The following is a 52,457-nucleotide window of genomic DNA, read 5'->3' as shown; positions in this document are numbered from 1 at the left end:
AGATTTCACATAAATATTTTTTTTTAGCCAGCTAAAATTTCAATTTTTTTTAATTCGAAACGGCGCAGATATATACAGTCGCTAGTGTTTTGTCTATTGCCCTTTTTTTTTCACTTCATATGTAATAAACACAATAATAGGTCAGCGTATGAAATTACAAATATTTCGGAATTATTGATTAACTCACCGTGACGCTATTGTTGAAAATGCTTCCATACTATTTTTAGTGGTGTTAATATAAGAATGGGGGGTGGGTGTTGGTGGTGTGTCGCTTAATGCGTTTAACATAAATTCATTTGTTTGTTTGTTTATTTTCCTATTTACCAATTGATTCGTCATGTAATTTCTCGATTGGCTATTTATATTATGAATCATTATATGGTCAACATTAACGATGCGATCGATATCTGCAATACATAAAAAAATGTTGTGTTAAGCGCAATATTCATATTCTGTGTATTAGATCGACGTTAAAAGATGTGATAAATAAGGCGAGAGTGCAGGACTTTAGGTCACAATCTCAACGTCATCGACAAGTCATCATCACTTTTTCGAACGTTGTAGAACGTAAATAAAGAAATGAATTATACTATGAAGCATGAAAGATATTGATGCAGGGGATATAGAGGTGACATGAACTGACCTGTGAATTGAATATTTCTCGTTAGATTTGCACATTGAATTTCGAAAGTCTTACATCTAAGAATTCGTTTACATCTATCGGTTCGTTTGTATTTGAAGATAGTTGGAAAAATACACTGCCGCTAATATTGTTCCCTTGACTGAAAGTCAAGGGTCTTACCCCAGAAAATACCATAAAATGTTTGTAACCTAACAATGTATGAAATGGGTGGTGAGTGCGGACAAAATGGTACTCTATTTGGCAGCTGTCGACTACGACCACTTTTGCTTGAAGTGCGTTGATGAAGGTTGAACATAAATATTTCGATAGTGCTGTTGCTCTATGAATAATATGTTTTATGTGAAGAAAGCCCAAGAATTTGAAACTTGAAAATCATCAAAATATCTTGAACCAAAGTTATTCGCTCGGAAGGCTTCGGTCTCGGAATGCGTTTCAAGTTGGTTATAGTAAGTTTAACAGTAACTGTAAATCCGTAACTATATTGATCGTACATTGTATTCGGATTGCTAAATGTCCAAAAAATTGCCTTGATGGAAGAGCAACCTCAAGCCATTTTCTACCTTTGCTAATACTTAAACCGCCAAAACATTTAATATCTAATCTGTTCAGAAAAGATTCGGTTTCATTATCACTAACAATGTTCGAATTATGTAGAACCCAGAAATCACAATGCAGTTATTTGTGTACGAGGTGCATGGGTCAGCTCGTAATTTGAAATGGGTTTTTCCGATCCCATCTAATTGCTAAACATTTTGTGATTGCAGTGTTTTTACATACGAAATCTTAGTTGAGGTTTGTAGTGAATGGCTCAATTCGAAAATGTAGTGAAAGAATCGTTACATAAATGATTCCAATCAATTGAGTCAATCGATTTCAAATTGATCTATACACAAGCTTATGTCGACAGATATGCTATTCAGTACTTTCGAAAGATATTTTCAGGCTTCCATGTATGTAGTTAGGGGAGGATTATGAGACTCAAATCAACGAATCAATCAGTCGTTCGATGTAACAATTAGAAGTACTTAGAACTGTGACGATGAAAAGGGAAAACAAAACAAATAACACAAAGTCGATTATAAGTGGTTGATAAGATGTCCATGTGAATGTGGGCGTTGCAACAAAATTCTACTTCAAATTCAAAAATTAAAGGAAAAACCGTAATTTGTTGTGACACACTGTCAAGTTTCAGTACCCTATTTAGAGTAGTTAGAGTAGCACTCATGCTTGAAGTGCGTTGAGTCAACATACATTTTATCTGCTTTGCCGTGGGGAATACCTATATTCCACTGTATCTAAAAATTCTTGATTCATTTTCGTTCCATATTTCATTTATTATCTTCAAGCGATACATATCGCAGATTTTCAAATTTTCGGTCTCTAAGAAACAAATTTTTCGATATGATCAACGCACTTCAAGCAAAAGTGCTATTTATGACAGCTACCAAATATAGTACTTTTTGTATGAAATTTTATTCCCACTCTTTTTACAATGTAAAATTTGGTATGGATCACTGTCAAGTTTCAGTATCCTATTAAGAGTACCACTTTTGGTTGAAGTGCGTTGATATGATGAATTGACTGATATATTCAAAATCAAGACTTGCTGTTCTAGATAAACACATTTATTTTTGAAATCTTTGTGCGAGAGTAATGTCATTGCCCTCCTCCTCTTGCTCTCTTCAAATTGAAATTTTCCAAAGTTTTCCAAACATGGTATTACTTTGTATTGTAAATATATGGGTTAGAGAGTTGACAACCTCTTCAGCTTATCGTCTACTTCCCGGTCCATTGTCTAAAGTTTTGAATATTGAGTCAATGCACAACAGAACTCGATCCAGTTCGTTTGAATCACAGATTTATTCACAAGTCTTTGGCTTTTCTGTCCCTTAAGGCTGCGAGGGAAATCTCAAAATTAAAATTTTTCGCTCAAATGTTGTTGACATTTATCATTTTTCTCACATTTATATGCTGAAAACATTGCTTGATAATGCCGATGGGACGAAGAAAGAAAATATTTCCTCAATTTACTTAAGTAGTACTTTCCCAATTTTTGAGTCGTGAGCATATAAAACCAAGGTTCTGAAAGGTTCTTTCAAAACTTTGTAAGAAACACGATCACTCATTCATTAATTGCGAACATCTACAAGAGAAAACTGAATAATCTTTGCTAATATATTTGAACAGTCCTAGTTAATGCTGACAACGACAAGGTGTTTGTACTGTGCAGTGTTTATGATTTCACTTGAATTTAGCTGACACTTGCGTTCCAAGAAAACGGGGAACTTGAAATAAAAAGGAGGAAAACCCATACTCTTATCGGCTGGTAAATATAATTGAAGTCATGGAATAACTCGAACAACTATAAAAGGCAAAAAACAATCACCTGGGACCAGTTTGTTCTCAGATTCTCGAATAGTCGGTCAAAAATTTTGTAATTTCGTATTCTTCGGCTATTTTGGATTAAAGTGTTGAAATACATAAGGAAAGTAAGTATAACTGAAAATGTGATCAATTTTCGTGAAACATGGTGAGATGCCATGATACGATTATATTGTTTTTTCGTCTCCCGTTCACTCTCTTTAAAACATTCCGAAAAGACTTCTAATACTCCAATTCAAATTTAAAGAAATGCCCTGTAAATCATGGTCTACAACGCAAGAGTTCAACCACGAGTTAACAAATAAACAGAAAGATAAAGTTCTTGCAGTCGCTGAGCACTTAGCTGGAACACAAAAAAGACTAATTGATGCATGTGAATGGATTGAGTCGGTACATACTGTTACGTCTTTACTACCACGGCCAATTATTTCTGTACTCCGTCGCTTCCGAAGTGATCCTGGTGCTGACGGTGTACTTATTCTACGTAATCTTCCAGTAGTTGGAATGACTCCTCTTCCACCTACTCCGTGTGTACCAAATTCAGTCGAGTCGGTGGCAAGTGTTTCTTCAGCTGTAACTACAGCAGTGATGCTTCAGCTTGCCGAAGTAATTGCATTCCAGAAAAGAATGGTGCACTAGTGCAAAACGTAGTTCCAGTGCCAGGAAAAGAGACACAACAAAGCAATGCCGGTTCCATACTTTTAGAATTCCATATAGAAAATGCGTTCCATGACAATCGTCCTGATTACATTGGCCTGTTATGTATCCGTGAGGACTTGACAGGTGAAGCAAAGGTGAGTCAGACTAACAAGTAAAGCGAAACAGGTTTCAATTCTGATAACGTTTAGTTATGTACCTCGTCCATTCGTCGTGCCCTTCCACTGCTTTCGGCTAAAACCATCGATGCACTTGCTACTCCACTATTTCTGACTAAGCCACCACCATCGTTTGAAAATATAACAAGCAAACAAACACCTCATCCTGTGCTCGTGGGTGATCCTGGAGATCCGAATTTACTTGTCGATTTTGCAGCAACCGAACCACTGAACGAATTAGCTAAGGCAGCAATGATGGAATTACGTGAGGCATTTATAAAGACTATGATCACTTTTCCACTGCGTGTCGGTGATATGGCTATTGTTGACAATAGGGTAGCTGTGCATGGTCGCACCTCATTCATTCCACGGTATGACGGAACAGATCGCTGGCTGCAAAGGGTTTACGGTCATTTGGACAATCGTCGCAGTCGTGTGGATCGTAAATATGGTGGATTCGTAATAAACTAACTGCCGTTTCAATTTCTATTTTAAATACATTTTTGTTAGAAGTATCTAAGTGTAGCACAAATGGCTTATTCAGATTTTAATTTTTGCTCTGGAGCATTGAAATTTAATCAATAAATTACATTGAATCTTTGAATATGTTGATTTGGGGCTGTGACTTATAAAAAATATTTTCTCAACCCTCCTAAAATACTAATAAATTCGGTTATTTACACAATTTATACAGGAGACTACTCTACTAGCTAGTGAGTACATGATGCTGTCAAACGATTAGGCTAATTTCGACTATAAATGTGATAGATGAAACAAATCAATTTGAATTCTATTTTTTTTACTCTAATAAAATTTTTAAGGGTAGATTACGTGCTTACTTAGTAGTTTGTTGTTTTGACTAGTATAAGGTTTGTAGTCAGAGCCAAAGGCGTTCTATTTTATTTGTGAACCAACTTCACAGCTATACCATGACATTTTGTGGATATTTTACCCAAAGTATATAAACACTGAAGGTAATGCAGACCCTCAGCGGATCCAAACTTTCAGGTGAATTCATTTTCGTATGTTATCTAGCTTAGACTTGTGCAACATTACGACCCTAAATCCTTCCAATTCACCACTAAATACAACTTGACGCAAACGAATTTTATATGTGTGCAACATAACGTCGCTAAATCGTTCCAAATTCACCACTAGATGCAACTTGACGCAAACGAATTCAATACGTGTGCAACATGACGGAGCTAAAATTCACCTGAAAGTTTGGATCCGTGTGTAACTGTGGATTTGCATTACCTTCAGTGTTTATATACTTTGATTTTACCAGGGTGACGATTCTCGTATTTTCGTAAGTCATAATATTCGTAACTTGATTGCTGCGCGTATAAAATCCCATAAGAACTGTCAAGTTACGAATTCTTAAAGTTACGAGCAGCATGAGAAACAACTCCCCAGACTGAAGTTATGTCACCAGAAAATAGAGCGGAAAGAATGAAGTACTGAGAAAATCTGTTGTGCCTCTACAGGCCAACCGAGGTTTTCTATTAGTGATGTTAAATTGATGACGTTAAAAAAACGTCGTAGTTTGTATACCACTTATGTCAAGGTATGTCAAAATAAAATAAAATTGAGATAAAAATACTTTCATTTCCCACCATATTTTCAATTCATCAAATGGCGTGAGCTGACGTTAATTTTTCTTTGCAATATCAATAATATCACCAACATCCGCCGTCAAGCGACGTTACCGGCCTTACCGGCTTGAATTGACATTATAGAACAAGCTATTATAACATACAGTGTATTCTATTACTTTGTCGTAAGTCAAGTGAGTCTTAAATGGTTATTTGGATCACAAGGGACGAAAGTAAAAAAATTCAACCGTGTGCGAAGTTTGCAGCCCGTGGCCGAAGGCCAGGGCGGCAATCGCACAGGTTGAATTTTTTTACGTCGTGCCATGTGATCCATACAACTTTTCATTACAATAACTACGAAAATTGTAATTTGAGCTTCCTAAACACGTTCCAACTGATGAAATTTACCGAAATATGCTGAAATATGCGGGGGTCCAGGGGGCGGCAGCCCCCTGGTATAAGAAAAAATATTAAATTATTGACAACGTTCTTTTCTATCACAACAATCACAGCGATCACAACGACACCAGACTGAACACATGTTGTTGCTGTCATTTACTTTCGCATCTTCGTTTGAGAGCCGAAAGTACTTTCGCTCCTCTGTTGTTGCTGTCATTTACTTTTGCATCCTCGTTTGGGGGGCGAAAGTACTTTCGCACCTCTTGTGATGTCGTGGCTTACTGAGAGTTGAATTTTTAAACTTTCGCATCTCATTTGGGAAGCGAAAATTACAATTTTCGTAGTTAGTGTAATGAAAAATAATACTGACAAGTTTACTGGTGAATATCGTAAAGACTTCCTTAAAAATTATTTGCAAAGACTGGTGGTGACATTAATTAACAATGGTGTTCAAGTGTCAAGAAGATAGCTACTTGAAAGAAGTGAGTAAAAAATGATATTACTAAATCGAAAATCCGGCTTTACGAGCCGGTGAATCAGTGCATACTTTATGGGTTTTCTACTACAGTAATTTCCACTGCAATTTTTGTTCCAATTGCATCATTGCATTTTCAATGAAAATAAAACCATTTAACTGAATGCATTCTTGAAAATGGAAATCGATATCCACTAGTGTTATTGCATATTGCTAACCCCTTAACTTTTCCAGTTCGCTACAACCGTGGTTCGCTGCGAGCCTACCGAATTCAATGCAAAAATAAATAACGACGATGCATCGGTTAAAGGATACGAAGTTGTTCTTGAAGATACAATTATCTTTCCTGAAGGAGGTGGCCAGGTAAAGACTCATTTCATTCACCGAAATTAAGCTGGTAATCGAACCCCATCAAACAACAGCCCTGTGACCACGGTCTTCTGAATGAAAAACCTGTGCTAAATGTCATCCGTAAGGGAGCAATCGCTATTCATTACGTTCAATCGGAGGATTCATTTAACGTCGGCGATGTTGTACAACAAAAGGTCGATTGGGATCGTCGATTCGATCATATGCAACAACATTCAGGTTGGTAAAATTTTTGGTGTAATTAAATTCCGCCGATTTTAAGACAACAAATTGCAGGTCAGCATTTGATAACCGCTATATTCGAACAAGACTTTGGCTTTGACACAACGACTTGGAACTTGGGTTCGGACACCTCTTTCGTCGAATTAGACACCAGCAATGTGACACCAGATCAGTTGCAGAAAGCGGAACAAAAAATTAACAAATTCATTGCAGAGCAGACAAATGTGTCGGTGGTGCGGGTCAGCGGCAATGAAAAGGAAATACCGCCAGAGGTAAATTGAATAACGACTCTGCTCTGGTGTGAATAGATTTGACAATGTGTTACAATTAGGTAACTAGAGCAACCCGTGGCCTACCCAAAGATCATGTCGGTGATATACGAGTGGTGACTTTCGACGGGATCGAGAGCAATATGTGTTGTGGCACCCACGTTAAAAATCTGGCTGAGCTTCAAATGGTGAAGCTTTTGAATGTGGAAAAGTGCAAGGGACGAGTGTTGGTTCATTTCGTTGTCGGCAATAGAGTACTGAAGAAATTGGCTGAGTGTTTCAACAGAGAACTGGAAACGAATGTACTACTCAAGTAAGGGAACACATGACATTTTAACTTTGATCCAAGAGAACTTACTCAACCGTCGATTTAATCTTGGTTATATTGAAAAGCGATGCTCTCACTCCCTTTCAATTAATTGCTTTCAATCATACTTGTAGATGCGGCCCACCTACTCACCTTGAAATGATCCAGAAAATCAAGGAAAATTTACGAACAACTCAACGCACCTTCGGAAAGGTCATGAAAGAACTAGCTGTCCACGAAGCCGATAAAGTCAAACAATTACCGGATCCACCCAAATATTACTGTTTACATCGATCCGATGGAATCGAATCCGATTTCTTCTCCGTTTTCACTCGGCACCTCAACAACAAGGACATGTTTCTGTTGTTAACATCTGGCGATGAATCGTCAACAAAGGGTCAAATGCTATGCCAAGGAAAAGTCGATGATGTTGATAAGCTCGGTCGAGCTTTGTGCGAATTGCTGGATGGCAAAGGGAACGGCAAAAATGGTAGATTCCAAGGGAAGGTAAACAATTTGAAAAAACTTGATGAATGTCGAAGGGTTATCCGAGAATATTTCGATAAATAAAATGTGATGAAAATTTGCATTTTTGGAATTAATTTTCGATTAATCTGATGCTCCAATGTCAATTCGATGCTCCGACAACCAATTATTTAAACGACCATTAGGTAGTTATATCCGGATCTAATAATACAGTTTACTCGACTGGTTAGTATACAACGACTCGTGAGATGGAGCCCATGATGTGAACCAGGGACAGGGCGGGAAGAAGTTTTTGCTTGTAGGTCCTCTAAATTTGAACAAATCTCGTCTGTTTTTGCTGTATTAGATAGGTATTGACCGTACCAATCAGGGAAAAAAAAGTTTATGAAATTTGGTTGACCGGAGCGTGAGCTAGGTTCCTTGGAGTGAGCTCACATCCGACCACTCGGCAGTACAGTGAACGTGTTGTATTTTGACAATATATCGAGTAAATTTTGACCGAATTTCATGATTTTCTTTTATTTGAAAGGTATTAACGAATGTAAATCGTCAGAACTACCTCCGTTCTTCTAACAAAATGGCTACCGGCGGCCATATTGGATTTTAGTAAAAGTGATGTATTTTGGGTAAAATGATAGATAGATAGATAGAATAAGTGGGTGGCTTTTACGCCTGCACCTAAGCCTCAGATGGGCCTGTTGTGCGTACCCACGGTCGTTTATATTCTTTTAGTCTTGTTTAGAAATTTGAGGATGTTTGATGGAGCGATACTCCATATCGAGGTGTACTTGGTTACGTATGAACCTAGATACTGTGATCGAGCCATAATGTATGCTGGGCATTCGCAAAGAAAGTGTTCTGTGCTTTCGATTTCACCACACTTTTCGCAGTGTGGATCGTCTGCCACCCCAATTGTGTGGAGATGTTTCTTTAGAGAATTGTGACCTGTAAGTATGCCGGCAAGTCTTCTGAGGTTATTCCGATCGAGTGACAGGCAGTATTTCGAATTTTTGTTGTTTATTCTGATCGATATTTTTGCCTGTCTGGCAAAGTCTAGGGTATTCCAATAATTATTGAATTCTTTGGTTTTACTGTTCAGAATGAGCCGATTAAGTGTTGAGAATGATAAGGCCATTGCTGGCTCAGGTCCTATGAAAGGTGTACTAGAAGCTAATCTTGCTAGTTCATCTGCTTTTTCGTTACCAGCGACATTCGTGTGCCCTGGAACCCAAATAAGTGACACTTGGTGTTTTCTAGATAGTTCTTCTAGAGTATCGCGACATTCAAGGACTATTGAAGATGAAAATTTAAAGCCGCTAATCGCTTTAATTGCACCTTGACTGTCTGAGCAAATATTTATGGGTGAGACATTAGCTTCGTGGTTATTAATTATTTCTCTGCAGCATTCCATGATTCCAGTAATTTCTGTAGTGAATACTGTTAAAAAATTTCCTAGTGACACGGATATTTCTTTAGCTATGCTAGGGCAAAATATTCCCGACCCGGTTAGATCGTCCTTTTTTGATCCATCAGTGAACCACGAGAAGTGATTGTGTGCAATTGCATTCGGGGTATCCCAGAAACTACGATCCGGTATATTTACTTTAAATGATTTTTCGAATCTGTAAGTTGGGATGATTAAGTCGCAGGGCATATTGACTTCAGGTATTTGTTGGGACATGGCTGACCACAACTTAGTGTGCCCGAAATTGGCATCATTGATCAAGAGTTCAGACTGTTTGAACCTTAAAAGGGACGACTTGGCAAGAGACTTGATGTGAATATGTAGCGGTTCTATGTTCAATAGTGCTTCGAGTGCTGCTGTTGGGGTAGTTTTCATGGCGGAAGTGATTCCAATTAATGCTAATCTTTGTAATTTACTCAGTTGGGTTTGAACAGATTTCACTTCGCATCTGGGCCACCAGACTACTGCTCCATAACATAGTCTTGGTCAGGCGTCCCACTAAATTTTGCCTTGTCCGAAATTCGGACATTTCGGACAATTCATAAAAATTTCGGACATTTTCTACAAAAATTTCGGACATTTTTTTTTAATTTTCACTAAAGTTACGCATTAGAAAAAGTCTGTAAGTCATTTAAGCCCATTCCACCAACAAATTCTAAGGCTTTATATGAGATGAGAGATGAGATTTTTTTTAAAGTATACTTTGACATGACCTGTAGCTGTACTGATCATAAACCTGAATAGAGGGCTTGAAACCTTCACGAAAAGATAGTGTTAAAGATGTAGGTTAACTAATGCATCTCACCGGAAAGGTGAAAGGCTGAATACAGTCGCGGAAGAATAATATCTGACATGTTTCTGAGGTAAGGGTTTGTAATAGATCCTATATAATTTTCGTCTAACAAACGAAAATCTAGATTTGGTATTTTAGTATAAAAATTCAGAAAACAGAAATCCAGATCTTCATTGTCAAACGAAATTCTTGTGAATTCAATTACAAACCACAACTCCCGAATCAGAAACATGTCGTATTTCAACCTTACGAGACTGTATGTTTAAATAAAACCAGGTTGAATACGGGTCAGGCTTCTTTCCGTTCCTCAAATTTTGGACAAATGCTGAGAAAATCATTTTCCTCGCATAGAATAATTTCCTCAAATATGTGGTTTTTAGTCAATACACTTCCTTCGTTGACCTACATCATTTGCATGTATTTCATCGAAGGATGGAAGAAATAATGATCACAAGCAAGGTTAAAATTTTGATTCTTTTTCCAGAATTTCCATGCGCCACAGGCGAATCTTGTAATTAGTTTCCATTAAACCTGTTGGAATTTTTTGTCTACTTTTCCTACTATTACTTCAAAAATTCGATCATATTCTTGCTTCTATTCGAAATTTTTTAATGTCGACTATACTGAAAAAATGCTTAAAAAAGATATTGGAGTCAGCCAAGATGTGACGCAGGAAACTCTTAACGTGGCTGTCTTTTAGAGCTACAGCTATTTTCTAACATATCGAAGGAAGAATTGTAACATTATGCCCGAGTACCATAATCAGAAAAACAAGAAATTTTTTTTTTGAGGAAATGCTTCTTTGAATGAAAACCAGGTCTAGAAAATTAGCTGAGTTAGTTATCGTGTTCCATAGGAAAAGATACAATGAGCATATCGGTTTTTCGAGAACTACTCCCAGACCATTGAGCTGATAACGCCCATTTAAAAACTTGACCTGAGGAATTCAGTTCTCCTTCGAACAAAACGTTTTTGAAAATCGATTTAGATTTACTCAAGTTAAAAAAATATTACACATTTAACGTTTCATATTTAACGTCATATTTCCACATAATTTTCAATTATAGTGATCGCGGTACCTATACACATTTTCCGGTATTTTCTGCCATAAAGACCCATATGACTTACAGTCAACTGAATAAAAATTTAGGGACAAAGTATTGATAGACTGAAAGTTTAATTAAAAATTCCGTGAAGTGCGCCGCAGGCAATTTTTTTGAAAATGAGACTTTTATAAGTTTATATATTTAATTTTGGTCAGGTCTTGAAGAATATTTCGGACATTTCGGACATTTCGGACAATTTCGGACAAATGTGTAAAATTTCGGACATTTCGGACATTTCGGACAAGTGGGACGCCTGGTCTTGGTCTTACTATGGCTGTGTAAATCCAATGGAGTACTTTGGGGCTAATCCCCCAGTCATTGCCAAATAATCTGCGACATTGCCATAGGGATGCTACCGCTTTTTTAATGACGTATTCTGAATGGATGATCCAGTATAATTTTGAGTCTAATATGACGCCCAAAAATTTTACAAATTCGGAAAAATCGATTTCCTTGCCAAAAAATTTGGGTTTTTTGAGTCCTGTAACCTTCCTTTTACGAGTGAATAATATCAGTCTCGTTTTATCTGGGTTCGCTGATTGCTCCCTACTATGACACCAGGATTCAACTAGTTTTAGTGCTGATTGCATCAAGTTTGACAGGGTCGAGATGCAGATTCCTACTAGGAGAATTGCGAGGTCATCGGCAAAGCTTTGAGAGTAAAAGCCAGCATTATTAAGTAAAGATAGTAAGCTGTCTTTAACCAAACAGTATAGTAAAGGCGGTAGAATACCCCCTTGAGGACAGCCTTTGCTTACGAAAACGCTTACTTTGGCAGTATTAAGGTAGGAGGATACAATTCGATCCCTAAGCATTTTAATAATCCATACAGTTACAGTAAGGTTGATTCCATGTGCGATACATGCTTTCCTTATTGCAGCAAATATCATGTTATTAAATGCTCCGTCTATGTCAATAAAGCAACCAAGTGCAAACTCATCTTGGTTAAATGCTTTTTCTATTCTATGCACTAGGTGATGCAGAGCGGTTTCGGATGATCTTCTTGGCTGATAAGCAAACTGACGACTGTGTATGCAAAACTCTTTAAGTATTCCATCTCTCAAGTAGCGATCTATCAATTTCTCCAATGTCTTTAACAAGAAAGAAGTAAGACTGATCGGCCGGAATGCTTTCGCTGCAGTGTAAGTTTGTTGCCCCAATTTGGGTATAAATACAACGCGCACTCCTCTCCAACATTTGGGAATATGTTGGTAACGAATACTGGCAATATAGATTTCTTTCAGGTGATCGTTCATCGAATCAGAACCATATTGCAATAGGGCGGGGAAGATGGGTAAAATGATACTTAGATAGTTTCTGATAACAGAGAAGTAATTGGTTATGTGTGTGTGGTGTTTCAGGCATTATATATATCAAGCACATGGTGATAGAAAAAGTTTCAAATTTGGGTTCCTAAAATTTCTTCGAAAATTGTTGTTTTATATGAGAGGTACTTCGTACACGGGCTTTCGTAATTGCGCTACGCGCATTAAAATTGCACGTGCCGCAGTTGGGCTAGGTGGGAAGCATTATGGTAACGGGCACATACGGATTACAGTTGTATTAGGGTTACGGCCGTATTGGGGCTTCGGAAAAATTAGGATCACCGATGAATTAGGGCTACGGACGGGCCACGTACGTAATAGGTTTACGGGTCGTACAAGGCTCAGTCGCAGCAAACGCTCCGACTGTTCTGACAGCTTGTTTTAAAGTAATTTGAGCACTAAATATCATGATTTCCTCTTAAAGTGACATCGCCAAATCTTCAGGTGATTGGGGAACAAGCGATCTCCGATTTTAATGAGTGATAGCTGGTTGGATTCGTCTTTCAATTCTAGGAAACACTAGAAAAATTGTTTTCTGTGAAAGGCGTTCAAAAGTGAAGACATGTCAGAGGGTACCGAAAACAGTTTTTCGACAATAACTCAAGAAAAGATTTGGGGAATTCCTTTCATTTTATTTATACTGAGTATATCGCGTATATTCTGAGTATATCGATATTAGTCCGATTGAATAACTAATTACCTTGCCAGACTCCTGAGATCACAAGCTACACACTGACATTTTGTTTGATCGAAATCCATCACGTAAAAAATTTCATTTTTCTACATGTGGCAGTTGTCAAACACATGTGACTTATACTCGATATACGGAATATACGAAGATATACTCGTTATACTGGATATACTCAGAATATACGCGATATACTCAGTATTAATAAAATTAAAGGAATTCCCCTATTATTTTAAATTGTTGTAATGTTGTACGAATGTCGGCCTTGGAAAGACCAACAGGTAGAGTATACGCACGAGATCCACGAGAGTTATGACTAAAAATATAGTGAATGTTCGGAGAACTGAGTTGAGTATGGGGTGTGGCAGCTGGCCTCACCCACTATCGTTCCACATATAAATGAACCCAGTACTTTTGTGCTGCAAGCCTACAGAAGTCTTGGAAAAAAAGTTGGTGCCAAAATGTAGATTTTTTCCTTCTTTCTGAGGGCAGAACGGAATGAAAACTGACTACTCTTACGCCACCTTTAGATTTCCAATAACACCGAAGATGCATGGGTAGCAAGGGGCAAACCACTCGATTTATAACTCATTTACAACTCTTGTTTCTGAGTAAAAGAATTCAATGGATAAGAGATAACATTTACAACGATTTATCGGACTTCAACAAAATAATAGTACTCCATGTGGCATCTGTCACTCGAAGCACTTTTGCTTGAAGTCCGTTCATTTGATCAAAGATTATATTAAAGTATTATTTGCAACCCTTCTTCAACTTTTTGAGTGGTTTGCTTCTCGATGGGTAGTGTCACAACGAATGTACTCTACTTCAAACATCCTATATGAAGGTATTCGTTAGGGATTACAGCTGCTGACTGATTTTTTTCTCAATCAACGTCCCAGAACCAACCTAAAACAGTAAATCAATCTTCAAATTTTAGAAACCTGATCTGATGTGAGCCCGATTTATCAAAACCTGACAAAACAGGTTTTAAGTTGACCTGAAATTTTCACACAATTTTTCAGTTAAACCTCAAACCTAGGCTAAGCTTGTCAGACTATATTCAGTGCCGAAAACCGATGTGCATCAAAGATTTGGACGTTCCTTCCGTATAGCTTTGTTCTGAAAGGACTTTGTAATCACGGTCAAACTCTTAATAAAACAAAAACCTGTTTTTCTAAAAATAATCACTACGACACGGGGGAAACGATGAGGTGAAACGAAATTGTCTCTCAAACTCACCATGAGAATCAGATGAATTCGCAAAGAAAACGAAACGTTTTGTCGACATAAATATGTTTATTTTTAAATCACGGGCACAGTATATGGTACAGTAGTTGGTACAGCATTCGATATATACTTTCGCTTTTTCACTATTTTTACAATTTGAGAAATTAATATCAACATAGCTTGGCTAAAAGTTTTTTTTATTTTTCCCTTTCTTTTAATCGAACAAATCCTAAATGTAACAATTATTCACAAATTCAGGAAATTTATTTTTCTGTGATTCTTTGATGACGACGAAATTTCATTTATTCCTGAACGGTAAACGTGAGCTGCTTACCGCGATTATTTTCAAATTTATTCGGTGGTTTAATTTCTAGAATGCAAAGTAATCCTAGCATAATGATCGCTGATATGAATGCAGTTACAATGATTCCTGACCAAATGGGCGCTGATGTGAATCCCACACAGTCATAAGCATCGCCAAATTGCGACGATCCATTCATTAGTGGTTGAACCTTCAATCATAAAAACGTTCAAATAAATGAATTTGCTTCAAAATTTAACTTCGTTCACAGATACCTGAACGTCTTGTAGCGTCAAATTTAATTTCGATGCAGCGGTGGAATTACTTCTAAAAACTATAGTTTGTGCACATTTGTATGAAAATTGTAGTGGAGCTGTTATTGGTTTTCCAATCAAATAGAATACTTCGAGCTTTTTCGAGTCTTCAACTTCTACAGAAGTCAACGACCAGTAACCGTCCGATATTTTGAATCGAAACCGTAACGTTAACTTTGGTTCATTTTCACGTTTAACCTTGAAAAACGACACTATGATACGGAACAGCCCGTCGCGTTCGTCGGTTTTGACCAGACCATGGACCAGTAATTCGGTTACATTGCCATTCTCGAAGAGTTTCGGTGCATTAGTTGTATGTAAAATTGCCTTTCCTAGAAGTATTGTGTAACGTTCGGTTACGAACGGTATGGATTGGAAAGATCGTACCTGTTTCATAATACACTAGATACTCATCCATTGGTTCTTCGGTTGGCGAATCTGTCGTTGATGCTTCTTCAACAGCTTCACGCTTATAAATGTCATGGTTGTCGGATTTGGTAGCTAGTATTCCAAGCACATTTCCCGCGCCATGCTTCTTAATTGCATTCCTGTAGATTTCATCAATTTCGACGTCCTGCTCGGATGATCCTCCAATTAGGTTGTAAACCTGTGATAGTGCATATGCAAGGAACAATTTATTCAAATTGAAAATCAGAAGAGATCGGATAAGTCTCCTCCTAATTATTGGCAGAGTTTTGGTTGGAAAAACCGATGCGAGACCCATTCATCCTATTACTATCCATTCTACTAATGAAGGAAAAGTGTTTCGATCTATATGAAGACCAAAAGTAGTATTATATGTTTTCCGTCTGGAAATTAGGTTGGATTTATGTGCATAGAACGAGTGTTCATTGCTTGAAACCAACAGTTCAATTTCAGCTAATGCAACTTCATTGTCTTATAATTTATGTTTGGGTGTTTTCGAATATTTCATCCCAATTGTACGACTGATACCTTTCTGGTTTGAGCCTCTTTCGAGTCGTTAGCTGCATGATCTCGGACTCTTAATAAATTAAGCAAAAATTTAACGTTTTCATTCCCAATACCGACAAACACAGATTGTGTTAAACGGGAAACATGTTTCTGCCATTTATTACCTCTGTATTTGTGTTGTAATCGACTGGATCCGATGATAACCAGTGCTGCGATAGATAAGTCCATTGACTTTCATCGATTATATCTTTGAATTTTGGATAATTTTGCACATTCAATGAATTGGATGAATTCCTTAGAAACATAACAACAGCAGTACTTTCCGAGTACAAGTTTCTCAACAATTTATCATCAACACTCTCCAATGCTGGCACATCAAATGTTTGTAGCTCGGATCGGCCCCATAGCACAAATGGTCCGATAAAATTACCAAAAGCACTATTCAATGAACACAAAACTAAAATTATTTTCAACATTTTGCACACCGAAAATGTTATCCTTCAGAATAGTACGTGAAGAATGGAAAACTTTTGCAACGAACGATAAAAAAATCGATTTTATACGATTTTGCGCATTGTGCTACCCTGTTTGATATTCTGCTATATAGAGTTTTTCCGACAGATTTCCGTGGAGGGATTTATTCAATTTTGTCAATATAACGGATTTTCATTTTTTCGTTAAAATTACCTACTTTACAATGATGTTTTTCTCGGTAGATAGTTTCTTCTGTATACATCAATATTGCTTATTGCGGTTGGGTATGGGTAATGTAATTCGGTTAGACATTTCCACTTAAAATAATAGGAGACGAAAGTACCGTACGCTAAAGCAGAATCTACAGTATTTTGATACAACCAAGCGACCAACTGCTCATCATCTCAGAAAAAAGGTTCTTCTATCATATTCGACTTTTTCTTAGTAATCGATCGCAGAAAATTTAGTCTCAACGAGTTTAAACTGGTCCTGTAACGACTTGTTTTAAGAAAAACTAATCAGTCAGTTAAATGACTTTGTCCGTGCGTATGCAAATTTAATAATAAAATAATTCAATGAATCTCTTTCATTTATGTTATTTTATCAATTTTATCGACTAATATTCGAAATTGATTCTATAGCGAAGTTTGAAGAATTTTCAGCGATTTCATAATTTCTGTAAAAAAATATGAGAAGACGTAATTCCATTGTTTACATATTAGATAACAACTGCAAACAGTGCCGGATTAAGCTTATCGCGCATCATATGAAACACATTATACGGTTCTCACACTCGATCTCACATTCAGTGTGAATGTGTGCTAATTAAAAGATCCTGTGATTTTTCAGCTGACTGTGAGTGAGAATTTTTTTTTCTTGTCAATTTCTTTTCTTTTTAAAAATAGAACGGTGACTTACGTTGAAAACTTCATCTGCTGTATTTTGTTTAGGGTTCAAGCCCGGCTAGCTCAGTCGGTAGAGCATGAGACTCTTAATCTCAGGGTCGTGGGTTCGAGCCCCACGTTGGGCGAAAGTTTTTTTTTTATTTAGCGTATCTTCAAGGTCGCCAACGAGGTCGTCAAAACAATTTCTTTATAAAAATAGACATATGATTAAGGTGGAAAATTTCACCGGATATTTTTTCTTAGGGTTCAAGCCCGGCTAGCTCAGTCGGTAGAGCATGAGACTCTTAATCTCAGGGTCGTGGGTTCGAGCCCCACGTTGGGCGAAAGTTTTTTTTTATTTAGCGTATCTTCAAGGTCGTCAACGAGGTCGTCAAAACAATTTCTTTATAAAAATAGACATATGATTAAGGTGGAAAATTTCACCGGATATTTTTTCTTAGGGTTCAAGCCCGGCTAGCTCAGTCGGTAGAGCATGAGACTCTTAATCTCAGGGTCGTGGGTTCGAGCCCCACGTTGGGCGAAAGTTTTTTTTTATTTAGTGTATCTTCAAGGTCGTCAACGACGTCGTCAAAACAATTTCTTTTTAAAAATAGACATATGATTAAGGTGGACAATTTCACCGGATATTTTCTCTTAGGGTTCAAGCCCGGCTAGCTCAGTCGGTAGAGCATGAGACTCTTAATCTCAGGGTCGTGGGTTCGAGCCCCACGTTGGGCGAATGTTTTTATTTATTTATCGTATTTTCAAGGTCGTCAACGAGGTCGTCAAAAGAATTTCTTTTCTTTTGAAAAATAGACGTATGGTGCAAACTTTCACCGACTATTTTTTTTTCTCGTCTGTTAAGCCCGGCTAGCTCAGTCGGTAGAGCATGAGAGTCTTAATCTCAGAGTCGTGGGTTCGAGCCCCACGTTATGCGAAACATTTTTTTCATTCAGTGCGAATACAAGTCCGTGGATCAATATGTGGCTTTGTTAATAGAGGGTGTCTTAGACACATAATTTTTAATTTTGAAGAGGAATGAAGATCTTTTTTATTTTGCGATTAAAGCTTTAAGTAAGGGTTATAAAATGGTTACAAAAAAAATCAGAAGTAATCTACACGCTGCGATCTATAAGTCTGCATATTGGTCTCCAAACGAGAGTATAGGAAGAGTTGTCCCATTATCGTATATGTTTTGATAATCGCCGAGAAATTCCCACGATCGAACGTATTCTAAATGAGAATTTTGTTTTAGTTTTCTAATTAGATTAGAAAAAAATGTAGTTTACCGACACTGTGTATCTCTTTCATTCATCTTATCTCTTCCATCCACCAAAAAACAAAATCATTCATGTTATACGACTGGATGTGTGCTGTGCATATATGCACACAAAATTTCCCGTTATTTTTAATTTTGTACGACAAATTCTCAATTTGTTCATAATGTGTGTATTGACAGACTTCATTCGATTTGACTCTCCCATTCAGAGCGAAAGTATGAATGAGTAAAATGGAAAGAGAGCTGTGACAACAATCCATTGGTTGGTTTTTGAAAAGAAATTGAAGAACAACACAAATATCGCCATTCACAAAAGAGCAGGCAACAATTCCGAACGATAATTCAGTTCAGAAATTTGTTTTCGTAAAAAATTATTATGCACGTGAAACGTGTACGAAATAGACGATAGACAATGTAGCATTAGAAATTTTGTTCAAACCAAAATTATTAATTTATTAAAAGAAAATACTCAAAATTGTGATATTAAAATTCATTGAAAATGAAACTACTGATTAATGGAAAGTTATGTTTGTACTACTTGTTGTGCGTTTTGAATCATCAAGGTAAGCCAGTGTCAAAAATTGTTTATAATTATTGTTGCAAGTAATATCAACAACAGTTTCGTTACCCGTCTTTGTAATAAATGGTTGGGATTCTCTAATGGTAACTTCCTCGTACATTTTTGATGTTTTGTTTCGACTATGTAAAATTGTGGGAATCAGTTGCTCCACATTAAAAAAAAACGATTGTTTTGCAGCAGTGCAAGGTGATGAACTTTCACTTGTTACACCTGTGTTTACGTTCTGCTAACAGTTTAGATATGGAGCGAAAGAATGATTTTTATTCAGAAGTAGAGAAGCAAATGAATCAATTGTAAGTGTGAACACGGAGTCTAAATTCATTTAGAGTTTTTGTTATGTGTGGCTCAGAATTTGATACAACTCTTTTTATGTGGCAATGACAATTTTTGTAAGTGGTGCAACCACCCACTAACACCGGCTAAGGTCAGGTAAAATCTTTTTACATCGCAATGTAAACATTGTGCGATAGTAAACACCTTACGATGGCCCTAATGTGAGGTCAGGTTACACTGACAAAAAAGTTTTGAAAAACTCAGCTGTTGCAGGTAACTTTATCTCCAGGTAATCTACAATAGCTGCCACAGCTGTAGCACCCCATACAAAAAATACAGCTGCAGCGGATAATGTAGATTACCTGGAGACAAAGTTACCTGCGCAGGTGAGTTTTCGAAATTTTTTTGTCAGTGTAATGCGCTTACGTTAACCTTCTTCTTCTACTTCTTTTTCAGCCTGTGTCTATCCACTGCTGGATGTAGGCCTCTCCAACTTCTTTCCATCCTTAGTCTTAACCTGGCCTTAATAAAATAATACAACAAAGAAACTTGATTCATTGTCTTTTATACCAGGCTCGAGCAGTTTTCCTTTCTCTTCTTTTTTGACTCGCACCTAAAATCATTTATTTCACCTCAGACCAAAAAAATGGTTAATCATACACTGAGCCAAGAAAATTTTAAATTTTCGCATTCAATAATTCCATATATCAGGCGCAAGAATTATTAGTCAACCACCTATCAACGGCACTTTGTACTTTCCGATTCATCAGCAGTTTGTGAATCACTCTTTAAGTTCAAGGTCGCGATGATCCACATCATTTAATAAAAACTTGAAATTTTTGTTTATTTCAGCGAACTCACTGAATTTGATCGCTTATGTATCGCAAAATGGATTGTTTGGACAATTTCAATTCTCTCCACACTCAAATACTGAAATTAAAATTACTACCGAGCTAGCAACCACGCTCCAATATCCTGATCAAATATGGAGCTGGGGAATAAATGAGTTTCCAGTTGACTACAGTATTGTCGATCACAAACGATGCAGCAATGAACAACTGGGAAAACAGTTAATCAATTTTGATGATGCCCTCGGCTACTTAACACTGCCAGGAAATGAGACAACTACTTGGTTCAGCAATATGACCCTGACTGGTAAACTACGATTAATATTTGCTAAAATTAGTTGATTTAAAGGAGAAAAAAAATTTCAGGCGAGAAAGGTCTCTGGGGAAAGTCACTAGTTTTGTCGAATCCCAATACAGATTTCACAATTTGCGCTACCATATCCACAAAAGATCAAGACACCGATCACTTAGCTGAAGCCAGATTTCATTCGAAAATTGCTGGTTCCATTTACTTCCGTTGGCTGTCCGCTAAGAGGAGTGATCATTCGGACACATTAATTCATTCGAATTTGTACCACAATCAGAAACTATCGGAGAACGATGACACAGATTACACGAGCCACTCGTGGAAACTGTACATTACCGACATCTTCGACGACAAAACCGATCGACCGGAAGAGAATTGCAATGTTTTGCAATTAGTGTTTGATCCACAAAATTTGGCGAACGGGAAATCGATTGGCGATATCGATTCGCGGTTGGGTGACATCAAAATTGCCGCTAAAATGAAATCAATGAGACAGATATTTCAAGATGATTTGCTGAAATTGCTTCCGAATGATTTAACCGGTCCGCAACGTCAACTGTATGTGGTCATATTCGATAGTGTGCATAGGGAAAACTTCCTTGGCTGTGCCAAAATCCGTCATGTTAGATCGAGAATGGTGAAGTATGTGTTGATTAGGGAATGTGTTAATTGGACGGAAATGATAAACGTTCTGTTTAAGGTCGACAATAAACAACATGGGAGTCAAGGGAGAGATTACAATGCAACAAAAGTTGAAATTCGAGCCTACTTGGGTAGCTTTCAATTTTTTTGCAGCGTCTAACAAGTCTCGAGAAAATATCGAATTGGTTCGTAGTGTTTCCAAGATTCTAATTGCAGATCTACCACCGAATCCAATTTTCGCTAATAAACTGGACTTTTGTTCCACGTCTGGCGAAATGTTCAATCCCACCGGTATCGATTTAAGCAAAACTCCACCACCCGGCCTGGGAACTCAAGATCAATATGCCGTTGGTGATATAACTGGAAAACTGAAATCTCAAATCAATACCGAATTGACTGGCGAATATTTGGATTTATACATGCCCTTGGAAGGAACGAATAGTGTAGTTCATCGTGGTTTTACCATTGAAAGACACGATGATAGCGCGAACATTACCGCTAAAACCAAATATCATTCATGCGGTACGTTAACACTGTACGATGATACGACACATTATCAAACCGCAATGTTTACGGCTGAGGTATTGTTTCGATATCCAATTGTTGGACGCATACTATTCCGTCAGCCACGCGACGAGCCATGGGTCGACACAACGATCATTGTTGAATATTTAATCCATGCGGATGGTTCAACTTTAAACAAATCGCTTGATCATCGATGGGCAATTCATCACCATCCACCGGGAATGGATTTCTATAATTGGACGGCGAGATGCTTAAGTACTGGCGATGTTTACAATCCGTACAAAGTAAGCAATTTCATAATAAGTATGGCAAGCAAATAAATTCAAATTTTGTTCATTTCAAATGTCAGTGCGCAGTGCGCATGATTGAAGTCCTTAGTTGAGTGACTTTTAATCATTTGACAGTTTGTAGTTAGGCTTTGACTATGAGTGAATGAGTGATTAACACCTTGGTTTTCTAAAATTCTTACAAGAATTTGGTTTTTAAAAATAGAAATTTGACAGAAGCGTTGCAAATTTCATTGGCTTTTTTTTCTGACGGTATAAGCCCGGCTAGCTCAGTCGGTAGAGCATGAGACTCTTAATCTCAGGGTCGTGGGTTCGAGCCCCACGTTGGGCGAAACATTTTTTTTTATTTTCGTATTTGTTGCTCGTTTCAATCATTAGGTTAGATATTTGACTCGTATCACAATTTTTGAAGGATTTGGTGAAGATGCAGTAAGTATGTAAAATGACAACGAACAGGTAATGGCTCACAGCAGAGAAAATATTTTACGTCTTACTATCCGAAACCAAACTTTCGAAAAATATCTTCACTGATTCTGTAATCAATTTAACGTTTTCCAGGTCAACTACGAGAATAATCTTCCGACAGAATGTTTTAATTTGAACGTCGGAATGTGCCGATTAGGCGATCTTATCAATCGTCTTGGATCGTTGTCAATAGCTGGCAGTAAAGCCGAACGTGGGGTCAGTCGACGGATGTTTACCGATGTAAATTTACCTCTATCTGGTCACAACAGTATCCTCGGAAAGTCACTAGTCATTTATGATGATTTTGGTCCAGTGGCTCGAGGAGAGCGATTGGCATGCTCAATGTAAGTGTTTTCTGTTTCGATTTCAATGTGTTCCAACCAAATTCAATTCCATAGAATCGGCGGTTACCATTGGCGAAAAGCAGTCGCAAGAGATTGGTATGCGAATGGAGTCCCGTTATCGCTTGCCGGGAAACTTGAAATGTTTCAGCAATCCGAATACGATCTTACAAATGTAGAGGTGCATTTTAAAGAACTGAAAGACAACAGCGGTTATCACGTTCACGTCGTAAGTATAACTATGGGTCGGTCGAAGCGAACCAACGAGAGTAACAAATTTTACCGTTTAGACTCCCATCGAAAGTGATTTAGAGTTTCCGTGCGAAGATTCGTCACTATATGGCCATTGGAATCCACGCGAAATAGATCCGAAAAAGTCACCTCCACCTGCATTCGGCACGTCCGATCAGTACGAACTGGGTGATTTGAGTGGAAAATTTGGAACGTTAGACAATGTTGAGGAATATATGAATGCATACAATGACACCAATTTACCGTTGTATGGATATGAAACGGTGTTGGGTATGTCACACTCAGCAGCCGTCGTACAACTGATCTGAATTTCCCAAAAAATTTTTTTAGGAAGATCCATTGTCATACACAAGAAAATGCATAACTTGCGCTGGGCCTGCAGTACACTGGAACGCGGTTACAGTCCTCATGAAGCACGAGAGATTCGTGCAATAGCCTCATTCCATCACCCGTACGGCTATGCTTATGGATACATTCGCTTTACGCAACTCATTCACAATGATGGCAGTAAAAGTGACACAGTCATTGAAGTGAAGCTGCAACACCCGGGCGAGAACGATCGGAATATCGTATACATTGACATTTCGACTATCTGTGATCAATATCTGAAAATTGTGTCTTTGCTTCCAGACGTACAATCATCATTGGAATATATTTGTGAATCCTGTTGGTGTAGATGCGACTGTAAAGCAGACCGCTACGAGATGTGTGGCTGGCGGATATATCTGGAATCCGTTTTATACGCAACTGGCCGATCCATTAAATGTAAATTTAAAATCAAATTTTCAATTTGCTCATTTACTCCGCATCTAGGTCGGTTTGATCGGTTTGTACACTTGGTGCTGGGTGGTTTCGTGGGTGGCCTAAATTAAAAGTGATATTATTGAAGGTGCTGGATGAACAAATCGTCGTAACATCAGTTTGAGGCTCAATCTTTGAGCTATACCTTGAAATGCATCCGCTATGATTTTTGCACATTTTGCCTCTAATTCTATTGTCCATAGAGTGTGTGTTGTTAGAACAAAGGCTATTTAAATTCACCCTGTGGCAATATTTATCCAAGCCTCTCCACTAGAGTAGTTTCTTAAAAATATATCGAAACTAAACGTTGCTGACTCATCAAAGAACGTTTTTTCGGCGCCCACTACCGTAATTTTATTCACTCGAAATTTCCAATTTGATGTGAAATGTGGTTCACAAATTCATACACATCAAACGTTCATTCGTCTTTCAATTTTTTAAATATTTACCATGTCATCCATACACCTGTAAATCGTCCAACAGAAACCTTTATACCGACAACTTAAATGTGCTGTAGAGAAACGATGAAAGAAGAGAGAACAGAAGCTACTGATATAATTTCAGCTGTAGTGTTCAACGAAATTTATCCTATTGAGAATGATTGATCTGTACGTGGAAGATTGAATGAAATCTGGTAACAAAGTGACTGATTTGTTTCAGATGGATCTTTATCATACTGAATGTGGGACAGATAATCCACTCAGGTGTTATGTTGGTGATGTATCGGCTAGGGTTGGAACGATTGGTATGATTTTTTCGATTTTGTTTTATTTTTGTTAGGAGGGGGTAATAACAACACCAACTTTTGCAGACATTGGGCACAAGCGAGTCGTATTTTCCGATCAAAACTTTCCACTTGAAGGTACTCAAAGCGCTGTTGGTCGATCTATTGTTATCTTCGGACCAAATTATTCGTCAGAACGATATGCGTGCGCTAATATCGAGCCAGATCACGACATTGTCAAATATATCAACTTACAAAAGCCGCCAAAGTTTGTGGTGTAAGTGTTGTGTCATTGAGTCTGTTATCCACCAACTCATGCGCTAATCAATCATTTAGGGCTCAATTTCTGGAGGACGCACGACACGTGATGGGCCTACCGAAATGGATGTTAAGCATCGATTCGAGAAAAACGAAAACATTGCACAACGGCGCTTGTATTCAAATGATTGTCCATTTTAAGGGAGCCCAGGCTCATCAAATCGAAATCGATTTTTCGAAATTGCTTACCAGTGGCAGATTGGACGAGCCAGTCATTAAAATTCCGGGCTATGTGAATCAGAAGCGAAAAAAAACGTTGTCGTATCGCATTTGTTCCGTACGTGATCCGAATGAAAAAAGTGAGTGATTTGTTGGGTGGAGAAATTGCGCTTACGATTTATCGGAGAGTTGAACTAACGAAAATGTTACCTTTAGATAAAAAATTAGTACTGCGACCCGGCAATCAACGAAGCTATGGTATCTCCATACAGGTCAACGTGCTACTACTATTCGTGAATGCAATTATTCTTCGAGCTGCGATTTAAGTTTTTTTTTAAATTTTATTTATTTATTTTCTTTGTTGGTATGTGACGTCTGAAATACATAAAATGTTAATTACAACAGCACTTGATCCTGTTTTTTTTAAACTTGAACTTGATAAATTACCTTCAACTCTTTTAATGGCCATTGAACAGTCACTTGTATATGTTTAATTACAAATTCATTTTAAATGAAACTAATTGGTAAATACGTAATTTTGGAGTCACCGTAGTCTACCGTAACAAATAACAAAGTTTACTCATTTAACCTGTTATAGACGGCAAGTATATGACCAGTATTAGTATCGAGTCTATTACTTCCATCGATCAAAGTATTTTTAATCGGTTGATTTTAAATCTTGTACTTCAATTTTTTAACATGCATTTTACTATATTTACTATTTACTATTTATTACTATATCATAATGTTCGAAAACTGCGAACTTTAAATTCCTCTGTTGCATAAAACGTTGTATGAATCTTGAAGTACTTGATTAGGTTCACGATGTGTATTAAGACACACGGCCTGCGGCCTAACTAAAACGACCATATTAGCCAGAACTTGTCATTATTTTTGTAGGTGTTATCGATAACAGATGAATGGTATGTGGTTAATTACGATTCCGTAGATGAGTCATTTGACCGTTGATTGTTGTCATTTTAATAAATCTGATGACCATGTCTTGCAATCCGTTCATATAGAGTTCATAATGCAATTAAGATGGTGTTGACAACGAATGTCCAGCGAACGTTTGCGAACCTCTTTAGACAATTTTAAAGTCAATGAATTCTCTTTTTGAAGCGTGAAGCGTATTGATTTTGCACTGGGAAAAGTCGTCATAAATCGGAAGCATTTAATTATGAGATTCGGGCTTTTGAACATATAGGAGTTGCCGTGAACATTTAATTCATATGAAATATCAAAATTAATGGCGTACCGATATACGAATGCAAGATGGAAATAAAATAGTTAATTACTTTACCACTCATCTATTAAACAGGTTTGTTCAACGTATACTTTTAATGTTGTCTTTTAAACACATCCTAATTCACCATGATGGATACAGTTTTTTTTATTCGAACACCAACAATTCTTTAATTTCTTGTTGATTGTGTAGCTTGTATTCCAGACCGAATGAAACTCTTGCTTATCAAAAGTAATTTATTGTCCCGTGCATTCGACCGTGTGACCAGTCATATTCATGGCTAAACAATGAAATTACAATAAACATAGTTTCACTTAACAATTAATTCCACGACCAGCAATACAACAAACTAGCAAAAACAATTCTTTAATTTCCTATTCTCGAACCTCTTCCAAGGTAAGTAATTTGAAATTCATTTGGAGAAATTTCGTATAAAATGATACCCGCAACGTTTCTCAACAAGGTAAATGTATCCAAATCGGACTTTTGGATTTAGATTTCATCGATCAGATTTCATCAAATTTATTGTCTAAATTAACAAAAAGGACAACCATAACTAATATTAGACACGAATGAGTCTAAAACTCTTTTCAGTATTTGTGCGCATGACAGAAGTCCTTTATTTTAGAAATGTGTTGGTGTGCGAAATAAAATTGCACATAATCTGTTATAGGTATAAGCCCGGCTAGCTCAGTCGGTAGAGCATGAGACTCTTAATCTCAGGGTCGTGGGTTCGAGCCCCACGTTGGGCGATATTTTTTTTTATTTACACCTTTGTCGAATTTTGAATGCTAATGACAATATCAAATAAATGATCACTTTTTGGGATTTAAAACAAAAGTAGATAAGAAGTAATTTTCACACGTGAAGTGTGAAATAGTTTGGTGTATTCAAATAAGTTTTTTTTTCGTTGATCGAAATTGGGTATTCGGGGAAATTGACACTTTTTGTCGGACATCGTATTTTGCGAACGAAGTTTGAAAAAGTTGTTGAATGCATTATGCTGATTATAAATGTTGATCGCAGAGTAAGGTGGAATTTTTGGCGAAGCTTATGACAGACATATGTACGAACTTACTGCAACTAACTTCATTACGTCGCATTAAAATGAATATTTTGGCAATAACTATTGTGTTAATTCCTTGGGGAAATTTGTTTATCGTCGATTGGAAGGGTTATAATCCCCATCGAAGATAAACAAATTATCTTGCAGAAACTTAAAGTATTTTATCGCATACGGTGTGTGTGTATTGTGCCCTATATACACGACTAGAGGTGTGCGCCGTGCGAAAATTCTCGGCGGCGGCTAGTCGAGTGTAGTGGTTCCGGCGGCGGCCAGCCATAACAGGTTTTTATCGGCGGCTCGGCTCAGCCGCAGCGCGCCGATTCATTTTATAGAAAATTTAAATTTTCTTTTTTTTATTCATTACTGACTACGAGTGAATTATGTAATTTTGCATTTTCTGTTTTTTCGTCGAACCTGAATATCCTCCCATCAGTTACTTATAAAGACTCACATTCTCATTTGCAAAAACGCATTGAGAGTGATTTTTCTGAAAGTCCGTGTGCCGAAATCGGAAGTATTTTTATCGCAGTTATATGGATCGATAGTTCTTGGTCCCTAGATAAACTTTTCTTACAAAAATTTCTCCAGTACGCTACACGAACATGTACTATTGGGCCGAATCGAGACTTATTGGGTTTAAAATTCATCCACACTGAAATATGTGTAGTTGAAGTTTTCAAACGAAAATGACTGAGAACTTACACTGTTCTTACAGAAGTTTCTCGAGGTTTCTAATGACACCCCGCACGACCCTGTACGGCTCGTGTAACTGGAGAAAATTTTGTGAGAAAAGTGCAAGTTTTCGGTTTTTTTATGACCTCCCGCTAGCCACACAAGCTTCAAAGAATTTTTTTGAAAGTGGTTTTGGTTTCTAGGGTCGAAGTCCTTTCTAGGTACATATATACAAAATTCCACTAGAAAATGCGTCCGATTTCGGTAGCTTGTTTTTCAAAAGAATCCCTCTGCCTTCCATAGTCAACAATTGTTTTTAGGAAGACCATCGCTCAGAAGCTCTATAAGTGAGAGCCCTTTCGGAACAAAGCATAGGTACTCTATGAATTTCATAGTATGAAACCTCCGATAGGTATACGTAAAAAGCAGTCTCTTATTAAGAAAATCAGAAATGTCTTGGGAGTGATAGCTTTTTAAATAATTAAAATCTGTTAATCGACTGTGCAGCTGATAATTCTAACATTTAATGAAATTTAATATTCAAATTTTTCAAGCCAACGAAAAGCATCGGCGGCGGTCGGCGGCTGGCTGAAATTTTTGTATCAGCGGCGGCGTCTTCATTAACTCGGCTAAGCCGCGCCGCCGGCTAAAAACTCGGCGGCGCACACCTCTATACACGACGTACATAAGAGTAAACATGGGTGGAATTTGTGTCATCTACAGGTACAAATTTAGGATTAATTTTAACATGTATTCAAGATTTCAACTAGTTTTTTACCTATTACACACACTATTTGATATACAATTATGTTAAGCAGCTAACGCTGCATCAAAGAGGTCTAGATTTTATTTGAGATTGATGTGTTGTTTGTGGTTGGTGCTTTGCTAGATATGTGTAATTTATAGAAAAACGCCCACACAAAACCCACATACAAATACCCACATATACCGACACCCACATATTCAAACACTTACATATTCAAACACCCACATATACACCCACCCACATGTACACACACCCACATATATACACTCACCTATACACACACCCACCTATACACACACTTACCTATACACACACCAACATATTCACACACCCATATATACACACGTCCACATATAACCACACCAACACAACGCTATGTGCGACCCCCTAAACCACCGCTTTATTTTCACAGCCTGCAGTGTGCCCTCTAACACTATTCAGTCAATTGTGAGAAACTACTTTCGAAACAAAGAAAGTAAAAAATGCTTTGAGGTCAAAAAAAATTTTGCTAAAGAGGATATGCTATGAGGTCGTTGTATTAGTATCGCGTTAATTTTTGTAAAATGAATAGCCTGTGAGATCGTTGAATTAGAGTCAACGTCACATTTCTGTGAAAGGAAATAGCTATGAGGTCGTTCTTTTACCATTCAAATTTCGTAAAAGGGATTAGCCTATGAGGTCGTCCTGTTAGCACTTACATCAAATTTTGTAAAATGAAAATCCGATGTGATCGTGAACTAAATGAACTAAATGAAATAAATTTAAATTTTTTCTGTTTTCAACGTTATTTAATCCACAAATACAGTCCATTTGAAATCACATTGCATCATAGCTCGATTACGCTTATGCGCGAGAAACTGTGGTAAGTAAAGGGAATAAAAGTATCTAAGCTAAAATTTTCGGCAGTACTTTGTAAAAGGAAAATCTCGTGATCGTTCAATTGTCTCACCTACATTTTGTAAAAGGGAAAATCCTATGAGGTCGTCCTATTAGACTCTACGTTAGATTTTGTTGAAAGGAATATCCTGTGAGGTCGTTCAATTTTTTTTTATGCAAAAAAATGTACGTATCAATCGCGACTGTTACTGAATAATGTGTATACCAAATGCGAACACATGTCTACAAAAAGCGTTTAAATTATCTGAATTTTGTGAACTTTTACATTTATTGAATAGATCAGTAGTGTCGTAGATTGTCAGTAGTGAATACGAAGCAAGTGTCGTAGTTAGTGGGGGTTCCACTCCCACACCCCTGGGTCTCCGGCGGTCAGATTGTCAGTAGTGAATACGAAGCAAGTGTCGTAGTTAGTGGGGATCCACTCCCACCCCCGGGCCGCCCCCCAACCCCCGGACATCTCCCCACCACCACCGGGCCTCCCTCCACCACCACCCCTAAGCCTCCGGCGGTGAGATTGTCAGTAGTGAATACAAAGCAAGTGTAGTGGTTAGTGGGGGCTCGACCCCCACACCCCTGGGCCTCCGGCGGTAAGATTGTCAGTAGTGAATACGAAGCAAGTGTCGTAGTTAGTGGTGGTTCGACTACCACATCCCTGGGCATCCGGCGGTAAGATTGTCAGTAGTGAATACGAAGCAAGTGTCGTAGTTAGTGGGGGTTCCACCACCGGGCCTCCCCCCACCCCCACTACTGGGCCTCCGGCGGTGAGATTGTCAGTAGTGAATACGAAGCAAGTGTCGTGGTTAGGGGCTCGACCCCCACACCACTGGGCCTCCGGCGGTAAGATTGTCAGTAGTGGATACGAAGCAAGTGTCGTGATTAGTGGGGGCTCGACCCCCACACTACTGGGCCTCCGGCGGTAAGATTGTCAGTAGTGAATACGAAGCAAGTGTCGTAGTTAGTGGGGGTTCGACTCCCACATCACTGGGCTTCCGGCGGTAAGATTGTCAGTAGTGAATACGAAGCAAGTGTCGTAGTTAGTGGGGGTTCAACCACCACACCCATGGGCATCAGGTGATAAGATTGTCAGTAGTGAATACGAAGCAAGTGTCGTAGTTAGTGGGGGTTACACCACCACACCCCCGGGCCTCCCCCCACCCCCACCCCTGGACCTACGGTGATCACATTCTTAATAGCGAAAGTGTCGTAGTTAGTGGGGGTTCCACCACCTCACGTCTGGGCCTCCGGCGGTGAGATTGTCAGTAGTGAATACGAAGCAAGTGTCGTAGTTAGTGGGGGTTCCACCACCACACCCATGGGCCTCCGGCGGTGAGATTGTCAGTAGTGAATACGAAGCAAGTGTCGTAGTTAGTGGGGGTTCCACCACCACACCCATGGGCCTCCGGCGGTGAGATTGTCAGTAGTGAATACGAAGCAAGTGTCGTAGTTAGTGGTGGTTACACCCACCACCACCGGGCCTCCACCCACCACCTCCACTGTACCTCCCCCCACCCCCACCTCCGGGTCTCCGGCGATCACATTCTTAATAGCGAAAGTGTCGTAGTTAGTGGAGGTTCCACCACCTCACGTCTGGGCCTCCTGCGGTGAGATTGTCAGTAGTGAATACGAAGCAAGTGTCGTAGTTAGTGGGGGTTCCACCACCACACCCATGGGCCTCCGGCGGTGAGATTGTCAGTAGTGAATACGAAGCAAGTGTCGTAGTTAGTGGTGGTTACACCCACCACCACCGGGCCTCCCCCCACCACCACCACCGGACCTTCCGCCACCCCCGGGCCTCCGGTGATCACATTCTTAATAGCGAAAGTGTCGTAGTTAGTGGGGGTTCCACCACCTCACCCCTGGGCCTGTGGCGGTGAGATTGTCAGTAGTGAATACGAAGCAAGTATCGTAGTTAGTGGTGGTTACCACCACCACCGGACCTCCCCCCACCCCCACCTCCGGGTCTCCGGCGATCACATTCTTAATAGCGAAAGTGTCGTAGTTAGTGGAGGTTCCACCACCTCACGTCTGGGCCTCCTGCGGTGAGATTGTCAGTACTGAATACGAAGCAAGTGTCGTAGTTAGTGGTGGTTCCACCACCACACCCATGGGCCTCCGGCGGTGAGATTGTCAGTAGTGAATACGAAGCAAGTGTCGTAGTTAGTGGTGGTTACCACCACCACCGGACCTCCCCCCACCCCCACCTCCGGACCTCCCCCCACCATCACCACCGGGCCTCCCCCCACCGGGCCTCCCCCCACCACCACCACCGGGCCTCCGGCGATCACATTCTTAATAGCGAAAGTGTCGTAGTTAGTGGAGGTTCCACCACCTCACGTCTGGGCCTCCTGCGGTGAGATTGTCAGTACTGAATACGAAGCAAGTGTCGTAGTTAGTGGTGGTTCCACCACCACACCCATGGGCCTCCGGCGGTGAGATTGTCAATAGTGAATACGAAGCAAGTGTCGTAGTTAGTGGTGGTTACCACCACCACCGGACCTCCCCCCACCCCCACCTCCGGACCTCCCCCCACCATCACCACCGGGCCTCCCCCCACCGGGCCTCCCCCCACCACCACCACCGGGCCTCCGGCGATCACATTCTTAATAGCGAAAGTGTCGTAGTTAGTGGAGGTTCCACCACCTCACGTCTGGCCCTCCTGCGGTGAGATTGTCAGTACTGAATACGAAGCAAGTGTCGTAGTTAGTGGTGGTTCCACCACCACACCCATGGGCCTCCGGCGGTGAGATTGTCAGTAGTGAATACGAAGCAAGTGTCGTAGTTAGTGGTGGTTACCACCACCACCGGACCTCCCCCCACCCCCACCTCCGGGTCTCCGGCGATCACATTCTTAATAGCGAAAGTGTCGTAGTTAGTGGAGGTTCCACCACCTCACGTCTGGGCCTCCTGCGGTGAGATTGTCAGTACTGAATACGAAGCAAGTGTCGTAGTTAGTGGTGGTTCCACCACCACACCCATGGGCCTCCGGCGGTGAGATTGTCAGTAGTGAATACGAAGCAAGTGTCGTAGTTAGTGGTGGTTACCACCACCACCGGACCTCCCCCCACCCCCACCTCCGGACCTCCCCCCACCATCACCACCGGGCCTCCCCCCACCGGGCCTCCCCCCACCACCACCACCGGGCCTCCGGCGATCACATTCTTAATAGCGAAAGTGTCGTAGTTAGTGGAGGTTCCACCACCTCACGTCTGGGCCTCCTGCGGTGAGATTGTCAGTACTGAATACGAAGCAAGTGTCGTAGTTAGTGGTGGTTCCACCACCACACCCCTGGGCCTGTGGCGGTGAGATTGTCAGTAGTGAATACGAAGCAAGTATCGTAGTTAGTGGTGGTTACCACCACCACCGGACCTCCCCCCACCCCCACCTCCGGGTCTCCGGCGATCACATTCTTAATAGCGAAAGTGTCGTAGTTAGTGGAGGTTCCACCACCTCACGTCTGGGCCTCCTGCGGTGAGATTGTCAGTACTGAATACGAAGCAAGTGTCGTAGTTAGTGGTGGTTCCACCACCACACCCATGGGCCTCCGGCGGTGAGATTGTCAGTAGTGAATACGAAGCAAGTGTCGTAGTTAGTGGTGGTTACCACCACCACCGGACCTCCCCCCACCCCCACCTCCGGACCTCCCCCCACCATCACCACCGGGCCTCCCCCCACCGGGCCTCCCCCCACCACCACCACCGGGCCTCCGGCGATCACATTCTTAATAGCGAAAGTGTCGTAGTTAGTGGAGGTTCCACCACCTCACGTCTGGGCCTCCTGCGGTGAGATTGTCAGTACTGAATACGAAGCAAGTGTCGTAGTTAGTGGTGGTTCCACCACCACACCCATGGGCCTCCGGCGGTGAGATTGTCAGTAGTGAATACGAAGCAAGTGTCGTAGTTAGTGGTGGTTACCACCACCACCGGACCTCCCCCCACCCCCACCTCCGGACCTCCCCCCACCATCACCACCGGGCCTCCCCCCACCACCACCACCGGGCCTCCGGCGATCACATTCTTAATAGCGAAAGTGTCGTAGTTAGTGGAGGTTCCACCACCTCACGTCTGGGCCTCCTGCGGTGAGATTGTCAGTAGTGAATACGAAGCAAGTGTCGTAGTTAGTGGTGGTTACACCCACCACCACCGGACCTCCCCCCACCCCCACCTCCGGGTCTCCGGCGATCACATTCTTAATAGCGAAAGTGTCGTAGTTAGTGGAGGTTCCACCACCTCACGTCTGGGCCTCCTGTGGTGAGATTGTCAGTAGTGAATACGAAGCAAGTGTCGTAGTTAGTGGTGGTTACACCCACCACCACCGGACCTCCCCCACCACCACCACCGGACCTCCCCCACCATCACCACCGGGCCTCCACCCACCACCACCACCGGGCCTCCGGCGATCTCATTCTGGGCCTGCGGCGGTGAGATTGTCAGTAGTGAATACGAAGCAAGTGTCGTATTTAGTGGTGGTTACACCCACCACCACCGGACCTCCCCCACCACCACCTCCGGGTCTCCGGCGATCACATTCTTAATAGCGAAAGTGTCGTAGTTAGTGGAGGTTCCACCACCTCACGTCTGGGCCTCCTGCGGTGAGATTGTCAGTAGTGAATACGAAGCAAGTGTCGTAGTTAGTGGTGGTTCCACCACCACCACCGGGCCTCCCCCCACCCCCACTACTGGGCCTCCGGCGGTGAGATTGTCAGTAGTGAATACGAAGCAAGTATCGTAGTTAGTGGGGGTTCCACCAACACACCCATGGACCTCAGGCGGTGAGATTGTCAGTAGTGAATACGAAGCAAGTGTCGTAGTTAGTGGTGGTTCGACTACCACATCACTGGGCCTCCGGCGGTAAGATTGTCAGTAGTGAATACGAAGCAAGTGTCGTAGTTAGTGGGGCTTCCACCACCACACCCATGGGCCTCCGGCGGTGAGATTGTCAGTAGTGAATACGAAGCAAGTGTCGTAGTTAGTGGTGGTTACACCCACCACCACCGGACCTCCACCACCACCACCACCGGACCTCCCCCCATCCCCACCCCCGGGCCTCCGGTGATCACATTCTTAATAGCGAAAGTGTCGTAGTTAGTGGGGGTTCCACCACCTCACCCCTGGGCCTGCGGCGGTGAGATTGTCAGTAGTGAATACGAAGCAAGTATCGTAGTTAGTGGGGGTTCCACCAACACACCCATGGACCTCAGGCGGTGAGATTGTCAGTAGTGAATACGAAGCAAGTGTCGTAGTTAGTGGTGGTTCGACTACCACATCCCTGGGCCTCCGGCGGTAAGATTGTCAGTAGTGAATACCCCCGGACCTCCCCCCACCCCCACCCCCGGGCCTCCGCTGATCACATTCTTAATAGCGAAAGTGTCGTAGTTAGTGGGGGTTCCACCACCTCACCCCTGGGCATGCAGCGGTGAGATTGTCAGTAGTGAATACGAAGCAAGTATCGTAGGTAGTGGGGGTTCCACCACTACACCCATGGGGCTCCGGCGGTAAGATTATCAGTAGTGAATACGAAGCAAGTGTCGTAGTTAGTGGGGGTTCCACCACCACACCCATGGAAATTCTATATGCGTCCGAAAGGGTTTGGTCCACCCGTTCATATGCACTATAGCACAAGAAAATGCCATCCGAAATGGCCAAACGGCAAGTAAAAATATTTTTGCTTCACTGTGCTTTGAAGTAGCTTCGAAGTGGCACATTTGAAGAGTGGAAACTTGGCCGAAAACATCACGACCACATCGTGTGAGGTCTCTAATGAAAGCTCAGGACCTGCTCTATCGGATAGACAAAGATTTCCGATACCACACTCAACCGGGTCCGCACAGCAAGTGCCGAAGTGTTCGCTTCGCTAGTGAATACGAAGCAAGTGTCGTAGTTAGTGGTGGTTACACCCACCACCACCGGGCCTCCCCCCACCACCACCACCGGGTCTCCGGCGATCACATTCTTAATAGCGAAAGTGTCGTAGTTAGTGAAGGTTCCACCACCTCACGTCTGGGCCTCCTGCGGTGAGATTGTCAGTAGTGAATACGAAGCAAGTGTCGTAGTTAGTGGTGGTTACACCCACCACCACCGGGCCTCCGCCCACCACCACCACCGGACCTCCCCACACCCCCACCTCCGGGTCTCCGGCGATCACATTCTTAATAGCGAAAGTGTGGTAGTTAGTGGAGGTTCCACCACCTCGCGTCTGGGCCTCCTGCGGTAAGATTGTCAGTAGTGAATACGAAGCAAGTGTCGTAGTTAGTGGGGGTCCACTCCCACCCCCGGGCCGCCCCCCAACCCCCGGACCTCTCCCCACCACCACCGGGCCTACCCCCACCACCATCCCTAAGCCTCCGGCGGTGAGATTGTCAGTAGTGAATACAAAGCAAGTGTAGTGGTTAGTGGGGGCTCGACCCCCACAACCCTGGGCCTCCGGCGGTAAGATTGTCAGTAGTGAATACGAAGCAAGTGTCGTAGTTAGTGGTGGTTCGACTACCACATCCCTGGGCCTCCGGCGGTAAGATTGTCAGTAGTGAATACGAAGCAAGTGTCGTAGTTAGTGGGGGTTCCACCACCACACCCATGGAAATTCTATATGCGTCCGAAAGGGTTTGGTCCACCCGTTCATATGCACTATAGCACAAGAAAATGCCATCCGAAATGGCCAAACGGCAAGTAAAAATATTTTTGCTTCACTGTGCTTTGGAGTAGCTTCGAAGTGGCACATTTGAAGAGTGGAAACTTGGCCGAAAACATCACGACCACATCGTGTGAGGTCTCTAATGAAAGCTCAGGACCTGCTCTATCGGATAGACAAAGATTTCCGATACCACACTCAACCGGGTCCGCACAGCAAGTGCCGAAGTGTTCGCTTCGCTAGTGAATACGAAGCAAGTGTCGTAGTTAGTGGTGGTTACACCCACCACCACCGGGCCTCCCCCCACCACCACCACCGGACCTCCCCCCACCCCCACCTCCGGGTCTCCGGCGATCACATTCTTAATAGCGAAAGTGTCGTAGTTAGTAGAGGTTCCACCACCTCACGTCTGGGCCTCCTGCGGTGAGATTGTCAGTAGTGAATACGAAGCAAGTGTCGTAGTTAGTGGTGGTTCCACCACCACACCCATGGGCCTCCGGCGGTGAGATTGTCAGTAGTGAATACGAAGCAAGTGTCGTAGTTAGTGTTGGTTGCACCCACCACCACCGGGCCTCCTCCACCACCACACCCATGGAAATTCTATATGCGTCCGAAAGGGTTTGGTCCACCCGTTCATGTGCACTATAGCACAAGAAAATGCCATCCGAAATGGCCAAACGGCAAGTAAAAATATTTTTGCTTCACTGTGCTTTGGAGTAGCTTCGAAGTGGCACATTTGAAGAGTGGAAACTTGGCCGAAAACATCACGACCACATCGTGTGAGGTCTCTAATGAAAGCTCAGGACCTGCTCTATCGGATAGACAAAGATTTCCGATACCACACTCAACCGGGTCCGCACAGCAAGTGCCGAAGTGTTCGCTACCCTAAATTTCCATTTTACGTCCGAAGTGTTTTCCCCCAAAGTCGCAGCGCAACCATATCGTGTTTGGTATCGTTGCATAGGTATTAAACAGACCAATCTCAACGTGCACCGACCTACGTACTGACTGTAAGTTGAAAAAAGCAACTGTTCGACCAAAAGTGAAAAAACAATTTTTCTCACTTTTCTAGAAAATTGCCGCGCAGATCTTCTCGAGTCATATATCAATCGATCGGGCTGTTCGAGTCGACAAATACGCGAAAATATGAAGAAAAAAAATCGTCCAGTTTTTTAGCAAAAAATGTTTAAGTGACGTAAAATGACCATATCCACTTTTCGACCATTATCGCACCGAAAAATGTCCCCAGTACACCCGTCATTGGTGTCTACGTGTCGCTCGTGAAATTCTGCGTCGTTGTGAGACAGTTTGTGGTGCCGATCGCCCCGACCTCCCGCACCATAAAAATTTCGAATATTGTTGTATTTCATTCATTTTCATTAGGGCAAAGGAAGGAAGAAAAAAAGTTGCTGTAAATAATGTTCCTTAGCCAAAAAAAATAGTTATTTAAATCACGAGGGTCGAAAAACGATTTTTTAAAATTCGAGGTGTATGTGTGAGCTGAGAGGGTATTGTAACATGAGAATGCGAGTTTGTGAACCGAGGTTTACCGAGGTTCACAATCGCATTCGAATGTTACAATACCCTCGAGGCTCACACATACACCGAGAATTTTAAAAAAAAAATTTTCGACACGAGTCATTTAATGGCTTTTACATTCGCCTTCCATCGAAAATCACGAAAACCTTATCTTTGGCATTAGATATTAAATAAAAAATCAATTCGTACATTCATGCAGATTCTAAAATGGTTCATACATAACACAGCCATTCATATCAAGAAATCTCACACACCAGCATTTGTTATTTTATTAATCACATTGCACACAGCCGCATTCAAGCTGATTTTGAATGTGAACATAGTTTGTGATTGTATTGGAGCGTATAATGAATAAAATATCAGGAATTTCTTTGCGTTGATCGAGTTATCATTGCTTTTGTAGAGATCTCGATTGAACTTTTACGCAAAAAACGTGCATCCGGAAAATTGTGTTTTATATTTGAATTTAAAGTAATTCAGTGAATTAAAACCGGCTAAAACATGGAAAATAATGCGATATTGCTGCCAGAGAGCATTTTAGAAGGAAGTAAGGCCGCAATGGGACAATTATTGCCAGGAAAGTCAATGAATCGGTACATGGACGCATACAAAAAATTTCTACAATGGCGTACGGAACAAAAAACAGAATCCTTGGCTGAAGAAGTGTTCCTGGCATATTTTGAAAGCGCTTCTCAACGATACAAACCGACAACACTCTGGTCTATGTACTCGATGATAAAGAAAACCGTTTTGTGCAATCACAATGTCAATATTGCGACTTATCAACGATTGGGATCATTTTTGAAGGCTAAGATGCATGGATATGAGACCAAAAAAGCAGCCGTCTTCGAAACCGAGGATATTGGCAAATTCTTGTTGGAAGCCCCGGAATGTGTTTATTTGGCTATTAAGGTAAATTTGAGGTTATTTGTAACTTGCGTCTACTTAACAAAACAAAAATTCAGGCTGTTGCTGCGTTCGGTTTGTCTGGAGGCTGTCGGGGTGATGAAATCATACATGCATTATTCGAAAATGTCGTTGACACAGGACGAGAAATTGTGGTGCGTATACCGGAAACCAAAACTTACGTCGCGAAAATTTTCCCCGTCACAAGCAAAGTACAAATTGACATCCTTCGCCGTTACATTGCTCTGCGTCCGAACCCGTGCGCAACAAACCGATTCTTCATTTTGCAACGAGCTGAGAAGTGCTGTGGACAGCCGATCGGGAAAAATACAATCGCAATGATGGCACAAAAAATTGCCGCTTATTTGAAGCTTGCAAACCCGAAAATATACACGGGGCATAGCTTCCGTCGAACTGCATCGACCGTAGCGGCGAATGCTGGATTATCAACGGATGAATTAAAACGATTCTTTTACTGGCAATCAGATAGAGTCGCTGAAAGTAATTTTCCGACCTAAATTTGTTTTTTCGTCAACAGTAATGTTTCACATTCAATTGCAGGATATGTTCAAGACTCACTGGGACATAAGCGAAAGATGTCTACGACGATGACAAGGGCGTTGAACATGCAAGGTGATTCTGTGTATGGAGATGAGAATGATTCTCCCAACAGCAAGGTGAGAAAACTGCTTACCGAAAGCAACATGCAACCGGGTACAAGTTCTGACAGCGGTGACGCTAATGGTTCGGTTGATCAAGACGGTGACGCTAATGGTTCGGTTGATCAAGACGAAAACTTGTTTGAGGAAGATGCAGCAAACGAGAACAGCAGTTCTTCCGATGTCGGTACAAACGCCAGCTCTGTCGGTGTAATTCATGATGCCGGTGGCAAAGTGTGTGGCAACAAAGAGAGTCATGTTTTCGATGAAACGTTTTCGCTGGACGAGAATGAAACAGCGCAAACCATTGCTTTGTCGCAAAATTTGACAAACAAAAAAGAAGAAAATTCCGAGCGGCATACATTTACGTTCAAAAATTGTAAAAATGTCACTGTAAAGTTTGGTAAAAGTGGCAAATAATTGCTGCTAAACAACGTGAATCTAATGTAAAATTGAAGTTTCTTATAATAAACACGTGAATTGTTGTTACTTTCGTTTCTGCGTTTTTTATTCACTTCGAACAATTCCTTGTGGCACTGCTTCGGTTGAATTTCACGGTCTACCATACATTGTCTTCTAACTTCTCTCTTTTCATCCCTAGAGGTTATACATTCTCTCTTTTCATCCCTAGAGATTATACATACTCTCTTTTCATCCCTAGAGTCTTCATATATTGCACAAGTATTAGTGTGGAACAATTTGACATTTTCTAAATATGCGAATTCGAATAAAAGTCGTATTTTCGATGGAAGGCGAATGTAAAGGTAATTTGTTGTAGTGTGGACTTGCCTCACGCCAGCTAACTTATGTGAGGACATGATTCATCTCCCTAGAGGTAAAATGAAGTAAATGATGGAAGTCCCATGGGATTGAAGTTGGTTGTGTAAGGTTTTTCTTAATACGTGCGTTTTACCTTTTCATTTATTATCGACCGGAACGGAACGACAAAAAAGCGATTACCTATTGCTGATTCGATCTTATTGTCTTAAAGCAAAACAATGTTTTAACAAATTAAGTAAAAGAATTTTTATTTTGCCGAAAGCAGTTCGAGCCGAGGCCGAGGGATGTATGCACACAAGATTTCACACAGGCAATCACACCTTGTGCGTATTAAAAACGTTGTGTTGATGTAATTCTGGAAGGAAATAGGAAATTTCAACAAGAGCTAAGTTTTGCTGCCAGAGTGGAGCGAGGTAAACAGATAAATATTTCTTATAGACATTGCTTGATAATCATGAAGTAAATGTAATTTTCGAAAATTTTATTTAAAATGCAACGCAAAAATATTCAGCCATGTAATTGTTTTACAACATCAGAAACGAGACCAATTGAACTGCTCTCCATGCAAATATATTGTTTATCGAAAATCATCAGTAAAATTTAATTTGAATTTTTGAGTTTCATCATCTTACTGATTATTTGCATTCTCTAGATCATAACGATTTATAGATTACATTTGAAAAAAACCTGTTTCACGGGTCCGACTTTTATTATAATCATAAAAAAGGAAGCGATTAAGAGGCTTGTCGCCTACAGATTCTACCATTTTTTCGCCATACTCAGAAGTGTGCGATGCAACCATCAAAACTGAGCTTAGAAGTGATAGACAATAGATAGGCGTTAGATACCTCGTTAGATACTGTAAACCCTTGAGTTGAATAATGATTGTGTGTTATGTTAAATCCACATAATAGTGCTAGTAGAACGGCCAGCTCCAACCAAAGAGGTAAAATTGTTTAGTTATATTTGATATTCATTAGCGAAAAAAGTCGATTTGTAACAATATTTTTGATTTTTTTTCAATTTCCAACTAAATTTTATTGAATTTAGATGTTCATCAACAATGCTGTGGATTACAAAGAAGATAATGTACTTCATGCAATGTATGTGTTGAATGTAACGTTCCGAGAACACAGTCAGAGTCACTATCAAATTATTCAATCAAATTATCTCCATTTGTTAATTATTTATCTCCGTTTCTACTTATTTAATCTCAAGTTTTAGTTTATTTATCTCCGTTTTTCAATCATTTATCTGTCGTTTATTGCGATCCTTAATTAACAAAGATCTCGTAGATCTGTGCTTTTTAAAAGACTATATCATTAGTAATGATTCATTACCGAATTATTGCTCCAAGTTTCATGAGTTGTAAACGTAGGATTTAATTATATTTGAACGTACTACATTCTTAGCTAATCGAATATTTGGTTGGACTTTGCACGAACCGGCTGCTTTTTTTACTTTCGATACGGACGAGTATACAAAATAAGGAATTTCCAATTTACATATATGGGTTGCGTCTATTTTGGTAATAAACTATAACTAAAACATAAACGTGCTTTACGATCGAAAAGTAGATGATTAATTCAGCATAAATAAAATTTATAGGCAAAGTGGTTTTTTTTTATTCAAGAGTATATCAAAATACGTATTTTATTGATAGGTATTGCCTTTTCGACTGTTTAATTATGAAAGAAGAGTCAGTTATAACGACATTTGACGTAAATGTCCAAGATATATGGAAACCAAAAAAGTGCTCGGGTAGCTGAACTGCGAACGAGAAAAACTCGTAAAATTAGCCCAACAAACTCTATATACACATTCGAGGAAATATAACAATTTTCATTAATCCGATTCTCCTTTTACTCCACATGCGAAGCTTATCATATCAGTCCGGTAAGATGCGCTTGCTTCCAGGGCGGACTGCCGATAAGGCGATCTCTGAATTAACAGCCCGAGTTGCATGTAAGTAAAACAGCTAACGGATTATCTGCCCGATCGCCCAATATAATCAGTCCGGATCTATAATTTGATGTTCTTTTTGTAAGCGTACACTTGTTTACATTGGCATTAAGTACAAGCATGTACTTACATGTATAGTTGAACACGCATGTGACTCAAAGTGTCACATAAATTAGTATAATAGGAATAAATTAGAGAAATAAAAACGACGATAAGTAAGTTAGATTCGTGTGTTTTTTGGTTTTGTTTTTTTTTTGGGAATTTTAATTCTAGAAAACTGTAAAAACTCTGAAAAATTATGAACCAATTCCGAAAAAAAAATTACAGACCTACAAAAAAATCAGCAAAAATCATAAAAAACAAGAAAAATCAGAAAAAAAAGTTGCTTCCACTTCGGAATTTTCAGAATTGTTCAAAATAGACAATGCCAAGGCGTTTTAAACGGTGCTGGCATCACAGAGCTTACAATTAGTCAACGCTAAAAAAAACTAAACATTTTCCCCGGATGCACACATTCAAATAAACGTGTTTCCGCTGAATCCATTTTCATATTAGCTAGGGATAAAAAATGATAAGTCTCGTTTTTGTGTGTCTATTGACTTCGGCGTCGCCTCGGAGCAGCAAAATTCACACGAAAACTCTACTTTTCATCTTTTTCTCCATTGTTTTGTAAAAGATTTTAGATTTTTTTTTCTCCAAACCAATTGATAGGCATCTCTTTGGTTTCAACTCTTAACCACTTTATGCAAGAAAATTGAAGAAAAAATTAATTAATCTGAAGGGCCTAATATTTCATTTGGTGAATTTATTTGTGAAATTTCGTGAATTTCAATAAGGCCAGAATGCAGCTCCTTTTTTTGAAGGCAAAAATGAAGAAATGCCAAATTAGACTTTGTGGTGACTACTAAATGGTATTATATTCAAATACAAATAAGGTAGTTGGCCGTGATTTGCGGACGAAAAACCTGACAGTGATTTCTGTAAATTTACATGTTGAAGAAATTATACAACAAATCACGATTTTGGACCGTGATTTGCGGTATAATTCGTATGACGTTTTGGAATACCACCAAATACTGATCTACTTTAAATTTCATATGAAATAGCACAAATCACGGACTCCATAACGCAACTCTCGATCCAATTAAAATATTAAACTTTATTAAAGAAATTCTTAAAAGGTTGATCAATTACGAAGCCGAATGTTATTTAACTCTTCATAATAAAGTTATTCATCACTCCTGGATGTCAAAGGATTTCAAGAACATGACGTGCAAACTTAAAAAGCGTCACGATACCTCAAATCACGGTCAAAGACCTTTATTCACGCTTTCTCTGAACTTTTAAGTTCTGAAAGTCGTCTGAAAGTTAATTTTCAATTGAAATTATTCTCCGGTGCATCAATCATATATGAATAATATTATATCGATCAAACGTTTTGGTGATCAAATGAAGCTAACTTTAATAACTCATCGGTTCGCTTAAAAATATGCAAATTTTTTGGATGACTTTCGTAAAATTATCTAAATAGTCACTTTTACACAAAATGTATATATATATAAATTGTTGGCGATAAAATATTTTAGACGTTTTTATATTGGTCCGAAACTGGACAAAATTCAGTCTCGATTGTGCTTCCAAACGATAAAAACGATAGAAGAGATAAATAACAGTGCTCGTAAATAACAGTCAGTGTGTTTCGTTTTTGAAAATTTCGTGTAGTAAATTCGGTATAGTGAAATAAAGCTGGCGCTTTGCATTAAACTAAATGAAATATTGGATTTATTGCACTAAGCTTGTCTAAAACTTCATTTTATAAAGAATAATACAAAATCAGAGGTACATTTAATTCAAACGTGTCAGAGAATTTTATTCTCTTTCGTACATTTTGCGCAGCCTATACAAATTTTATGAGTTTAACATAGAACAGGTCAGAATGGGTTGACAGGATGGGATGATTTTCTTAAATGTTTTTGCTAAAGAAATGATTAGAAATAATTTACCTCAAAGAGGACACTTCTTTTTATTTCAAAATGTCTAGAAAGAACCCCAGTGAAACTTGACGCCACAAGTTTAAACGTTTTCAACGCACTGCAAGCATGAGTGATCGCAGCGATAGATGCCAAATACAATAATTTTTGAATGAAACTTTTTTTTTTCAAATCTCGTTACTGTTACAAATTTGTATGGTATACACTGTCTAGTTTCAGGACTCTATTTGTCGTACCACTCATGCTTGTAGTGCGTTGAAATTTTTCTTTCTTTTAATTTTTGTAAGTCGTATGGGTTCATAAGGGTATAAGGGTGTTTTATCAAAAACAGTTAAGTCCAATATTCTCTTTACTCTCCTAACAATAAAAGTTGAAATACATCTGTCTCACTCTCTCACACGTTATACATGAAAATTGGACTTAACTAGTTTTGATAAAATGCTCTTCCGGGGAGTCTTCGTGCACAACAAAAACTTTACGATAGCTTCTAAAATTATCTTTTGGGCGATTATACAGCTATCTACAAAAACCTGAAATGTTTTAGAAAAACCGGCGGCGCAAGTTTTTGTTGACTCCTTATTATCGGCAATAAAATTAATTAGCAGCAAGAAACCTTAAAAAAACAAACTGACACACCTAGTGAATAGAACATTAAACTAATTTATTGAAAGGATTCCCGAGTAAAAAACCTCTCAGAGACTACGGTCTTCTAGTTTGTCATACAAGACCAAATTTCGAAGTGAATACTTTTCAATTCTTTTCAACATTTTCCCATAGTTTTTGGAAACAGCGTAGAATTTTGTCAAAAAACCATATTCGGGAATATATAACAGATACAGATAAAACTTATAGTTTTCTCCGCTTTTCAACGATATTTTTCTCCATTTGGATTGTCAGATATTTGTCTACCAGACGCATGTTACAAAGTAATTTGCATGAGTATTTTGCTTAATGGTTATTTTATGGAAGGTTTTTGAAACTTGAATGGATTTTTCCTTGATATTTCGTTATGAAAAGTGTGCAAGGATTTTTTTCGAAAAAAACCTAAGTGCTAATTTAGACATGAATTTGCTTCAGCCATTTTTCAGATGGTCCATTCATACAAATGAAACGTATAAGTGCACGATAAAAACAGCTGAAGTAAATTCTTGTCTAAATTTCACTGACATCGATTGTATGCATTGTTTTCAAATTTTTTGCAAGAGTAAGGTTTAGGCATTTACTCTTTTTGGGTCCACAGCATCCACAGCCACCTAAGTCAATTTACAAAACAATTCACTCTACCGAGTTTTGAAATGTTTTAAATCTATATATTGAGTAGCACTCATCGCCATATCACCTAGCATTTTTAAATTTGAATCATTTTCCGGTACAACACATGAGATAAGCGAGCACATAGACCGAGGGGTAACCGACGATAAAATATTGAGTAAGATCAGTTCAATTGAATATCAACCACATACGTTGAATAATCACACACACTCACCATGCATACCCAACCATGAATATACAATTTTAAGCTAAGGTCTTAGAGGCTAAGGTTTTTTATGTTTTGTATTCCACACACCAAATGAAAATAAAGAACTTCGAAAAAAATGCAATACAACTACAATCACAGAAAAACCAGTTAAATTAGAGCCAAATTCAACTGCAGCTAAGTCCATAACCCCGGAAGTTAAATCGGAAATGTCGCATACACTACCTTCGTACCTTTGTGTTACACAATCGAAATTAGTATAGTTTGACTTAGCACAACTGTAAGTCGAATCGGATCTAAAGTCCCTCATGTGAGCAGCGTATTATTTCACTCGATTTTTGTATGTAACACATGTGAAACAAAAAAAAACAAAACTTAAGCCACTTTAATGATAACAAAGTTATGATAGCATTGTCTGATCACGGCTTCTTTGACAAAATTTAACATTAAATCTGCGTTCGCTATATATGTATCTACCTACGAATACAGGAAGGCAGGATATATGTAAAGTTTTCTCACAGTGAACTGAGTTTGTCTTGTTAAGCACAAGCAAAACGAGACCAAAGTGACGGTTTTCCTTATCTAACATTATGCAGACGGTTATGTCAGGTGTTCTTGCATTTTTGTTTTCGAATAATGTACGTTAAAACCAATAAAGTAAAAGATTTCGGTATCAATTTTTAAAAGTTCTTACATCAGAGGGAGTAACAGACTCGAAAATTATCTTGGTGACTGTCGATTATCATGTGAATGGTTAATTTGTTATAGACAGGACGGATATGACCAGTATTATTATCGGGTCTATAGATCAAAGTATTTTTAATCTGTTCATTTCTAATCTTGTACTTCAATTTTTTAACATGCATAAAGTAAAATATGAAGGACCATATTACCCAGAGCTTGTCATTATTTTTGGCGTCGTTATCGATAACAGATAAATAACTGTATGTGACAGGTTAAACGTTGATCGATGTCCGGTGACTCACATAGAAAATTGCTGATGTTCTCCACAAAATTTACAGAACATGAATGAACGGAAAGTAATACAAATCATTTTGTTCGTTTTTATGAAAAATAATTGATAATTAAGAGGAACTTGAAATGTAACAGGAGAGTACATTTCGGTGAATGTAAAATTGTAAAGCAAACTCTGAAGAAAGATATACACGGTAAGCTTAAAAAAAAATTTATTCGACCTCTCGTGGACATGGGATATTTTTATAGGAATGTGCTCAGGGGCCTCCCAGGATGACGAAATGACTATTCCCAAAATATTTCGATGGGAAAATTTTTAATTAGATCGATTTTTCGTTTTTTTGGGACCTGCGGGAAGCTTCGAAGACTGTTTGGACCCTACTGGTGACTCGTTTGAACACAAAAATATAGTTGCTGTTTAGCCTGAGATGTAAGCTTTACAGCGATACCAATCATGACATTCATGACTACCAACAAACATCTTGTATGAGGCATAGTCATTCAACTAGATGCCTGCGAATTTGAAAGGCTGTATCACACGTGGATGATTTCTTTTTTGTCTCAAAAAGTATGTTTAGTTATTTTACATAATTTAAGGGGTTAATAAAGGTGGAAAAAAGATTTTTGACTCGAAATAAAAAAGTTTATAAATCGCACCCATGAGCAAATTGCACTATCTCGAGTCAAAAATTAACAGACCTTGGTTGTATTTTCTTTTGTTTCGTATGTAGTTTCTCCAATAGCTATTTTAAGCTAATTCTGAAACATTTTAGTTGTTTCCACTAAAAAATGAGACATTATACGAAGAAAATGGGATGGTTGTTCAGGTCTAACAACAAAGATTATATCAGAATGAAATACAAACTCATTTTTCGACCTTTATTCACCTTTTAAATTATGTAAAATAACTAAACATACTTTTTGAGACAAAATAGAAATCATCCACGTGTGATACAGCCTTTCGAATTCGCATCGACCTAGTTGAATGACTATGTCTCATACAAGATGTTTGTTGGTAGTCATGAGTATCATGATTGGTATCGCTGTAAAGCTTACACCTCAGGCTAAACAGCAACTATATTTTTGTGTTCAAACGAGTCACCAGTAGGGTCCAAACAGTCTTCGAAGCTTCCCGCAGGTCCCAAAAAAACGAAAAATCGATCTAATTAAAAATTTTCCCATCGAAATATTTTGGAAATATTCATTTCGTCATCCTGGGAGTCCCCTGAGCACATTCCCATAAAAAAATCCCATGTCCACGAGAGGTCGAATAAATTTTTTTTAAGCTCACCGTGTATAATCTGTCCCTTCTCATTCTCATTTTAATTGTTTCAAGACCAATAAGTGAATTTGTTGAGTTTATTTGGTCAATATTATTGTTCTAAAAAAAAATTGAATTTCGTGAATAAAATTGACCTTGGTCTATCAAACAAATATTGCACCTTCAGCTTTGCTTTGTGGAATGCATATAATCGTTCGAATTGGTTGAAACCGAGTCCGATTGTATCATAATATAGCGTCAAAGTATTTTCGTTTTCTTTTTCAAACCATTGTGATAAAGAAAGATATTAGCTGGAGATTAACTGGTTACGAAGAAATTATAAATTCACACAAAAGAATAACAATAATTGGGGTCGGTTGGATGAAACAAGTTTTGTAGTGATTGATAAAAATGTTCGTCCGTTTTTGTTAATTCAACTATCTTCTTAGGTAATACTATTACGCTATTGCATAACAACGAAGATATTTCAGAAACGAAATTAATTTATAGCTAAAAAAATAAATCAAATTCCAGCGGATCGTGTTATATTTGGTTTGCCATGATAAATAAAAAAAAGTAGTAAAAAAAAATTTATTGCTCTAATATGCATACCAAAAAAAAGTCATTAAAATCGAATGGGCCCAGCTTAATATGTATTTAACGAGGTGTGGGCTCAATAGCCTTACATGGATAACGGTTAACTCTCATCAATAAAATAGATCCGACAGTTTTAGTACTCTAACCAACTCTTTCTACATTCCATTTTTGGTAAAATCAATAAAAGGAAGAAGCTTTTTTTTTCGCCCACTAAACGTGCTCATTTGCTGGTACGCGCCTAATTTACATTAGTTTTTCTATAATACAATGGCAGTCATTTTACGACAAATTTAGTTTCATTGCTTGAAATGGCAAAAGGTGTTATCACCAGTCCTTGAGGATCGCTTAGCCTTACAATGAAAACGTAATTAATTAACTCAAAGAAGAAAATTTGCGAACTTTATTACTACACAATGATTTCGAGATCACATAATAACCTCATTCTTAGAATATTATGTTTGACCTCACGACAGGTGTAATAAAGACCTAAGAGGACAACGTGGAATTGTTATTTAAAAATTTCATTTGATGGAAGAAAGCATAATGATCCATCAGTCTATCAACCACGATACATTTTTGGTAGACGGCATAGTTTGTGTGAGGATTTTAGTTTACTGCCAATACAAGTTGGCTATTACATAACAGTGTCACTGTGAAAATGCATAGTACATTCGATGCTGCTACGTAGTTCATTAATTTGGTAACAACTTTACTACCTGCCCATTCGAAAACTGATCATTACATAGCAACTTTCCCCTTGCGAAAATGATCCATTACATGGTGCACAATTTTCGTTTTTTTTTTTTCATTTTTCTATGTGGAGTAAATCAACTTTCACACGGGGCAGGTAGTAGAATTGTATACATACTGGATAAAGCCGGATCATTAAATCTATTTTGTTAAAGATTTGCGTTTTTGAAAATAAACTAAATGTAACCAGAATACATTGGATGCTGCTACGTACTTCATTACTTCGGAAACAACTTTCGTATGTTTTTAAGCAACTCTCTTCGGCAACTGTTTTTCGAAGCTACTCCTCAAAAACACACTTGTGAGTTCGCTTTTATCGCAAAATTGGTCCCTCATTTAATAATCTACTTTCGCAGCATCGGATGTAACCTACTATTGTTATACTCGCAGACTCACGTAGCATACGAATCTTCTAATTTTGTTTGTGTTTTCTTGCGATACAGATTTCTAGATCAAGAGAAACATTTTCCTTTAATTTAATGAAGAAAACAAAAATTTTATTTCCTTTTTAACGACAGATTGTGCTGAATTGAACACAATATGCCACCCAATCAATACGGCTCTGAACCAAAAAATGTTGATGTAGACGACCGTTCAACATCACTACAACAACAACTGAAAATACCGGTAATTTTGAACATTTGTCCGTATTAATCCCTTATATCGCTGGACTGTTAAATCTATTGTAGCGTGACTACCCGAATGCCAATCCATACGATACAAAACCTGGAGAAAAACCTTACAAACTGGAAATTGTGTGGCGCAATGTATTTATATTCGCTTATTTACATGTTGCATGTGTGATTGCAACCTATATGCCCATTGGTGGTAGAGAGATATTGTTCGGTAGAGGATCTTAATCTCATTTAAGGATCGCAGTTTAAAATTAAAATAATTTTTTAATTGTAGGGTTTATGTACGGTTTCATTGGATCGTATGGCATTTCCGCTGGTGCACATCGTTACTGGGCACATAAGTGTTACAAAGTGACCCGTCCATTGTATTATATTCTGTTGTTTTTGCAAACTGTAGCTCTACAAAATTGTGTTATCGAATGGGTGAGAGATCATCGGGTACATCATAAGTACTCGGACACCAATGCTGATCCACATAATGCGAGCCGTGGATTTTTCTTCTCCCACATGGGCTGGTTGATGTGTAAGAAGCATCCGGATGTGTTAAAGTATGGAAAGCGAATCGACATGACTGATCTGACGTCGGATCCGGTGTTACGATTTCAGAAAAAGTAAGCCGCAAGTTTTTATGCGTTCGATGTTCTCGGTTTTTTAACATCTTAGTTTTTTGATGTGTGCAGGTACTATGTTCCTTTAGCACTTTTCTGTACATTTCTCCTGCCAATTTCCCTAAGTATGTACCTTTTCGATGTACCCTTCTGGAAGGCTTACCACTGGCATATTTTACGCTACGTCGTAACATTACACATAACCTGGAGCATCAATAGCGTCAGTCACATTTGGGGCAGTAAACCATTCGAAAAGTGAGTTGACTGATGATCGCTTGGATTAGCGTTCCTGTATACCCATCTCATTGCAGAGACATTAGACCTACGGATACCTATGCTATCGGATTCATGGCATTCGGCGAGGGTTGGCACAACTATCATCACGTCTATCCGTTCGACTACAAAGTTTCGGAATTGCCGCGCTATTGGTGCAATTTCACTATTCCTTTCATTGACTTCTTTGCGTGGTTGGGATGGGCGTACGATTTAAAGACAGTGTCTGATGAAATGGTTCGACGTCGCGTTCTGCGAACAGGAGACGGTAGTCATCGATACTCAAAAGAGGAGAAGTTGAAAACGGCAAAAGAGTTGGTTCAAGCCTACACGGAAAAGTGTAACGAGGAAGAAGAAGAACGTCTCAGACAAAATGTCGCCCGTATACGTGATCATTACTGGGGATGGGGTAGGTTTTTCATGTTTTTTTCTTTTTGTCGACGTTTAGGTGATTTTTTTTTTTTTTGTTCTTTTCGAACTTTCCTAGGCGATGACGATATGCTGCAAGAAGATATTAATGATATTAAGACAATTAATCCGAAAAGCAAATAGTTGAAACAGAATAAAAACCTCATCAATTCATAAAATTAGAAGCAAGTGCGAATTGTATTGTATTAACAAAAGAATACAGCAACAAGGTAAGCTATCGATTTCTATTTAGTGATTCATATTACACGCTCCTCTAAGATTGTGCATTGGATGAGCACCAAAAAGGCTATGTGTTACCAACAATGACTACAAAAATAAGCAATGAGCCCTAGCATCTGACTACAATATTATAGTCTTATGCAATATGCATATAAAATTAAGTATGTTATACGATTAAGAATATGAAGATTTCACATTAAATACTAGATAGGCGAAATGAGTAAGGGCGAAAACAAACGAGCAATTTTATGTTGATGAGATCGTCAATTCTGCAGCTTTTTCCATTGCAATCCAATTTGTAGCATACTTTAATAAACAGACAACGCAGCATAATTGTCGATCTCAGCTATGCAAAATTACTTGTGTGTTGTCGACTTAAGAAATTTGATTGTGTTACGAAAGTGACCGTAACAAAGAGGAAGCAAAAACACTGTAAGTGAAAACTAAAAAGCAGGAAGCCGATGGAGCTAAATAGAATAAGATACGCTAAGCTTCCATCATAATCGAGAACATGATCAGTTGTCAGTATTCTTGCCCATATTACAACTCTTTCCTTAATAATTTCTCTTCTATTTCGCTTATCGGCCATTTTTCCAATTCATCTATTTGGTTGTCTCACTCTCATTGTTGATGTTTCCTCTTAATTTTGTCACTTGCTTCAAAATACAAATTCCATCTGCGTAAAATAGCTATTTTCATAATAAGGTAGTAAATGGGATTGTTTTGCGCACTAGATGTGAGATTGCCGATACGAGCGAAGCGAGTTCGGCAACACATCGTGTGCGCAAAACCCCCATTTACTACCGTGTTAGGAACAAGGTTTTATCTCCTGTAATGTCATAATCACCA

General features: G+C 39.3%; 4 protein-coding genes and 7 non-coding genes across 13 annotated transcripts; 10 read left to right on the top strand and 1 right to left on the bottom strand.

Moving 5' to 3' along the window:
• Positions 1-5,614: 5,614 nt before the first annotated feature.
• Positions 5,615-8,059, top strand: LOC119069231 (alanyl-tRNA editing protein Aarsd1). 2 transcript variants are annotated; one of them, XM_037173271.1, is made up of 7 exons: positions 5,615-5,640; positions 6,192-6,316; positions 6,544-6,672; positions 6,732-6,897; positions 6,955-7,172; positions 7,232-7,482; positions 7,611-8,059. In XM_037173271.1, the coding sequence occupies exons 2-7, from the start codon at positions 6,278-6,280 to the stop codon at positions 8,044-8,046; spliced, it is 1,239 nt and encodes a 412-aa protein (XP_037029166.1). In that variant the 5' UTR covers positions 5,615-5,640; positions 6,192-6,277; the 3' UTR covers positions 8,047-8,059. The 2 variants fall into 2 exon arrangements, with proteins under 2 accessions (XP_037029166.1, XP_037029165.1); XM_037173270.1 differs by lacking the exon at positions 5,615-5,640 and having other exon boundaries at positions 6,141-6,316.
• A 6,559-nt stretch (positions 8,060-14,618) lies between these two features.
• LOC119069237 lies at positions 14,619-16,686 on the bottom strand. The gene is made up of 4 exons (XM_037173278.1): positions 16,282-16,686; positions 15,572-15,791; positions 15,146-15,516; positions 14,619-15,081 (listed from the first exon to the last, which is right to left on the bottom strand). Exons 1-4 carry the CDS (start codon positions 16,591-16,593, stop codon positions 14,872-14,874), a joined length of 1,113 nt encoding a protein of 370 aa, XP_037029173.1. The 5' UTR covers positions 16,594-16,686; the 3' UTR covers positions 14,619-14,871.
• Positions 16,687-17,548: 862 nt separating this feature from the next.
• Trnak-cuu lies at positions 17,549-17,621 on the top strand. The gene has a single exon. It is a non-coding gene; the product is annotated as a tRNA-Lys (tRNA).
• Positions 17,622-17,746: 125 nt separating this feature from the next.
• On the top strand, positions 17,747-17,819 carry Trnak-cuu. Its single transcript has one exon. It is a non-coding gene; the product is annotated as a tRNA-Lys (tRNA).
• Positions 17,820-17,943: 124 nt separating this feature from the next.
• On the top strand, positions 17,944-18,016 carry Trnak-cuu. The gene has a single exon. It is a non-coding gene; the product is annotated as a tRNA-Lys (tRNA).
• Positions 18,017-18,140: 124 nt separating this feature from the next.
• On the top strand, positions 18,141-18,213 carry Trnak-cuu. Its single transcript has one exon. It is a non-coding gene; the product is annotated as a tRNA-Lys (tRNA).
• Positions 18,214-18,339: 126 nt separating this feature from the next.
• Positions 18,340-18,412, top strand: Trnak-cuu. The gene has a single exon. It is a non-coding gene; the product is annotated as a tRNA-Lys (tRNA).
• Positions 18,413-19,056: 644 nt separating this feature from the next.
• LOC119069178 lies at positions 19,057-25,677 on the top strand. 2 transcript variants are annotated; one of them, XM_037173105.1, is made up of 13 exons: positions 19,059-19,317; positions 20,460-20,762; positions 20,822-21,404; positions 21,463-22,213; positions 22,775-23,025; positions 23,080-23,251; positions 23,313-23,544; positions 23,605-23,843; positions 23,905-24,039; positions 24,736-24,820; positions 24,887-25,076; positions 25,136-25,416; positions 25,493-25,677. In XM_037173105.1, exons 1-13 carry the CDS (start codon positions 19,254-19,256, stop codon positions 25,600-25,602), a joined length of 3,396 nt encoding a protein of 1,131 aa, XP_037029000.1. In that variant the 5' UTR covers positions 19,059-19,253; the 3' UTR covers positions 25,603-25,677. The 2 variants fall into 2 exon arrangements, with proteins under 2 accessions (XP_037029001.1, XP_037029000.1); XM_037173106.1 differs by lacking the exons at positions 24,887-25,076; positions 25,136-25,416; positions 25,493-25,677 and adding an exon at positions 24,593-24,675 and having other exon boundaries at positions 19,057-19,317; positions 24,731-24,820.
• Trnak-cuu lies at positions 22,475-22,547 on the top strand. The gene has a single exon. It is a non-coding gene; the product is annotated as a tRNA-Lys (tRNA).
• A 1,524-nt stretch (positions 25,678-27,201) lies between the features above and the next one.
• On the top strand, positions 27,202-27,274 carry Trnak-cuu. The gene has a single exon. It is a non-coding gene; the product is annotated as a tRNA-Lys (tRNA).
• A 16,731-nt stretch (positions 27,275-44,005) lies between these two features.
• Positions 44,006-51,547, top strand: LOC119069234 (acyl-CoA Delta(11) desaturase-like). The gene is made up of 7 exons (XM_037173273.1): positions 44,006-44,232; positions 49,963-50,071; positions 50,134-50,290; positions 50,354-50,690; positions 50,760-50,942; positions 50,999-51,369; positions 51,448-51,547. The coding sequence occupies exons 2-7, from the start codon at positions 49,985-49,987 to the stop codon at positions 51,510-51,512; spliced, it is 1,200 nt and encodes a 399-aa protein (XP_037029168.1). The 5' UTR covers positions 44,006-44,232; positions 49,963-49,984; the 3' UTR covers positions 51,513-51,547.
• Positions 51,548-52,457: the final 910 nt, after the last annotated feature.

Source organism: Bradysia coprophila (genome assembly GCF_014529535.1).
Source record: "Bradysia coprophila strain Holo2 chromosome X unlocalized genomic scaffold, BU_Bcop_v1 contig_26, whole genome shotgun sequence".
Taxonomy (NCBI): domain Eukaryota; kingdom Metazoa; phylum Arthropoda; class Insecta; order Diptera; family Sciaridae; genus Bradysia; species Bradysia coprophila.
This window is presented reverse-complemented; position numbering and strand designations above follow the sequence as displayed.

Excerpts from the sequence above, each read along its gene's own strand:
- LOC119069231 (XM_037173271.1), top strand. The coding sequence starts at position 6,278 with ATGGTGTTCAAGTGTCAAGAAGATAGCTACTTGAAAGAA. Across the intron at positions 6,317-6,543 it reads AAGATAGCTACTTGAAAGAA|TTCGCTACAACCGTGGTTCG; the intron begins GTGAGTAAAAAA and ends TAACTTTTCCAG. Across the intron at positions 7,173-7,231 it reads AAAAGGAAATACCGCCAGAG|GTAACTAGAGCAACCCGTGG; the intron begins GTAAATTGAATA and ends TGTTACAATTAG.
- LOC119069178 (XM_037173105.1), top strand. The coding sequence starts at position 19,254 with ATGAAACTACTGATTAATGGAAAGTTATGTTTGTACTACTTGTTGTGC. Across the intron at positions 23,026-23,079 it reads GAGCGATTGGCATGCTCAAT|AATCGGCGGTTACCATTGGC; the intron begins GTAAGTGTTTTC and ends TCAATTCCATAG. Across the intron at positions 23,252-23,312 it reads GCGGTTATCACGTTCACGTC|ACTCCCATCGAAAGTGATTT; the intron begins GTAAGTATAACT and ends TTTACCGTTTAG.
- LOC119069237 (XM_037173278.1), bottom strand. The coding sequence starts at position 16,593 with ATGTTGAAAATAATTTTAGTTTTGTGTTCATTGAATAGTGCTTTTGGT. Across the intron at positions 15,792-16,281 it reads ATTACAACACAAATACAGAG|GTTTACAACCTAATTGGAGG; the intron begins GTAATAAATGGC and ends GCACTATCACAG. Across the intron at positions 15,517-15,571 it reads TCTAGTGTATTATGAAACAG|GAAAGGCAATTTTACATACA; the intron begins GTACGATCTTTC and ends CAATACTTCTAG.
- LOC119069234 (XM_037173273.1), top strand. The coding sequence starts at position 49,985 with ATGCCACCCAATCAATACGGCTCTGAACCAAAAAATGTTGATGTAGAC. Across the intron at positions 50,691-50,759 it reads GTGTTACGATTTCAGAAAAA|GTACTATGTTCCTTTAGCAC; the intron begins GTAAGCCGCAAG and ends TGATGTGTGCAG. Across the intron at positions 51,370-51,447 it reads TGATCATTACTGGGGATGGG|GCGATGACGATATGCTGCAA; the intron begins GTAGGTTTTTCA and ends GAACTTTCCTAG.